Consider the following 72,089-nt stretch of genomic DNA (forward strand, 5'->3'; position numbering starts at 1 on the left):
ACACAGTGGCGCGACCATCGTTTACATTTTGTTGCTGCCGCCTGCTCTCTACCTGATCATGCAGGTTGGGGTGAACCAGCGAGAGTCTGGTTTTAAGTGTCCTTTTCATGAGTAGCTCAGCCGGGGGCACTCCTGTGAGCGAGTGGAGTCTCGTGTGGTAGCTGAGCAGTACTCAGGACAGGCGGGTTTGAAGTGAGCCTTCTGTGACTCGTTTAAGGCTCTATTTGATGGTTTGTACTGCCCGCTCTGCCTGCCCATTGGAGGCTGGTTTAAACGGGACCAAGGTGACATGTTTGACCCCATTGCAGGTCATGAATTCTTTAAATTCGGCACTCATGAAACATGGCCCGTTGTCACTGACCAGTATGTCAGGCAGGCCGTGGGTGGCAAACATGGCCCTCAGGCTTTCAATGGTGGCGGAGGCGGTGCTTCCCGACATTATTTCACATTCAATTCATTTTGAAAAAGCATCCACCACCACCAAGAACATTTTATCGAGAAATGGGCCCGCATAGTCGACATGGATCCTCGACCATGGTCTGGAGGGCCAGGACCACAAACTTAGTGGTGCCTCTCTGGGTGTGTTGCTCAACTGAGCACATGCGCTGCATTGCCGTACACAGGACTCTAAGTCAGAGTCGATACCGGGCCACCACACGTGGGATCTGGCTATCACTTTCATCATTACTATACCCGGGTGTGTGCTGTGGAGATTCGAGATGAACGTCTCCCTGCCCTTTTTTGGCAGCACTATGCGGTTACCCCACAACAGGCAGTCTGCCTGAATGGACAGCTCGTCCTTTCGCCGCTGGAATGGCTTGATTGGCTCTTGCATTTCAACGGGGATGCTGGCCCAGCTCCCATGCAGTACACAGTTCCAGTTAATTTATGAACATTTCTAGCACTTGTGTGCTGAGAGATTTGTTTGGTGTTATCACTGGTGGACATAAACACCTGTGCTATCGCAATGGCCTTACTGAGGGTCGGTGTCTCTACAGTCAAAAGTTTTCATAGGATGCTCTCATGGCCAATGCCCAGTACAAAAAGGTCTCTGAGCATTTGCTCCAGGTAGCCATCAAACTCACATTGTCCTGCAAGTCGCCTTAGCTTGGTGACGTAGCTCGCCACTTCCTGACCTTCAGATCGCTGGCACGTGTAGAACCGATACCTCGCCATCAGCACGCTCTCCCTCGGGTTAAGATGCTCCCGAACCAGTGTACACAGCTCCTCATACGACTTATCTGTGGGTTTCACCGGAGCCAGAAGATTCTTCATGAGGCTGTAGGTCGGTGCCCCGCAGACTGTGAGGAGGACCGCTCTCCTTTTTGCAGCGCTTCCTTCTCCATCCAGCTCGTTGGCTACAAAGTACTGGTCTAGCCGTTCGACATAGGCTTTCCAGTCCTCATCCTCCGAGAAATTCTCCAGGATGCCCACAGCCTGCTGCATCTCTGCGTTGGATTCGTATTCTTGTCACCAGTTATTGTGTTCCTAACACAGATGAGGCTGCACACAGGGAGGTTAAAGTAACAGTGACCTCAGTTTTTAATAAGACACTCCAGAGTGAGGAACAGGCCTTAGGGGCCGACTTATATACAGTGCTCCCAAGAGATGCTGGGATCCCTTGGGACTTCAGGGGATGAGCTCCCTGGTGGCGGAACATGGGAGTGCATGCTTTACAGATACACAACATCAACGACCTGGACTTGAATGTTAGGGGTATGATTAAGAAGTTTGCAGATGACATAAAATAGGTCGAATGGTTGATAATGAAGAAGAAAGCTGTGGATTGCAGGAATATATCAATCATTGGTCAGGTGGGCAGAACAGTGGCAAATGGAATTCAATCCGGATAAATGTGAGGTACAGGTAATGTATTTGGGGAGGTCTAACAAGGCAAGGGAATACACATTAAATGTTACGACACTGAAAAATGTAGAGGTCCCAAGGGACCTTGGAGTGCAGGTCCACAGATCCCTACAGGTAGCAGGTCAGGTAGATAAGGTGGTTAAGAAGACATATGGAATATTTGCCTTTATTAGCCGAGGCATGGAATACAAGAGCAAGAGGGTTATGCTTGAACTGTATAAAATACTGTTTAGGCTGCAGCTGGAGTACTGTGTGCAGTTCTGGTCACCACATTACGGGAACGATATGATTGCACTGGAAAGGGTGCAGAGGAGATTTACAAGAATGTTGCCTGGACTGGAGAATTTTGGCTTTGAGGAAAGATTGGAGATGCTGGGTTTGTTTTCTTTGGAACAGAGGAGGCCTGAAGGGAGATCAGATTGAGGTGTATAAAATTATGAGGGGCCTGAATAGAGTGGATAGGAAGGACCTGTTTCCCTTCGCAGAGGGGTGAACAACCAGGGGACATAGATTTAAAGTAATTGGGTGGAGATTTAGAGGAGATATGAGGAAAAATTTCTTCACCCAGCGAGGGGTCTGGAACTCACTGCCTGAAAGAGTGGTAGAGGCAGAAACCCTCACCATATTTAAAAGATACTTGGTTGTGCATTTAAAGTACTGTAACCTACAGGGCTACGGACCAAGAGCTGGAAAGTGGGATTAGGCTGGATAGCTCTTGGTCGGTCAGCACGGACATGATGCGTCAAAATGGCTTCCTTCCGTGCTGTAAATTTCTATGATTCTATGATTCTATGATATGACTTTACTCAACTTTCTGTGGTGAGTTTAGTTCATATCTACCGCACAAATACAGCAACTTCATGGCATTCAATGCATTTCAATGGCGAGGCAGACAGCGGGATGCCAATTCGGGAAGCTAATGGTAGAGCGACGCAACTCAGACAGCATATTTTAGACATTTGGGTTTAAGCACGCTTCTGCCTGTTGTCTAAAGTTGCTGTGCTATTTACCATTAATAACATCATTAGGCTCACCGTTATTGTGACAGTAAATTCTGGCCCAATATTTTTAACAATGTTTCCTGGAAGTCAAAATTGTACATATTCATTCTAACCAGGTTCTCAGCTAAAAGGAAAATCTGACATTAATTGGTTCTGAACATTCAGCTATACTACATTTATGAAACCTCGCTGCTCTTATTTCTAAGAATACAGTACTCGGGTGGGAGGAAAAAATCTTGGGAATTTCAGAATCCTTGTTTTCAAATCCCTCCTTCGCCTTACCCTTTGCCACCTCTATAACCTCCTCTAGCCCTACAACCCACCAAGATCTCCAATTCTGGCCTCTTGCGCATCCCCGATTTTAATTATTCCACCATTGCCAGCTGTGCCTTCAACTGGCAGGTTCCTAAGCTCTTGAATAAGTTTCCTAAATTGCTCCGCCTCTCTTTCCTCCTTTAAGATGCTCGATAAGATGACCCTTTTTGGTCATCTGTCCTAATATCTCCTTATGTGGCTCGGTGTCAAATTTTGTTTGATAACGCTCCTGTGAAGCGCTTCGGGATGTTTTACTACGATAAAGGCGCTATATAAATACAAGTTGTTGTTGTTGGAGGAACAATGCGAGAAAGAACTGGGACAAAGGTTACAAACATTTTTCGAGGGTGCAAGGATTAAGTGCTGATAATTAATTCTTCTTTAACTGCAAAAAAACCCTAAAGTACTGAATTTCGCTAGAATCTCCACCCCATCGTATCCAGGCCCAGTCATCTCTACTGAGCTACACATATTTCCTCAGTTCCATCAAGTCTCCTCCAGCCTAGCCCTGCTCACTACCTTTCTGTTGTCTTTAACCACACAGAAAGATTTGTATCTTCAACGGATATGAAGATCAGGAGAAATGTATAACGGGGTGGCTGAATCAATACCACCTGTTTTACACTATCACACAAAATCAAAAATACCTTCAAGGTTTTATTGAACCTGTTCAAACTCTTGGTCCTCGGATTAAGGAATGACATCATCAGTCACAGTTGAAGAAGCCAAACGTAGTCTCCAACCAGGATTGCTGACAAATTGCTGTGGCTAAATAATATAGTTATCTTCAAATGCCAGAGAATGAAAGAGTCATGGCAACATCTGGGATAGCATGGGGGTCAAATGCAGATTGATGTGGCAGCACCACTCACAAACTGCATATTCAAAGGATGAAAACCTTTTCTGTTAATGCAAATTAGGGCATGTTCACTTGAGGTCTTAATGCCATATGGTTAATAATACCTGGCCGCCACTTCATAAATGATATAAATGCGGAATCTGGCAGCATAACAGTTTAGAGCTCTTGTTATGTATACAGCCACTGACAAGACTATGCTGTTGGTAGAAAGAGACTGTGCTTCTGATGCCAACAGATTGCATAACTCACTGACTACATGTAGCCTTCCTACACACTGCCTTTGGGAGAAATCCATATATGATTTCCTGGGTCTGAAAACGCTCTGGCTTAGGTACCCATGTGTCAGGTGATGTCAGCGTGCATGATGCTAGAAACATAGAAACATAGAAACATAGAAAATAGGTGCAGGAGTAGGCCATTCGGCCCTTCGAGCCTGCACCGCCATTCAATGAGTTCATGGCTGAACATGCAACTTCAGTAGCCCATTCCTGCTTTCTCACCATACCCCTTGATCCCCCTAGTAGTAAGGACGACATCTAACTCCTTTTTGAATATATTTAGTGAATTGGCCTCAACAACTTTCTGTGGTAGAGAATTCCACAGGTTCACCACTCTCTGGGTGAAGAAGTTTCTCCTCATCTCAGTCCTAAATGGCTTATCCCTTATCCTTAGACTGTGACCCCTGGTTCTGGACTTCCCCAACATTGGAAAATTCTTCCTGCATCTAACCTGTCTAAACCCGTCAGAATTTTAAACGTTTCTATGAGATCCCCTCTCATTCTTCTGAACTCCAGTGAATACAAACCCAGTTGATCCAGTTTTCTTGATAGATCAGTCCCACCATCCCGGGAATCAGTCTGGTGAGCTGCACTCCCTCAATAGCAAGAATGTTCTTCCTCAAGTTAGGAGACCAAAACTGTACACAATACTCCAGGTGTGGCCTCACCAAGGCCCTGTACAACTGTAGCAACACCTCCCTGCCCCTGTACTCAAATCCCCTCGCTATGAAGGCCAACATGCCATTTGCTTTCTTAACCGCCTGCTGTACCTGCATGCCAACCTTCAATGACTGATGTACCATGACACCCAGGTCTCGTTGCACCTCCCCTTTTCCTAATCTGTCACCATTCAGATTATAGTCCGTCCCTCTGTTTTTACCACCAAAGTGGATAACCTCACATTTATCCACATTATATTGCATCTGCCATGCATTTGCCCACTCACCTAATCTATCCAAGTCACTCTGCATCCTCATAGCATCCTCCTCGCAGCTCACACTGCCACCCAACTTAGTGTCATCTGCAAATTTGGAGATATTACATTTAATCCCCTCGTCTAAATCATTAATGTACAATGTAAACAGCTGGGGCCCCAGCACAGAACCTTGCGGTACCCCACTAGTCACTGCCTGCCATTCTGAAAAGTACCCATTTACTCCTACTCTTTGCTTCCTGTCTGACAACCAGTTCTCAATCCATGTCAGCACACCACCCCCAATCCCATGTGCTTTAACTTTACACATTAATCTCTTGTGTGGGACTTTGTCGAAAGCCTTCTGAAAGTCCAAATATACCACATCAACTGGTTCTCCCTTGTCCATTCTACTGGAAACACCCTAAAAAAATTCCAGAAGATTTGTCAAGCATGATTTCCCTTTCACAAATCCATGCTGACTTGGACCTATCATGTCACCTCTTTCCAAATGCGATGCTATAACATCCTAAATAATTGATTCCATCATTTTACCCACTACTGATGTCAGGCTGACCGGTCTATAATTCCGTTTTCTCTCTTCCCTCCTTTTTTAAAAAGTGGGGTTACATTGGCTACCCTCCACTCCATAGGAACTGATCCAGAGTCAATGGAATGTTGGAAAATGACTGTCAATGCATCTGCTATTTCCAAGGCTACCTCCTTAAGTACTCTGGGATACAGTCCATCAGGCCCTGGGGATTTATCGGCCTTCAATCCCATCAATTTCCCCAACACAATTTCCCGACTAATAAGGATTTCCCTCAGTTCCTCCTTCTTACGAGACCCTCTGACCCCTTTTATATTCGGAAGGTTGTTTGAGTCCTCCTTAGTGAATAGCGAACCAAAGTACTTGTTCAATTGGTCTGCCATTTCTTTGTTCCCCGTTATGACTTCCCCTGATTCTGACTGCAGGGTATCTACATTTGTCTTTACCAACCTTTTACTCTTTACATATCTATAGAAGCTTTTGCAGTCCGTTTTAATGTTCCCTGCAAGCTTCCTCTCGTACTCTATTTTCCCTGCCCTAATCAAACCCTTTGTCCTCCTCTGCTGAGTTCTAAATTTCTCCCAGTCCCCAGATTCACTGCTATTTCTGGCCAATTTGTATGCCACTTCCTTGGCTTTAATACTATCCCTGATTTCCCTTGATAGCCATGGTTGAGCCACCTTCCCTTTTTTATTTTTACGCCAGACAGGGCTGTACAATTGTTGTAGTTCATCCATGCGGTCTCTAAATGTCTGCCATTGCCCATCCACAGTCAACCCCTTAAGTATCATTCGCCAATCTATCCTAGCCAATTCACACCTCATACCTTCAAAGTTACCCTTCTTTAAGTTCTGGACCATGGTCTCTGAATTAACTGTTTCATTCTCCATCCTAATGCAGAATTCCACCATATTATGGTCACTCTTCCCCAAGGGGTCTCACACAACAAGATTGCTAATTAATCCTCTCTCATTACACAACACCCAGTCTAAGATGGCCTGCCCCCTATTGGTTCCTCGACATATTGGTCCAGCAAACCATCCCTTATGCACTCCAGGAAATCCTCCTCCAACGTATTGCTTCCAGTTTGGTTAGCCCAATCTATATGCATATTAAAGTCACCCATGATAACTGCTGCACCTTTATTGCATGCACCCCTTTCCTGTTTGATACCCTCCCCAACATCACTACTACTGTTTGGAGGTCTGTACACAACTCCCACTAATATTTTTTGCCCTTTGGTGTTCTGCAGCTCTACCCATATAGATTTCACATCATCCAAGCTAATGTCCTTCCTAACTATTGCATTAATCTCCTCTTTAACCAGCAATGCTACTCCACCTCCTTTTCCTTTTATTCTATCCTTCCTGAATGTTGAATACCCATGGATGTTGAGTTCCCAGCCCTGATCATCCTGGAGCCACACCTCCGTAATCCCAATCACATCATATTTGTTAACATCTATTTGCCCAGTTAATTCATCCACCTTATTACGGATACTCCTTGCATTAAGACACAAAGCATTTAGGCTTGTTTTTTTAACACCCTTTGTCCTTTTAGAATTATGATGTAGTGTGGCCCTTTTTGTTTATTGCCTTTGATTACTCGGCCTTCCGCTGTTGCTTTTTACCTTTCTACCATCTGTTTCTGACTCCATATTACTTTTCCCTATCTCGCTGCATAGGTTCCCATCCCCCTGCCATATTAGTTTAAACACTCCCGAACTGCATTAGCGAATGTTACCCCTAGGACATCAGTTCCAGTCCTGCCCAAGTGCAGACCGTCCCTTTTGTACAGGTTCCACTTCCCCCACAACTGGTTCCAATGTCCCAGGAATTTGAATCCCTCCCTCTTGCACCACTGCTCAAGCCACGTATTTATTCTAACTATCCTGCTCCCTCTACTCTGATTAGCACATGGCATTGGTAGCAATCCAGAGATTACTACCTTTGAGGTCCTACATTTTAATTTAACTCCTAGCTCCCTAAATTCAGCTTGTAGGACCTCTTCCCGCTTCTTACCTATATCGTTGGTACCTACATGTACCACGACAACTGGCTGTTCACCCTCCCTCTCCAGAATGCTCTGCAGCTTTCCTCCACCTCTCCTCTGTACCCTCATCACCTTCTTTCTCCATGCATAGAAACAATGGAATCCCAAAAAGGAAATCCATTTTCTATTTATAATGCCATTCTAAATTTAAATTATTTGGAAGTAGCAGCGATACCTTTAAATCCTGATGATTAGCATTGTGGTTTAATGCAAGTCACTTCCAATATGCAAGGCTGCTGCATTCCATGACCTTTATCTACATGTGGGCTACATGGGGTCACCACTGGAAAATAAAGGGGCCCATTTTTTGGAGTGAGTTATCAGCAGAAGGCATTACCACCCCATGTTCTTTGCAAGACTGTCTCTGAACGGCCTGAATTTGGGTAGCTTTTCCCAGGAACATTCCATTCTAAGAGTTGAAGCCAATGCTACTAAACACAATGGGGGGGAATTTCCATGAGGTTCTCCCGATTTCCCGCCATAATTTTGGCAGGCGATCAGGAAAAAGACTCCAGGAGTTGTCATAACTGGATGATTCCACTGTTTCTGCAGCTTTTCCAACCTTCCGTTGACAAGAAATCTGAGAGATCAGGAGAAACCTAGTGGAAAGTTCAGGTGATAAAAGCTGTGGTGGACTAGGCACATGCAATTGTGATTTGTCATTTGTGTATTTTTTTATTTTATTTATTCATTCACGAGATGTGGGCATCGCTGGCAAGGCCAATGTTTATTGCCCATTACTAATTGCCCTCGAGATGGTGATGGTGAGCCACCTTCTTGAATACAACTGAGTGGCTTATTAGGTTATTTCAGTCAACCACATTGGTGTGGGTCTGGAGACACATATAGGCCAGACTGGGTAAGGACAGCAGATTTCCTTCTCTAAGGGACATTAGTGAACCAGATGTGTTTTAATGACAATCTGGTAGTTTCATTACTGATACTAGCTTTTTATTCCAGATTTATTTAATTTAAATTCCCCAGCTGCCGTGGTGGGGTTTGAACTCGTGTCACTGGATTACTCATCCAGTAACATAACAACTATGCTACTATACGCCCACTGTGTATTTCAGTAAGGAAAGAAAGAAAGATTTGCATTTATATAGTGTCTTTGGCGGCCTCAGAATGTCCTAAAGTGCTTTACAACCAATTACCGCATATACTCGCGTATCATGCGACTTTTGAAGACCTAAATTGTAACCTAAATTTGTGGGGTCGCATGATACGCGAGATACAAAATTTGCGGGTGTGAAGTGCTGGCCAAGATTAGGCTGTTAGGCTGTTAAGCAGACCGTATCCACGCTGAATCTCGGCATGCTCCAACAATCCTCTATGTAAAGACATTTCTCTTGGTTTCTCCTCTCACTCTCCATGATGGTTGTAAATCGAATATCCCTGGTTGATATTAGTTCCTCGATACTCATGACCAAATCATTAGTTTATGTGGAAAACAAGCCAAGTTCCTGCAGCACACCACTAACTACATCCTCCCAATGCAAAAAAAAATCCATTTGACTCCTGCTGAAATTCTTCTCTTCAGGGGGAGAGAGAGTCGCGGAGGTCGGGGGGGGAGAGAGAGTCGCGGAGGTCGGGGGGGGAGAGAGAGTCGCGGAGGTCGGGGGGGAGAGAGAGTCGCGGAGGTCGGGGGGGGAGAGAGAGTCGCGGAGGTCGGGGGGGGAGAGAGAGAGTCGCGGAGGTCGGGGGGGGAGAGAGTCGCGGAGGTCGGGGGGGGGAGAGAGAGTCGCGGAGGTCGGGGGGGGAGAGAGAGTCGCGGAGGTCGGGGGGGGAGAGAGAGTCGCGGAGGTCGGGGGGGGGAGAGAGAGTCGCGGAGGTCGGGGGGGGAGAGAGAGTCGCGGAGGTCGGGGGGGGGGGAGTCGTGGAGGTCGGGGGGGGAGAGAGTCGCGGAGGTCAGGGGGGGAGAGAGAGTCGCGGAGGTCGGGGGGAGAGAGAGTCGCGGAGGTCGGGGGGGGGAGAGAGAGTCGCGGAGGTCGGGGGGGGAGAGAGAGTCGTGGAGGTCGGGGGGGGGAGAGAGAGACGCGGAGGTCGGGGGGGGAGAGAGAGTCGCGGAGGTCGGGGGGGGAGAGAGAGTCGTGGAGGTCGGGGGGGGAGAGAGAGTCGTGGAGGTCGGGGGGGGAGAGAGAGTCGCGGAGGTCGGGGGGGAGAGAGAGTCGCGGAGGTCGGGGGGGGAGAGAGAGTCGCGGAGGTCGGGGGGGGAGAGAGAGTCGCGGAGGTCGGGGGGGGAGAGAGAGTCGCGGAGGTCGGGGGGGGAGAGAGAGTCGCGGAGGTCGGGGGGGAGAGAGAGTCGCGGAGGTCGGGGGGGGAGAGAGAGTCGCGGAGGTCGGGGGGGGAGAGAGAGTCGCGGAGGTCGGGGGGGAGAGAGAATCGCGGAGGTCGGGGGGGAGAGAGTCGCGGAGGTCGGGGGGGGGAGAGAGAGTCGTGGAGGTCGGGGGGGAGAGAGTCGCGGAGGTCGGGGGGGGAGAGAGAGTCGCGGAGGTCGGGGGGGGAGAGAGAGTCGCGGAGGTCGGGGGGGAGAGAGTCGCGGAGGTCGGGGGGGGAGAGAGAGTCGCGGAGGTCGGGGGGGAGAGAGAATCGCGGAGGTCGGGGGGGGAGAGAGAGTCGCGGAGGTCGGGGGGGAGAGAGTCGCGGAGGTCGGGGGGGGGGAGAGAGTCGCGGAGGTCGGGGGGGGAGAGAGAGTCGCGGAGGTCGGGGGGGAGAGAGAGTCGCGGAGGTCGGGGGGGGGAGAGAGAGAGTCGCGGAGGTCGGGGGGGGAGAGAGAGTCGCGGAGGTCGGGGGGGGAGAGAGAGTCGCGGAGGTCGGGGGGGGAGAGAGAGTCGCGGAGGTCGGGGGGGGAGAGAGAGTCGCGGAGGTCGGGGGGGGAGAGAGAGTCGCGGAGGTCGGGGGGAGAGAGAGTCGCGGAGGTCGGGGGGGGGGAGAGAGTCGCGGAGGTCGGGGGGGGGAGAGAGAGTCGTGGAGGTCGGGGGGGGAGAGAGAGTCGCGGAGGTCGGGGGGGGAGAGAGAGTCGCGGAGGTCGGGGGGGGAGAGAGAGTCGCGGAGGTCGGGGGGGGAGAGAGAGTCGCGGAGGTCGGGGGGGAGAGAGAGTCGCGGAGGTCGGGGGGAGAGAGAGTCGCGGAGGTCGGGGGGGGGGAGAGAGTCGCGGAGGTCGGGGGGGGGAGAGAGAGTCGTGGAGGTCGGGGGGGGGAGAGAGAGTCGCGGAGGTCGGGGGGGGAGAGAGAGTCGCGGAGGTCGGGGGGGGAGAGAGAGTCGCGGAGGTCGGGGGGGGAGAGAGAGTCGCGGAGGTCGGGGGGGGAGAGAGAGTCGCGGAGGTCGGGGGGGGGAGAGAGAGTCGCGGAGGTCGGGGGGGAGAGAGAGTCGCGGAGGTCGGGGGGGGGAGAGAGAGTCGCGGAGGTCGGGGGGGGAGAGTGAGTCGCGGAGGTCGGGGGGGGGAGAGAGTCGCGGAGGTCGGGGGGGAGAGAGAGTCGCGGAGGTCGGGGGGGGGAGAGAGAGAGTCGCGGAGGTCGGGGGGGGGGAGAGAGAGAGTCGCGGAGGTCGGGGGGGGGGGGAGAGTACGGAGAGAGAGCACGGAGAGAGAGTACGGGCAGAGAGCACGGAGAGAGAGTACGGGGAGAGAGCACGGAGAGAGAGTATGGGGAGAGAGTACGGAGAGAGAGCACGGAGAGAGAGTATGGGGAGAGAGTACGGAGAGAGAGCACGGAGAGAGAGCAGAATCCACTCGATGTTTCATGTTAAGGTCTGTATTCGATCTCAAAAACGTGACTCGCATGATACATGAGATATATGGTAAAATCATGTTTTGGGGACGAAAATTTAGGGGTCGCATGATACGCGAGATCGCAGGATACGCGAGTATATATGGTAAGTACTTTTTGATGTGTAGTCACTGTTGTAATGTAGGAAATGCTGCAGCCAAGTTGCACTCATCAAGCTCCCACAAACAGCAATGTGATAATGTCCAGATAATCTCTTTTTTTAGTGATGTTGATTGAGGGATAAATATTGGCCAGAACTCCGGAGTAACTCCCCTGCTCTTCTTCGAAATAGTGCCATGGGATCTTTTACGTCCACCTGAGAGAGCAGACAGGGCCTCGGTTTAATGTCTCATCCAAAGGATATCATACACTGTTAATGGTACAATAACCTAAATAATATTACTAATAGTATAGCCTTTATTTATTATTTCTTTTTATTCTCATTCTTTCCTTTTCCAATTAAGTGGAGTGGTTTTCCAGTGTGATGTGCTTTTCCTTTCACTGGAAAGAATGATTCAAATAAATTGCGGTGAAAAGAACTGCTGACTGTTGATTCATAAAAAACAAATGAATTTAGCATTACATTAAGGTCATAGACTGATGTCTAACAGAGCCAATAATTCAAATTCCTCAGTGGACTCTCAAAGCTTTTCAATATGGTCTTACTGACTAGAATAGATACAGCTTAGGAATATTGTTTGTTCTGTATTAGATAGTGAATGCTGCAATGAAGAATATCAGTACAATTTTTGATCACATTTTCCATCTCCTAGATCAATGTAAATTGCATTTTGCTGCAGGTGAAAACTTGTGCAATTGACTTATCTCCAAATTAAAACTGATTTGTGGCACCATTCCTTACTATTGGGATCTTCGCAGGTAATAAACAGCAGGCATGATTCTGTACCTAAAAATCACGTGAACAAAGCAATTTTCTTCCCTCATCCAGAACTCATGAAGGCAGTTTGTAATACGAAGGATCTCCAGGGAATTGCTCCCTTCTAGAAACACAGGGGCCTAAATTGCCCCTTTCTATAAGGGCCATGACCGCCTCAAAGAGGCGACCACAGGCCGGTAAGGAATCACCACTCGGTAGGCGTGGAGGGGCCGCCATTTTGTATATTGCCCTCCTTTAGTTTTGGAGCGGTGTACGGGACCGCCCCACCTGTTTTCCCGCCACGTCGTGCACGCACTGACCCCTTACCGACCGGCAGCGACCCCCTTTCGGAAATTGCCTTGCGGGAAATTGCCCCGTGCGGAATTGCCCTGCAGGAGCGGCGCTGCCACCAGTCGGTACCCCCGACAACTTTTTCTGTCGGTACCCTTTTTGTGGCTGGGCGGCATGGTCACCCTTAAAATGGAGATCACACTATCAGTGACTCCATTTTATTTTTTATTGTCAGCCGACTGCGAGGTCGGGCCGACAATTATGCCCGCGGGTTTGACCCTCTTGGGTGCCAGGCCACTGGCCCAGCCGAAACCCTCCCTGGTAACCCAGTGTTTGCCACTAAAGTGACTGTAGAATTCGCAGTGACCCTCCCCTTTAAATGAAGGGGAGGGACGTTGTGATGCATCGCTCATGATTTGGCTGCTCTGACCCGTCCCTACTTCTGCCCCGCTAGTGGCGGCCGCTCCGACCGAATCGCACTTCCGCCCCTCTCCCAACACCAACACCGCTCTGACCAGAAACAGAAACCAGAGAGCTGAAAATCACCGGAATGCCCACCCCATGCATTGGGGCAGACGGAGCACCTAAAAAACAGTAGGTGCGCCCCATTTCGGGAGGAGTGCAATTTCGGCCCCCTTGAATAGTGCCCAATTTTCATGTGTGAGCCTCAACAGTAATTGTCAACAGGCTATTTGACATTGGGAGATAACATAGCTCATTCCTATTTCCTAATGTTCACATTTTTGCAAGCATCACTGGACAGTGATGAGGAATCAGAATACTGGCTGAATTTTCTGTTCTGTAGCTTAAGGGCACAGAGGTTAATGGTAGCTCTCTCACAGAAGACCAGGTCGATTCAAGCTATCTCAGCACTGACTAGAGTTCAAACAGGATCTTCCTGATCTGTATAACTCAATACCATAGCTCAAAAATTGTGGTTCTTGGCGTAGCTACGGAATATGTCGCCGACTTATGACCTACGTACTTACCTTGCGCAAGACCCAGAATTCCTCTTCAGCGCTGCAGAGTTGTGCACAGTATATAACATCACAAAGGCCAGGAGCGCAGCGTATACCCTATGCATAAGGGAAGACATGCCTACAAAAACTGTCAAAACTAAGCCATGCCCACAGAACTTTCTTTCAATCTCTTCCATTGAAATTATATTTTAAAAACTTCTAAAAATTTTAAATTAAACTGGTACTTTAACATATTGCATATATCAGCATTTTGTTTTATTTTTACTCACAATTTATTAGTTCCTATGTATACAACGTCCTGTTTTGATACTCAGTAAAGGTTTAACAATGTTTAATGGGGGAGAAATTCAGTAGCGCCCTGTTTGGGGCATTAACTTTTTAAATTTTGAAAATTTATCACCAGGCGCAAAGGATTCTGAAGTTCTTCTAACTTGGGCTGTAGTACCCCAGGAAGGAAGGGGACGGTAAATCAAGCACTAATTACTTCAGTGGGGCTACAACCAGAATGCTACCGAATTTCAGGTCATTTGCATTCAGCAATCTTCTTTCAATCCTTCACACTTGCTCATTCCAGCTATTAAAGGGGAGGTTCTATCAAGCTGCAGCTGCTAATTTTCAGCATTCCTGCAACTGAAGTTGACCTGAGACCAACTGAAAGACTCATGACTATGGCTGCTCCCAATCTAAATCCAAGGGAGAGAGCTCGTCGGTTCAATGACACCGCATTGGAGGCATTGGTGACGGCAGTGGAACAAAGGAAGGAAGCGCTGTTCCCGGAAAGTGGAAGGAAGCCATTGCTCCACGTCTTCAGGGCAATGTGGAGGGAAGTGGCTCAGGAAGTCTCAGCCAGTAGTGTCATGGAATGCAGCCTGATACAGTGCAGTAAAAAGTTCAATGCTCTCAGTCGGGTTGTCAAGGTGAGTACATGCTTCAACAGGTCCAACAGTCATCTGAACCACTGTCTGTGCACACTGCGCAAAACACCACACCCACACTAAATATCAACAACTACTCAAGCTCATATCCTCATCTCACGCCTTGCCTACATTCACAGCTATTCAACAATGGCAGGCATATCTCCCAGACACATAGCTGGACTCTGAGTCACAAACATTCCTTTCTTTTCCAGGCCAAGCTGGCTCACAATTGGAGGGAGCAGCAGAGGACAGGCGGGGTGAGCCTCAGCTCCAGCAGCTCTCAGACCTGGAGAAGTGACTGTTGCGGTTCATTGGGCAGCAGGTGGTGGGCACCGTGGCCATCGGTGACATCAACCCCTTTGGGGGCAACAACAGTATCTTCATCCCCTCTCCTTTTCTCATCCCATTTCTCCCTCACACAAGAAGGCTTTATCACTTTCCAGCTCCTGATACTGCCTGCATTCCTTGCTCCATTCCTGCTCCCCTGTCCTCACCTTAATGCGAGTCTTCAGCCTTTATGCTTTCAGATAATCAGTCAGCAGATGACCATCCTGTCCCTGAGCCCCTAAATGAGAGTGAGGAAGGAGAAGAGGAGGAGGACCCAAGCACCGCATCACTGCATCTCTCTCCCGCAGGGACTACCTCAGAGACAGGCACTATTCGTTCATTAGAGGCAAGCTTAGTAGAGGAGTCTGCACTGGGTGATGCAAAGGGGATGAGCGCACTATAGCAAGGCCAAGGGGAAGGGGTAGCTCTGGAGCTAGCTCTCCGGAGGTAGAGTTCACGGACGAATTCTGCTGCACAGGACCCAGTGAGAACCTCGATGGAGAGGCATTCACAACAAGGGTGATGGCCATGCACTCTGAGAAAATAGGTGCAATGGCAAGGGTGCCCGAGAGCCACTCGACAATGGAGGAGTGTGGCTCCAACATTATACAGAGCTCTGTGTACACCATGGAACCCATCATTTCCAGTCTGCAGGCGATGGTGGACTCCCAGAGAGACCGTGGCGACCCAGACCTCGTGGCATGTAATGGGCGATGTAGCAGCTTCTATTGCAGCACAGACGGAAGCAATGCAACATTTTGTGCTATATTGCAGGCAATGGTTGCTAGCAGGGAAGCTCAGACTGCTTTCGTGCAGTCTCAGCTGGATGCCACGTGAGCTCTAACTGCTGCCATCTTCGCTGGGTCCACCACATTTGACCAAGGATCTAATGGTGTCACAGCAGGCCAACAATCTGTGCTCCAGCAGATTGGTGGGGATGATGAGGTGCTGACCCAGGGGAGTGACAGTGGGTCAGTGGAGCAGGAATCTGCTGTTCTTTCTCAGGGTGACAGCATTCCTGATCCCACCACTGCCACTCCGCCATCGCACTTGTCACTGCCTGTCATCCATCCAGCCCAGACTGCCGCCGCCCAGCCTGAGGTGGTGCAGTGTACAGCCGAACCTTCCAAGCCCTGAGCTGGTCAAGGGCGTGCTGCAAGGCCATCTATAGGGCTCACTTTTCCCCAGTTACTTGCGCCGTTTTTTTTAGCGCATGCCGTTTTTTGGGGCTCAAATTAAAATATCCAAGTTTCCCCAAAGTTTCTGCACCAGCGTAACTCAGTTAGTTATGATTTTTTTAGGTTAGTGATTTTTTGCATCATAGGGGCGTAATTTGATGTCTGCGCCAATTTTTCATATTTAAGCAAGTTTGGACAACTTTCATATTTCCTAAGACGGCGTATGTGAACACTCCCAAAAAACATTCAAGACACTTAAGAAAAATCAGAGCACATTAAAAAATCGGCGCAGAGGGACGCATTGTTCTTAGGTAAAGTTTTGGAGGGAGTCAAGAAGGCAAAGCATATGCATTATGAAGCTTAATTTTTTCAACGTCAAAAGTGAGAAAATGGAAGTCTAATGCAATTCTTGAATTTTTGATTTTTTTCAAAGTACCACGCCACCACCGAACATCTCCTCACTGGGCTCGAGGGTCGGAGCGTCGGCCGGCAGAATCACTCCCTCGCCCGGACACAGGGGCTCGGCTTCAAAAGAAGCATGGAGGGGGTGGGTGGGATGTAAGCCAAACTGAAGGTATAAGAACCCTTCGGCTATAGAACAGCTTCAAAAGAAGCCCGAGGGGGAGCGGGGATGCCGGGGTGGGCGGGTGGGGGGGAGCGGGTTGGAAGCTGAACTGAAGAGATGAGAACCCTTAGTCCATAGAGCAGCTTGAAAAGAGGCCCGGGGGCGGTGTGGGGGGGAGGGCGGGAGAGCATGGTCGACCCCCGAGCCCAGTGAGGAGACATTCGGTGGTGGGGTGGTACTTGGAAAAAATCAAAAATTAAAGAGTTGCATTCGACTTTGTTTCTTTATTGAATGCCTAGCTTACCGTTCTAAGCACGCGCAGACCAGGTTGTGGTCCATATTAGGGCGCCGACCTTGGGGAGAGAAAGAGGAAAGAAGGTGTGAGTGCTTTCTCCTGCTATTTTGAGCTTCTTGCAAAGCTAAATTAGATTATGGAGGCAATATTGACAATGCCATACCTTGTGCCAGGCTTCTGCATGATTGTGCTGTGGAGGAGAAGATTGATTAGACATCATCACATGAGGAACCTCAGAGCACATAGGATGATGGGCAGGAGGCCTTACCCACATCAGGTATATCGAGACAGGTGTTTATACCTGCACCTGACTGATGCAGACTGTATCAGAAGGCTGCGTTTGCACAAAGAAGTTGTAACTGAGATCAGTGAGTTAGTAAAAGCAGACCTGCAACCTAGAAGAGTCAGAAGGACTGCTTTGTCAATTGAAATAAAGGTTACAGCTGCACTTTCATTTTATGTACCTGGATCATTCCAGGCCACAGCTGGGGATGTGTGCGCCATTTCTCAACATGCAACACATATCTGCATTCGGCAGGTGACTGCTGCACTATATGCCTGGTGGAATGACTACATAATGTTCCCCATGACCGCCCAGGCAATGCGTGACAGGGCTGCGGGCTTCTCCAGGATTGCTGGCTTCCCAAAGGTAAAGATCTGCATTGATTATACTCACATCGCCTTGCGAGCATCTTTGGAGGATTCCGGGATGTACAGGAACAGAAAAGGCTTCCAATCCATGAATGTGCAGCTCGTGTGTGACGACATGCATCGCATCATAACAGTTGATGCGCGATATCTTGGGAGCACCCTTGATGCGTTCATCCTATGCGAGAGCGCTATATCTGCCATGTTTCAGCAGTAGCCAGAAGGGCAGAGCTGGCTGCTGGGGAACAAAGGGTATGGCCTTCCCAACTGACTCATGATGCCCCTACATGCAACCCGGACAGAAGCTGACCGGGAATATAACATGTCGCACATTGAGACGCGCAACATTATAGAGAGAACCATTGGCATCTTGAAGCAGCGTTTCCGATGCCTGGACCATTCTGGAGGCTACTTGCAATACTCCCCTCAGATTGTCAGTCAGTTCACTGTTGTCTGCTGCATGCTGCACAACTTAGCCATCATGAGGCAGCAGCAGCAGAAGACCCACCTGAGGTGAGAGTGGCTGATGATGAAGATGAAGATGCAAATGATGATGAGGAGGAGGAGGAGGAGGAGGAGGATGAGGAAGTCATGCAACTACCTGAACCCGGAGCACGATGGCGGAGGAGGGCAGGCCGTCGTGCCCCTTTAACGATTGCTCGAGCCTTGTGCCAGCAGCTCATCCATGAATGCTTTGCTGTCAGAAGGTTAAGCGCCAACTATTCCAAATGGACCACGTTTACTGTTTGGACCTGTTCTGTAATGTTGTTTTGTGTTAATGGAACAAATAATGGAAATGATTCCTCCTTAGTTCAAAAAATTGTGTTAATATTGGAACAAATAAAGTAAATGATCCAATTATAATTTAAAATATATTTTATTGAAAAGTTTAACACTTGTTTGTGCTTAACTTAACTTTAATAAAAATATTCTTGTGTCAAACTTTGAAGTTTTCAGTTAAGATCACTTATAAACTTTAAGATCACTTGCAAACTTTTAAACTTGTAAATTTACATCACTTACAAAAACTTTTAATTTGAGAACAATTACAACAGTAGCAACAATAATAATAACAACAACAGCAGCAAACAAAGGCTGTCCTCCACCTTATTCTAAGACCACCCTCTGCACTTGGTCTTGGTGACTCCATCCCTGCCCGCAGGCAGTGGTGCAGCATTTCTCGGGTTGGTACCAAGCTTATTTTTTTGAGCATCTCGGGTAATGCGCAATTCTTGATGGGGGGGGGAGCGTGGGCAGGGGTTAATGTGGAAGGCCCGGCTTGGGCCTCTTCAGAGGCTGGTCTGGGGATTGGAGTCGGAGTGGCAGTTGATTTTGTCAATGGGCGCGGGGTCTGAGTGTGTTCCCTTATTGCAACAGCTAACTCCAACTTTCCCTCCCTCATGTGCCCCAACAGTGTCTCAACGACCTGCAACATTCCCTCCCTCATGTTCACCGACAGTTTATCAGCTACCTGCGACATTCCCTCCCTCATGTGCCCGGATCCAATGTTCCCATTTCTCGTGAGAGTGTTGTTACTTCTCCCGACAGTCCCGATACCTCATCACCCACCCCACTGATGGTGTCCAGGAGTGATCTTCATAAGTTCAATGCTCTCCGCACTCATTGCCATCATCTGAACCACATCTGTTACATCCTGCACCTCAGGAGAGTTCTGTCGAGCTCTCCTTCCCCTCCTCACCCTGGGTGTGGGTCGCTGCATCCCACTGAGACTCGCAGCCTCGGACTGTGTGAAATCATTGAATGTTCCAACACTCGTACCACTCAGAAAAGGGGCTGGCACCAGCACCTCCTCCAGAGTGAGTACAACAGTGGGGGCTTCATCCTCCCCCTTCCCCAACCCTCCCCCTTCACCCCCATGCTCTTGATCTGGAAGGTGAGATTGGAAGATGTTCTCCTCTTCAGGCTCGTCTGTGTCTGAATCTTCTTCTGCATCGGCTTCAGCCTTGTCAGGGTTGGCCTCAAATTCTGCAAAATATAACAGAACAAACAAATAGTTAACAGCAGAAGAGGGGACAGTGTGGCATGAGTAGGCTCACACAGCGCAGGCAGCAGATTCATTTGAAGGAATACGATGAATGATAGCACATTGCATTAACTGAAGCGTAGCTGACGGAGAAATCCCCATGAACCGAAGCATGGTTAGTCTGCGCAGTACTTAACTTTGAGCAAAGCCAGAACATGGAATTTGCAGGACTTACCCTCTCCCTCGAGTGTGAGCCCAACTTGTGCAGTGGTGGTTGCTTCTCTCCAGGCAGAACCCATCAAAGCAGCGACCCTGTCTTCCAAGGCTGTCAGTGGGTGTTCGAGTTCTCTCTCTTTTGTTGTGTGCCACCCTCCTCTGCAAAGATGAAAATATAACTTTTTAGAGAAGGTGTCTTTCTGCTGGGTGGGACATGCAGATGGTCACATTTACAATTGCAATTCCACTGAATAAATGAAAATATTACTTACATTAACTGCTTGATCAAGGTCCTGCCATTTCTTTTTGGACCGACATCCAGACCTTGTGATGGTCACCATTACATAGTAATCTCTGCAAGTTGGTACCAGCATTTCTTCATTTCTTTTGGTGAAACTTTTATTTGACCTCTGCTGGTGTCCAGTTCGTGCCATCTGGCCTCATTTACAGTAACTAGTGCCTCCACTTGCTCTTGTGAGAAATTCTTGGGGCTAGAACATCTACTTTTATGCAGATCGCCCAAAAATGGGCGTTATTTCCGGCGTGGGTGGTTAAAAATGGGTTTTCAGATCGCCGGCTTCTCGCCCATTCTCAAAGCACCTCGTCTCCATTTTTGAAAATGCGCATTATCACGAGCTATATGAAATGGGCGGTAGCGTTCATTTTTTTTGACCTCCTGCCATAAAATGTGGTCATCCTTAGCAATGGCATGGCAACAATCGATTCCCGCGATTCAGGAGGTCAAGGGTCATCATGACATGCGCAGAAGAGGAGACAGAGAGAGAGGGAGCTCAGAGAGACTGAAGGCGTGTCTGGGTATGGTGTGGCTGCTTTGGGAGGAAGGAGGGAGACTTTAGAGCTGCACAGCAAGTAGAAGGTGGGGGCACGGGGTCTGACTCTCTGGACGATCCAACATCTGGTGCTGAGGAGCACTGATTCTCGCCCGTCAATCCGCTGGGTCTGTTCTCCACGGATGAGAGCGCTGTCTTCAAGGAACCTGCATCGCCACACTCCAGATGCCATTCCACCCTAAGACCATCTAGTGGTCCTCTGGTCATTCCTGCCTCCACTCTGGAGGTACCGGCCCCAAGCACCTCACCACAGGGAACCCCATTTGTCCCCAGGACGGCACCGATCCCGTGGAGGTCTCATGGACACGGTAGGTCTGTTCCACGAGCGCCACATGACAGCGGAGAGATGGTACAGTTGTCCAGGAGGACTGTAGACATTGGTGACCAGCTCATCGAAGCATTGGGGGGCATATCCTGACAGCTGGCCACCATGACCGAGTACATTCCGCGGATGACGGAGGCCCTGGATGCGATAGTCAGGAACACTGCTGGCACAGGCCTCCCAGTGGTCCCAGAGCGCGGCACTCCACCCCTAGGTTCCGCACCACCAGTGCGAACGACAGATGAGAGCAAGGACCAAGATCCTGCTTCTGCATCAGAGAATGTTACCTCCCTTGGCACCTCCCGCTCCCGTACCCGTGCCCCCCAGTGAGGCACTGCCTGAAGAGCTCCTCGGCCAGGCGCCGAGGAGCGAGGAAGGGAAAGGGTAGAGATGGGGAGAAGAAGGGGAAGGGGGAAGGAAAGTGAGGTGCATGTCTGCAGGTGGTGGCTGTGTTATATCTCCCTCTGGGTGTATGCAATTTGTTGTAATGTATGGGGGGAGGGGACCACCCTCCTGCTTTGCCTTTGTATTCTGTGTTGCTGGACATGTTGAGCATTTGATTGATGTCAATGATAGAAAAAGTGGGGTGTGGGTGGGGGTTGGGTGTTATTGCCTGTGATACTTATGATTTCAGACCAATGTTGGTATAACATTTTTTTTATTGAACATAATCTTGTTGCGCATTGTCTCAGATTGCTGGACCGTTACTCACTAGTGATTCCTTAACGTGAAAGGGTTAAATACAACTTAACATCAATCAACGTAAACTTTAACTAGCACCAAGGTGATGAGCACCATTGATGTTAGTAGCTGCACACACACAGCAGTGTGTCAGCATTGTCACTCACATCAATGCTCTTTCAGGCAAATCGTTCAGATATCAGCTCCTCACGTAAGAGTCTTGCAGCTATGTAGCCAACATGGGCCCTTTCCTGCGGTCTGGAAAAATTCGTGGGCATGGTTGCATAGCCAGCCTGATTGTCTGGCCCTAGGTCAGTGTCCAGCCCCTCGTCGTCCTCTTGCTCTCTCTCCTAAGATGGAGCATCAGTGCCTTCTGGCAATTCTTGGCCCCTCCTGATAGTCAGGTTGTGCAGCATCGAGCACACAACTACGAATTTACCTACTTGCTCAGGGTTGTATTGTAGCTCCCCTCCTGAGTGGTCAAGACATCTGAAACGCTGCTTAAGCACAATTATTGTTTGGTGGTCCCATTGCATTGAAAGTATAATAGCGATTGATCAGAAGCAATGATTTCCTCACTAAAATACACCAGGAGTAAAGCCCCAATAGTCCAGAGTCTGAAAAAATGTCTGTTGAGATGTTCACTTCACCTGAGAAGAACTCCAGAGTCAATGCAAACTCCCCCGAAATTGAGATAGCCTTTTGAATGAAGCGACCTGCGATTTTAAAAATACCAGCCACACCGCTGGCGTTCGTTCAGAACAGTTCCACTTTTTCTGAGCGTTTTTTTGGGCGAGCGATATTGTTGGTGATATGTGTGCGAGGTGGTGAAAGTGACGGTGGCCGATCTCCTGGGCGTTAGTTTCATCAAATGTGCTCTTTACGACAAAAAAAAGTGGGTGAGCGGTATTAATTTCGGCGATAATTCTGTGCGGAAAGTAACGCTGGGCAATATTAAGGGTGTTGATTTCGCCCATTCTGATGATTCCACCTAAAAAAAGTGGGCGGACAGTAATATTGTTCCCGGCGTTAAGCACATGGGGAAAGTAATTCTTGGCGATAAGTTTCCTAAAAATGCCCGTCAGTTTCCATTTTGTGCCAAAATGTGCGATTATATGGGCATTATATGTCATTTCAGTGGTAAAATGGGCGTTAAGTGGCTGTTAAGTATGCAAAAAAAGTGGCGGTTCTAGCCCTTGGTCCTTGAGCCACATTACATATGGCAGCTCCGATTTTTCCACTGAGTATTAAAGTTCTCATGCAGTTCTCAATTGGCTCTTTAAAAATGGCCAAATGCAGACCGGGAAGTGTTCTGGGCATGCATGCCCATAGCAGTCACATAAAAAAGGTCATTTTTTTCCTGCGCATGCGCAGAAGTGAGGCCATCCTTTTTTTGGCGCAGACATTAGGCGCCACCACCTGAATCTAACGGACAGGCTGCGCCAATTAAAAAAAATTAGAATAGGGAAACTTTCAAGTTATTTTTTTGGAGTAGTCGGGGCCAAAGAAAATGGGTGTAACTCTTGAAATACGCCAAAAAACGGCATTGGGGAAAATTGAGCCCATAGTCTCTGATCCTGACACTCAGCAACCTCCCGTTAGCCATGCTGCAGCCACTGCAGTGACACTACATAGGAGCAGTCGAATAGGTAAAGGCAGTTTTAAGAGGGGATATAAGGTTTTGCACAAGGGTGAATAGTAAATTTAATTGTTGTATATATATTCTGTATACATGTAATTGGAATTTTGCATATATGATGCTGTCTCTCATTTCAGTTTTGGGAATCTTGGATAGAATGAGAAATTGATGTAATCATGGGGACGTGCAGACCAACTGGGATTTGGTGTGGAATTCATTGGAACTGAAGTTCAATAAAGCGCACGTGGACTGCCCTTGCAGAAGGCCGATTGAGTGCCTGGCTCCTCCATTGCTGCTGCTGCTACTCCTGTTCCTCCTCCTCCTCCTCCTCCTGAGGTGGTGGAGCTATGCCTGGTGGCAATGGCTGTGTCCTCATCATGGTCACGTTGTGCAGCAAGCAGAAAACGACGACGAAAAGGAACATCCGGTCAGCCGTGAGCTGGATGTGGTGGCTGGAAGAGAGCTGCCACACCAGTCTGGCACAAGATGAAGCTGCTGTTGCATTGTAGCTGCTGCCAGGATAGTGGGCATTAACGGTGAGTTTCAGTGTGTGTGGTCGCACACCAACTGCACATTAAGTGAGTGGTAGCCTTCGTGGTTATGGAATACCTCAGGATTGTTATGTGGTGCCCGCAAAGCGACGAGGGTGCAGTCAATGGCACCCTGCACCATGGGGAAACCTGGAAAAGCCACATGCACACTGGTGCTGCTGTAAGATTCCGATCACAGGTCACGCACAGGTTACCCAAAGGGTCTTAGGAGTTGTAAGCAGTTATAAGCATAATCAAATACAACATGTGATTGAGATAGAACGATCCACGGCCTTGGAACGGAATGGACGGACGTTGAGGCAGAACGGTGGTCTCTGAAAAGATCCTGAGCTGGTGGAGGTGTTAGGCGGAAGCCATCATGGGGGCGGGGGGGGGGGGGGCGGGGGGATCCACGTCAGAGGTTTGAGCTTGACCAAGGTGTTAACCTGAAGCCAGCATGAGGACTACTTTGAGGAAACTCTCTCCTCAGTCTGCCGGTTTCTTTCTCTTGGTCACCCATTTATATACCTTATTTCGATGGGCTGGTGGATACCCAGTGTTAATGATTTTTACCCATTCCATAGTCCAATTACAGGGGAGAGGGTACCTATGAGGTCATTTTCTTCCTGATCTCTGACTGAATGTTTTGTTGCCATTTCAAGAGACAGCTTGTTTATCTTGCCTGTTTTTCTGTCCTGACCTCGTAAGAACCTTACCTTTCTGTGTCTGCTGAGCTAGCATAAGTACTTATTTTATAAAATCATTATTTCTTTTATAATTCGCAATTTCTTTGCATTCATGATTTCTTACACTGCTTCTGTCTGGTCATGGGAAAGGAAATGTAGTCCCTCTTCCTTCTATAGAGGACATCTGTGACCGCGCCGATACAGCAATGGACAGCAAACTGGGAGATGGGGATGTTTCTTGTTGCACACTGGAAGGATCCACTGGTGTAGAAATTGAGTACGATGGTGACCTTGACTGCCACTGAGAGAGCCGTTCTCACCCTGGACTGCAGCTCGAGGTCTGGTTGCAGGAGGTGGTGGAGCTCTGTGACCGTGGGCTAGAACCTCCACTTTTGTGCTTATCGCCCAAAAATGGGCATTATTTCCAGCGTGGGCAGTAAAAAAGGGTTTTCAGATCGTCGGCTTCTCACCCATTCTCAAAACACCTAGTTTACATTTTTGAAAATGGGCGTTACCGTGAGCGATATCAAATGGGCGGTAGCGTTACATTTTTTTGACCTCCTGCCGTAAAGTATGGCCGTCCTTAGCAACGGCATGGCAATGCTCGATATCCGCGATTCAGGAGGTCAAGGGTCATCATGACATGCGCAGAAGAGGAGACAGAGAGAGGGAGCTCAGAGGCACTGAAAGCGTGTGTGGCTGTGGTGTGTGCTTGTTTGGCTGTTGTGGGAGGTACGACAGAGAGTCACCAGTAGCAAAAAGCCTACGAAGCACCGAGAACATGGTTGGCACCGAGTTTGGGTCCAACAAATAAGAAATAACATGGAAGGGATGGAGGAGGCCCTGGAGCTGGTAGCCAGGAACACTGGTGGCAGAGGGCTCCCAGTGGTCCCCAAGCACGGCTCTCCACCCCTAGGTTCTGCACCACCATTGCAAATGACAGATGAGAGCAAGGACCAAGATCCTGCTTCTACATCAGAGAATGTTACCCCCTTTGCACCCCCCGCTCCCATACCCATGCATCTGCCTTCATCCCCACTAATGAGGCACTGCCTGAGGAGCACCACGGCCAGGCGCCGTGGAGCGAGGAGGGGAAGGGGTAGAGGTGGGGAGAAGGAGAGGGGGGAAGGAAAGTGAGGTGCATGTCCGCAGGTGATGGCTGTGTTATATCTCCATCTGCATGTATGCAATTTGTTGCAATGTATGAGGGCTAGGGACCATGCTCCTACTTTGCCTTTGTATTCTGTGTTGCTGGACATGTTGAACATGTGATTTATGTCAATGGTGGAAAAAGTTGGGTGTGGGCGGGATTTGGGTGTTATTGGCTGTGATACTTATGATTTTAGACCAACGTTGATATTAAACTTTTGTTATTGAACATAAACTTGTTGCGCATTGTCTCAGATAGCTGGACCATTACACATTGGTGATTCCTTACCATGAAAGGGTTAAATACAACTTAACATCAATCAACGTAAACTTTAATTGGCACCAAGGTGATGGGCACCATTGATGTCTGAGCTGCACACACACAGCAGTGTGACAGCATTGTCACTCACATCAATGCTCTTTCAGGCAAATCGTTCAGATATCAGCTCCTCACGAATGAGTGGGATTTAACAAATGTCAACCACACTGCTGGCGTTCGTTCCGGTTAGTTCCACTTTTTGTGGGTGATTTTTTTGAGCGAGCGATATTGTGGCCAATATATGTGCGAGGTGATGAAATTGACAATGGGCGATCTCCATGGCCGCTAGTTTGGGTTAAATATGCTCTTTACGACAAAAAACAGTGGGCGGGCATTCATATTGAATCTCGGCGTTAATTCTTTGCAGAAAGTAATGCTGGGTGATATTATGGGCGTTGATTTCGCCCATTCTGCTGATTCCGCCCAAAAAAAGTGGGAGGACGATAATATTTTTTCCCGGCGTTAAGCCCATTGGGAACATAACACTCGGCGATAAGTCTCCGAAAAAAGCCCGTCAGTTTCCATTTTGTGCCAAAATGGGCGATATATGGGCATTATATGTCATTTCATCGGTAAAATGGGCATTAAGTGGGCATTAAGAATGCAAAAAAAGTGGTGGTTCTAGCCCTATGTCCTTGCTGAAGCACAGCCTTCGAACACACTGCTCCTCAGTGAAATTGATGTCGGAGAATTGCTGCCAGAATACCCAATGGAGGGTAACATCTCCTGTTGACAGCCCTGTTGGGCCTCCTCCCTCTGGGCACATTTTGCTGTCTTTCTCTGTGCTTTCTCTGTGCGTCAGTGACGCTGGAGCGTGAGGTCCAGTGCCAGCACAGCCACCATGAAACGCTATAATTGTTGGAGTTTCAATCTGCCCTCATGAAAATCATAAATCTTTAAGTGCCGCACACTCCTTCAACTGCAAATCACACCAAATCGGTCAAAATGCTTGTCTGTCTATTTGAAACGAAGAAGGATACATTATTGGCTGACTATAGCTTCACCGGATGCTGGCGCCTTTAAATAGCACTCCTTCAGCCGACATCCGACTGAAACCCAACTGCTGAAACTGTTGTTGTCAGTACCAGGCGCTAAACCAGGGGGTGAGGGCCAATTTCCGTTCTGGGGTGCTACCGGGACACTGCACACGGTGATGACATCAGCATTGCTGGGCACAGCCGAGCAGGGTGTTACATGTTACCGCCGTCGCAAAACCCTCGCCGAATTTAGTAGGAGGCGCTGTTCTCGCTGCGCCCGGTCACAAATTCATTTGCGCTCCATGGGCACTTATATCTCCTACAACCAATGTTGTTGAATTTCAAAAAGAGATTCCCAGCCATATATTTAATGTTAATTTTTAGGATTAAAATATATTATTCAGACCTCTTTTAGACCGGTAATAGATAAATGCATTGTCCTTGTTATAAATGCAATATATTGGTTGTTAATTTGTTTATTTTTAAATTGAAGGGACAGAATTTGTCACTGAAATTTGAAAGATTTTCACTTTATTTAACTTTCTTATTCAACTTTCCAAGTAATTAAAATGAATACTTTCAATTTGTCTGGCCTTTTGTGTTTATAAAGGATATTTTTTTATGAGCAATGAATTTAATTTTCAGAATTTAACTGCAAATAAAATAGAGTATGCTAAATAGTGTGTTCACATGAAACTTGGAAAAATAACTAAATAAAACTTTAACTAATGTTAGATTGAACAATTTTGGATGTGTGCTCTCCATTTAATAATATAAAACTAAAGTACATGAAAGATAACATTCCCTCGCTACACACTGTTGAAATTAAACTAACAGTTATCCTTGAAATCTTCAATTGATTTTTGCTTAAAGGTCTATGCAAAGTCAAACATTCTAAGGGCATGCACTGTACTGTGACTTGACTTTAGGAGATGTTTTTATACAGGCTATTTAAATAGTTACTTAAGTGCTTGTGTACATCTCTCTCACATAAATATAAAAAGGACCAATTTATATTGAATGGCAAGCTAGAAAAATTGAAACTGTTTTTCTTTTTCCAGTTTGACTTGTTTCCTGGTTTTGAATATTGGGTGTCAGTAATGTACTGTGTCACACTCTCGAAAAGCTCGGACATTGGAACCTTAATTGACCGACAAAAAATATCTCCTCCATCAAAACATACATATAGATCTTCTTTTAAGATGTGAAACAGGCTCCTGCACATGCTTTCACTGTTAAATTTTTGGATGTAATTGCTAGGCAGCTGGTGGGCAAATAGCCCAACTCTACAGCAGCAAATGTGATTTCCAAGGCATACCTTGACAGATCGCAAGTTCAAGATTTAGTGCATGCACAAGTGCATGTAGAGATTCTGAGCGTGCATTATATTTCAAAGGCGGTATGGTACAAAGAACATAAGAACATAAGAATTAGGAACAGGAGTAGGCCATCCAGCTCCTCGAGCCTGCTCCGCCATTCAACAAGATCATGGCTGATCTGACCGTGGATTCAGCTCCACTTACCCGCCCGCTCCCCATAACCCTTAATTCCCTTATTGGTTAAAAATCTATCAATCTGTGACTTGAATACATTCAATGAGCTAGCCTCAACTGCTTCCTTGGGCAGAGAATTCCACAGATTCACAACTCTCTGGGAGAAGAAATTCCTTCTCAACTCGGTTTTAAATTGGCTCCCCCGTATTTTGAGGCTGTGCCCCCTAATTCTAGTCTCCCTGACCAGTGGGAACAACCTCTCCGCCTCTATCTTGTCTATCCCTTTCATTATTTTAAATGTTTCTATAAGATCATCCCTCATCCTTCTGAACTCCAACGAGTAAAGACCCAGTCTACTCAATCTATCATCATAAGGTAACCCCCTCATCTCCGGAATCAGCCTAGTGAATCGTCTCTGTACCCCCTCCAAAGCTAGTATATCCTTCCTTAAGTAAGGTGACCAAAACTGCATGCAGTACTCCAGGTGCGGCCTTACCAATACCCTATACAGTTGCAGCAGGATCTCCCTGCTTTTGTACTCCATCCCTCTCGCAATGAAGGCCAACATTCCATTCGCCTTCCTGATTACCTGCTGCACCTGCAAACTGACTCCAAAAGAGTTTCATGCACAAGGACCCCCAGGTCCCTCTGCACCGCAGCATGTTGTAATTTCTCCCCATTCAAATAATATTCCCTTTTACTGTTTTTTTTTCCCAAGGTGGATGACCTCACACTTTCCGACGTTGTATTCCATCTGCCAAACCTTAGCCCATTCGCTTAACCTATCCAAATCTCTTTGCAGCCTCTCTGTGTCCTCTACACAACCCGCTTTCCCACTAATCTTTGTGTCATCTGCAAATTTTGTTACACTACACTCTGTCCCCTCTTCCAGGTCATCTATGTATATTGTAAACAGTTGTGGTCCCAGCACTGATCCCTGTGGCACACCACTAACCACCGATTTCCAACCTGAAAAGGACCCATTTATCCCGACTCTCTGCTTTCTGTTCGCCAGCCAATTCTCTATCCATGCTAATACATTTCCTCTGACTCCGCGTACCTATATCTTCTGCAGTAACCTTTTGTGTGGCACTTTATCGAATGCCTTTTGGAAATCTAAATACACCACATCCATTGGTACACCTCTATCCACCATGCTCGTTATATCCTCAAAGAATTCCAGTAAATTAGTTAAACATGATTTCCCCTTCATGAATCCATGCTGCATCTGCTTGATTGCACTATTCCTATCCAGATGTCCCGCTATTTTTTCCTTAATGATAGTTTCAAGCATTTTCCCCACTACAGATGTTAAACTAACCGGCCTATAGTTACCTGCCTTTTGTCTGCCCCCATTTTTTAAACAGAGGCGTTACATTAGCTGCTTTCCAATTCGCTGGTACCTCCCCAGAGTTCAGAGAATTTTGGTAGATTATAACGAATGCATCTGCTATAACTACCGCCATCTCTTTTAATACCCTGGGATGCATTTCATCAGGACCAGGGGACTTGTCTACCTTGAGTCCCATTAGCCTGTCCAGCACTACCCCCCTAGTGATAGTGATTATCTCAAGGTCCTCCCTTCCCACATTCCCGTGACCAGCAATTTTTGGCATGGTTTTGTGTCTTCCACTGTGAAGACCGAAGCAAAATAATTGTTTAAAGTCTCAGCCATTTCCACATTTCCCATTATTAAATCCCCCTTCTCATCTTCTAAGGGACCAACATTAACTTTAATCACTCTTTTCCATTTTATATATCTGTAAAACCTTTTACTATCTGTTTTTATGTTTTGCGCAAGTTTACCTTCGTAACCTATCTTTCCTTTCTTTATTGCTTTTTTAGTCATTCTTTGCTGTTGTTTAAAATTTTCCCAATCTTCTAGTTTCCCACTAACCTTGGCCACCTTATATGCATTGGTCTTTGATTTGATACTCTCCTTTATTTCCTTGGTTATCCACAGCTGGTTATCCCTTCTCTTACCACCCTTCTTTTTCACTGGAATATATTTTTGTTGCGCACTATGAAAGAGCTCCTTAAAAGTCCTCCACTGTTCCTCAATTGTGCCACCGTTTAGTCTGTGTTTCCAGTCTACTTTAGCCAACTCTGCCCTCATCCCACTGTAGTCCCCTTTGTTTGAGCATAGTACACTCGTTTCTGACACAACTTCCTCATTCTCAATCTGTATTACAAATTCAACCATACTGTGATCACTCATTCTGAGAGGATCTTTTACCAGGAAATCGTTTATTTTTCCGGTCTCATTACACAGGACCAGATCTAAGATAGCTTGCTCCCTTGTAGGTTCTGTAACATACTGTTTTAAGAAACAATCCCGTATGCATTCTATGAATTCCTCCTCCAGGCTACCCCGTGCGATTTGAGTTGACCAATCGATATGTAGGTTAAAATCCCCCATGACTACTGCCGTTCCTTTTTCACATGCCTCCATTATTCCCTTGATTATTGCCCGCCCCACTGTGAAGTTATTATTTGGGGGTCTATAAACTACGCCCACCAGTGACTTTTTCCCCTTACTATCTCTAATCGCCACCCACAATAATTCAACATTTTGTTCATTAGAGCCAATATCGTCTCTCACAACTGCCCTGATATCATCCTTTATTAACAGAGCTACCCCACCTCCTTTCCCTTCTTGTCTATCTTTCCGAATCGTCAGATACCCCTGTATGTTTAATTCCCAGTCTTGGCCACCCTGCAACCATGTTTCTGTAATGGCCACCAAATTATACCCATTTGTAATGATTTGTGCCGTCAACTCATTGACTTTATTTCGAATGCTGCGTGCATTTAGGTCGAGTGTTTTAATCCTAGTTTTTAAACCATGATTTCTAGTTTTGACCCCTCCTGCAGCCCCTTTATATTCAGTGGCCCTTTTTGTTTTTTGCCTTGGTTTTTTCTGCCCTCCACTTTTACGCATCTCCTTTCTGTCTTTTGCTTTTGTCTCCTTTTTGTTTCCCTCTGTCTCCCTGCATTGGTTCCCATCCCCCTGCCATATAAGATTAACTCCTCCCCAATAACACTAGCAAACACTCCCCCTCGGACATTGGTACCGTCATACCTACCATAAAATCTGGGCCAAGATGTTAAAAGAAAACTTCATGCTATTAATTTCTAATAGTTTGAGAGAATTAATTTCTTTAATTTTCATATTCTCCACATCTAAAGGCAGAGTAAACTAGACCATCCTATGATTGTGACTGGTAATTTCAATGTTACAAGTAAAAAAAATGATCTGCATTTATATAGTGCCTTCCACAACCACCGGACGTCCCAAAACGCTTCACAGCCAATGTAGTTCTTTCTGAAGTGTAGTCACTGTTGTAACATAGGAAACGCAGCAGGCAAGTTGTGCACAGCAAGTTCCCACAAACAGCAATGTAATAATGGCCAGATATTGGACCTGAATTTGCACACCTCACAGGCACGTACGAGGAGCACACGCACCCGTGGGGTCCCCGCAAATTCCGGGTTTAGGTATGCGTAGCGCATGCGCCTAAACCTCTAACTTGCGATCTGTCAAGAACTGTCTTGACAGATCCACCGCATCCGAAACTAAAGAGGCCTCTGCGGGCAGAGAGTTGGGCTATTTTCCTAACTCCTGCTCAGCGAATGCCCTTTAAATATTTAAGACTGTAAAAAGCAGTTAACAGCATGAGACTTTTAAAGTACAGAAAAATACATTAAAAAATAATTGAAACATTTTAAATCCTGTTAAAAAGTTACGTTTATTTTTAGATCTTTTAAAATATATAAAGTTATGTTTTAAATAATTAATTAAATTCTATTTTGAAATATGTGATTTAAAAAAAAGTTTTAAGTATTTCTGTGTTTTGGGGGTATTCCCATTTATATTTATGGTGGTTCCATATATGTGGAACTCACCTAAGTATGAATGGGGATCCCCTACTCTGATAGGTTGGGCCGGCCCACGTGATTCCAGTGATGCGTACGAAACCCATACACTCCTAGGATACGTGTGCCTCTACAAAGGCCTTTGAATAGAGACCCAGGACCGCCAGTCTCTGAAACTCCGGGACCACCAAGTACTTTCGCAGATTGAGGGATAAATATTTGGCAGGACACTGGGAATAACTCCCCTGTTCTTCTTTGAAATAGTGCAATTGGATCTTTTACGTTCACCTGAGAGATGATGGGGCCTTGGTTTAACATATCATCTGAAAGACAGCACGTCCAACAGTGCAGCACTCCCTCAGTACTGCAGTTGAATGTCAGCCGAGATGTTTATTATGGTTGTACTGTACCTATGAATGACTCCACGAGGCAATGTGTTGCACTCAAACTGTAGTGACCTTGGTCCTTTATTCCTAACTCCAGAGTGAGGCAGCCGCATGGTCTTCATCAGTTGCACCTTCTAGTGGTGCCAGCATATATATACACAGTGTAAACCTTATTATAAGTACATCAGGTAAACATGTCTCCATCTTATGCAACTATACAGTGACTACTCAGAGAGTATATCTATAGTCTGCATATATAACATCACTCTCCTTTGTGCCAATTGCCTTTGCACTATGTGCTCTGGCTTAGCTCTCCCCAGACTTAAGTGCCAATAGCCCTTGCAGCTTGGCTGTGCTTTGGCTTGACTCTCTCCCTGTTAACCCCCAAGTCTTTTTGCCATAACGTTGAGTAGTGGTTGCCAGTTTGGATGGTTCGATGATGCAGTGGAGGTTCCAGAGGGTTCTGGGTGTGATCCATGTGTGTGTCCATGGCTACATACATCCATTTCTCCCCCTCCGCCCCTCCCCCGCCCACAGCAAGATCATGCAGCTAGCCTGTTACATAAACATACAGGATCAGACTCAGTGCAAGTACAAAGAAAGGAAGAAAAAACATTTTTTTTTTTACAGTTTGTATCGTGACACTTTGGTTCAGTGACTTACATACGTTACGTTTTGCGGTTGTGCACCAGGATTGGGTAGATTGCATAATTAGTTCAGTCATGGTCAGTACTGAGGTAGCAGTACAGGTATGCGAGGACGCTAGTTCCACAGCAATCAAATAGGGTCCTAGTCGTCTGATGGCGGCGCTGCGCCCCCTGCTAGCGGGGTGGGCTTGGTTCGCTCACCTAGCCAGGACTCAGGGCCCTTGCCATTGCCTAGTGGTGGGCAGAGCCACAGATGTGTGTGGCCTCCCTGTCCTCCTTTGAGGGCTGCAGAATCTTCTGCCTGCTCTCTAACGGTGTTAGGAACCTGGCTGTTCCAGGTCCCGTTTGGGGAACTCGTTGGTTCTGACCTTTCACTCCCAGACATGGCCGAGGTAGCGACTGGGTCTGGGGGCTGCACCGTCTCCACCCATGTGGTGGGCAACGGCGGCCGACTGCGCTGTTTTCGTTTCCAGGTCCGTGGCGAATAGTGCCATCGGGTGCCTGCAGTGTGGGCTAGATCTGGGAGAGGGTATCAGGATCAGTGCCTTCACCCTCCTGAGTTCGCTGGTCTATAACTTGTGGGGACACCTGGGGCAGGGCATCTTTACCCTCCCGAATTCGCTCGCTTGCTACTTTTGGGGAATCTCGCAACATTTTTTTCTTTACATTCTTAATCGGTTCGTTACATTGATTGCCGTGCATACAATGTCTCTTTAAGTTCAGTTGGTTGCAGGTCTCCTTTAAGAGAACCCTGCCACGCCACTCTGCACCTCGCTGCAGCAAGAACACCATCTTGCCTCTGTTCTCAAGGTTGACTGCTTTGATCCTTCTCTTCCGCGATTCTGCCACAAAAGCTGGAAGAGTGCCTGTGAATTCGATCTTCCTCCCCAGGAATCCTGCCACTGGAGCCGGGAAAGTACTTTTAGGTCGTTTCGGTCTGATCATTGCCACGCAGTCATGATGGACGGTCTGTGCCTCAGGTGCTGCGCTGGTCTGTTCTCTGGTGCCTGGCCCAAGCGAAGGTGAGGTTTTGCTCTACCTCTGAGCACGGGGGACATCGATTGCTGGAGTGAAGGGGTCGTCCCATTTCCACTCGATCTTCTCCATCCACCTTCTTCCGAGTAGCGTTGGACCATCACCTGCAACAATCCACAGAGGTAACTTGTGCACCACGCCATTATGGATTACACTTACATCCACACTACCAAGGACTGGGATTAGCTCCTTGGTGCAGGTGTGCAACTTTTCCTGTACTGGAACCAGCTCGGGTCGTTTTTCGTTCCATAGCCTCTCGAAGTCATCTGGCTCATCACTGATTGGCTCGCTCCCATGTCCACTTCCATGAAGGCTGGAATGCCGTTTATCTCGACTTCCATCTTCACTGGAGGACAATCGGTGGTGCAGGTACACACTCCATACACTTCTTCTTAGGGCTGAGCTGCCTCTCTGGCCAAATCATCATACTCCCCACTGGATTCAAAGTCATCTACCGACGCCTCTGCTAGATGGTGAGTCGTATTTCTTTTACACATACGCTGGAGGTGGCCCTTCGTGTTACAGGCTTTGCATACGTACTCAGCAAACCGACACTGGTGAGCCCTATGATTTCCTCCGCAACGACAACATAGTGCTACTCGATTAGCACCCCTCGGTGGACTCTGAGTTCTGGAACCCTGAGATATGTGCTCTTCGCCCTGGGCAGAGCCATATTCTACAGTCTTGCCTGTGAAAGGCACCATTCTGTGTACAGTACTTGCTGGGTTTGAGTCCACAGAATGAATGATTTGCTTGGTGCTGCAGGTCGAGGTCATGAATGCCTGACTGATGCTGATGGCTTTCTGCAGGTTGACTGTGGTGTCGGCAGATAATAGCTTGTGAAGGAGGCCCTCGTGGCCAATTCCTATAATGAAGGTGTCTTGCAATGCTTCGTTGAGGTGCATGCCAAAATCACACGATGCCGCAAGTCTGCTCAGGTTGGCTGCATATTTTGAAATCTCCTGGCCCTCAGATCTGCGGTGAGTGTAGAATCTGTGCCTGGCCGTGAGGATGCTCTCTTTTGGTTTAAGTTGGTCGCGAATTAGTTTAGTCAGCTCATTGCATGTCTTATCCTTGGCCTTCGTGGTTGCCAGCAAATCCCTGACGAGGCGGTAGATCTCGGGCCCACAACTGGTCAGCAGTATAGCCTTGCTCTTCTCTGCCAATGTGTCCGTCTCCCCTGCCAGGTCGTTTGCCACAAAATATTGCTCGAGCCTTTCCATGAAGGCATCCCAATCATCACCCTGTGTAAAGTCTTTTAGTGTGCCAAAAGTAGCCATAATATCGCGTGAAAGTCCTTATTCTCGTCGCCAGTTATTCTGTTTGTACTGTACCTATGAATGACTCCACGACGCAATGTGTTGTATTCAAACTGTAGTGATCTTGGTCCTTTATTCCTAACTCCAGACTGAGGCAGCAGCATGGTGGCTACCCTTTTATACAGCCCCTATCACCAGGGCAGGACAGGAAATCCCGGTCTCCACCAGTTGCACCCTTTAATGGTGCCAGCATGTATATACACAGTGTAAACCTTATTGATAATACATCAGGTTTACATCTCCATCTTATGCAACTATACAGTGACTACTCAGAGAGTATATCTATAGTCTGCATATATAACAATGTTGTGCTCAAGTCACTGGAGTGGGACTGTAACCCATAGCCTTCAGACTCAAAGGTGAGAGTGCTACCAACTGAGCCACAGTTGACACATAATAAAAAAAACATAAAATACCTAGGGGGAGAAATTGGCTCACCCCCGAAAATGGGCGTGGGAATCGTGGTATGCGATTATCCCATGCTTGTTTACTGCCTTGCAGGCAGCACATTAAATTGGTATTGCTTGCTGCTTTACATGATTGCTGTGTGCAGCCAGTTTTCAAATTGGCTGCATGCATCAGCTGGGGTGCCCAATATTGCGAGTGCCTAGTGCTACTTAAAGGCAGTTGGCACCACTTAAAGAACATAAGAAATTGGAGCAGTAGGCTATTTGGCCCTTCGCGCCTGCTCTGCCATTCAATAAGATCATGGCTGATCTGATCATGGCCTCAACTCCACTTTCCTGCCCGCTCCCCATAACCCTTGATTCCCTATAATTCAGAAAATTGTCTATGTCCACCTTAAATATAATCAATGACCCAGCCTCTGCAGATTCACCACCCTCAGAGAAGAAATTCCTCCTCATCTCCATTTTAGATGGGCGAACCCTTATTCTGAAACTATGCCTCCTAGTTCCCCCATGAGGGGAAACATCCTCTCTGCATCTACTCTGTCAAGCCCCCTCAGAATCTTATATTTTCAATAAGATCACCTCTCATTCTTCTAAACTCAATGAGTGTAAGCCCAACCTACTCAACTTTTTTTCAAAAGACAACCCCTTCATCTCAGAAATCAACCTTGTGAACCTTCTCTGAACTGCCTCCAATGCAAGTCTATCCCTCCTTAAATAAGGAAACCAAAACTGTACACAGTACTCCAGGTGTGGTCTCACCAACACCCTGTACAGTTGTAGCAAGACATCCCTACTTTCATACTCCAACCCCCTTGCAATAAAGGACAACATTCCATTTGCCTTCCCAATTACTTGCTGTACCTGCTGCTAACTTTTTGTGTTTCATGTACAAGGGCCCACAGATCGCTCTGTTACGTAGCATTGTGTAGTCTCTCTACATTTAAATAATAATTTGCTTTTTTATTCTTCCTACCAAAGTGGATAACCTCACATTTTGCCACATTATACTCCATCTGCCAAATTTTTGCCCACTCACTTAACCTATCTATAATCCCTTTGTAGATTATTTGTGTCCTCCTCACAACTTGCTTTCCTACCTATCTTTGTATCATCAGAAAATTTGGCTACAGTACACTCAGTCCCTTCATCCAAGTCATCAATGTAGATTGTAAAAAGTTGAGGCCCCAGCACTGATCCCTGTGGCACCCTGCTAGTTACAGTTTGCCAACCTGAAAATGACCCATTTATCCCAACTCTGTTTTCGATTAGTGAGCTAATCTTCAATCTACGCTAATATATTACCCCCAACCCCATGAGCCCTTATCTTGTGCAGTAATTTTTTATGTGGCACCTTATCGAATGCCTTCTGGAAATCCAAATATACAACATCTACCGGTTCCCCTTTATCCAGCTTGCTCGTTACATCCTCAAAGAATTCTAGCAAATTTGTCAAATATGATTTCCCTTTCATAAAACCATGCTGACTCTGCTTGATTATATTATGAGGGGTATTAAAGAGGAGATGCATTGTGGCTGAAAGAAGTAGTGGGAGTTTTAACTGAACTTTGAGCAATGGCTGAACATGCGAGAGAGTGTGCACCAATGTTTTCAGACAATGCACTGCAGGCCTTGGTGAAAGAAGTGGAATGACAGAGAGATGTCCTGTATCCGCAGGGGGCAGTCAGCCCTCCAGACATATGCTCAGGAGGCAGTGGGAAGAAGTAACTGCGGATGTCAATGCCACGAGTGTTGTTCCAAGAACATGGATGCAGTGCAGGTAAAAATTAATGATTTGACATAAGAACATAAGAACTAAGAGCAGGAGTAGGCCATACGGCCCCTCGAGCCGGCTCTGCCATTTAATACGATCATGGCTGATCCGAGCATGGACTCAGGTCCACTTCGCTGCCCGCTCCCCATAACCCCTTATTCCCTTATCGGTTAAGAAACTGTCTATTTCTGGCTTAAATTTATTCAATGACCCAGCTTCCACAGCTCTCTGTGGCAGCGAATTCCACAGATTCCACAGATTTACAACCCTCTGAGAGAAGAAATTCCTCCTCATCTCAGTTTTAAATGGGCGGCCCCTTATTCTAAGATTATGCCCCCTAGTTCTAGTCTCCCCTATCAGTGGAAACATCCTCTCTGCATCCACCTTTGCATCCCCCTCATAATCTTATATGTTTCGATAAGATCACCTCTCATTCTTCTGAATTCCAATGAGTAGAGGCCCAACCTACTCAACCTTTCATCATAAGTCAACCCCCTCATCTCCGGAATCAACCTAGTGAACCTTCTCTGAACTGTCTTCAAAGCTAACATATCCTTTCTTAAATATGGAAACCAAAACTGCATGCAGTATTCCAGGTGTGGCCTCACCAATACCCTGTATCACTGTAGCAAGACTTCCCTACTTTTATACACCATCCCTTTTACAATAAAGGCCAAGATTCCATTGGCCTTCCTAATCACTTGCTGTACCTGCATACTATCCTTTTGTGTTTCATGCACCAGGACTCCCGCTGTACTGTAGCACTATGCAATTTTTCTCCATTTAAATTATAACTTACTCTTCGATGTTTTCTGCCAAAAGTGCATAACCGCACACTCTCCAACATTATACTCCATCTGCCAAATTTTTGTCCACCCACTTAGCTTGTCAATGTCCTTTTGCAGGTTTTTTGTGTCCTCCTCACACATTGCTTTTCCTCCCATCTTTGTATCGACAGCAAACTTGGCGACGTTACACTTGGTCCTTTCCTCCAAGTCATTAATATAGATTGTAAATAGTTGGGGTTCCAGCACTGATCCCTGCGGCACCCCACTAGTTACTGATTGTCAACCCGAGAATGAGCCATTTATCCCGACTCTCTGTTTTCTGTTAGTTAGCCAATCCTCTATCCATGCTAATATATTACCCCAACCCGTGAGCTTTTATCTTGTGCAGTAACCTTTTATGTGACACCTTGCCAAATGCCTTCTGGAAGTCCAAATACACTTCATCTACTGGTTCCCCTTTAACCATCCTGTTCATTACATCCTCAAAGAATTCCAGCAAATTTGTCAAACATGACTTCTGTTATATATGCAGACTATGGATGCACTCTCTGAGTATTCACTGTGTGGTTGCATAAGATGGAGACTTGTTTACCTGATGTACTATCAATAAGGTTTACACTGTGTATATACATGCTGGCACCACGAGAGGGTGCAACTGGTGAAGACCAGGGTTTCCTGCCCTGGTGGCAAGGGCTGTATGAAAGGGGAGCCACTATGCAGCTGCCTCACTCAGGAGTTACAAATAAAGGACCAAGGTCACTACAGTTTGAGTACAGCACATTGCCTCGTGGAGTCATTCATAGGTACATTACAGACATAATAACTTCCCCTTCATAAATCCATGCTGACTCTGCCTGACTGAATTATGCTTTTCCAAATGTCCTGCTACTGCTTCTTTAATAATGAACACAAACATCTTCCCAACCACAGATGTTAGGCTAACTGGTCTATAGTTTTGTGCTTTTTGTCTGCTTCCTTTTTTAAATAGGGGCGTTACATTTGCAGTTTTCCAATCTGCTGGGACCTCCCCAGAATCCAGGGTATTTTGGTAAATTACAACCAATGCATCCATTATCCCTGCCGCTATTTCTCTTAAGACCGTAGGATGCAAGCCATCAGGTCCAGGGGATTTATCCACCTTTGTCCCATTATCCTACTGACTACCACCTCCTTAGTGACTGTGATTGTAGTAAGTTCCTCCCCCCCCACCCCCATAGCCCCTTGACTATCCATTGTTGGGAGATTTTTAGTGTCCTCTACCATAAAGACTGATACAAAATATTTGATCAGAGTTTCTGACATCTACATGTTTCCCATCACTAATTCCCTGGTTTCGTCCTCTAATGGACCAACATTTACTTTAGCCTTTGTCAAGGTAAGTGCATTCATCTTCAAATGTCATATCCTACCAACTGCACCATGAATCTCATCTCCTGTTCAATTCTCTACATCCCCATCACCTGCCTACCTCCAATCTCTACCAATCAGTACTCAACCCTAAAATTCATGAGCTTTAGCTCAAGCTTACCCAATGGGAACTCTTATAACCCTGGCACACAAAATTCATAGCACGCAGCTGTTCAACCACGACAGCCACATCACCCAAACATATTGCAGCGCACTCACTAACACACTTCCCATGATCTTGCAGGAGGTGGAGCATAACAAGAGGCAGCAGGAAAGGCTGGAGGTGGACAACTGTGCCGACATGATTTAACCCCCATGGAGGAGACAATTCTGGCCATCATGGGAAGTGGCATCGCTGAGGCCGTAGCCACTGGCAGGGCTAGAGGGATCGATGATGAGGCTGTCTGCCTACCTAATCCTTCTCTTACAGCACTTCTCCCTCATCTTACAATCTCTTCTACTCACAAGCTGCGTATGGTGTAAGCACGCACTTATGTTCTCCTCTCCCCTCACCACAATCCAACTCTTGTCACCTTTTCATTTCAGACACACAAGCACTGGAACCTTCCCAGTCAGTGGAGGAAGAGGAAGAAGACAGTGATGATGAAGATACACAATCATTTGAAATTACCAGCTCAGAGACTGACACTGCGTGTATTTTAGAGTCTAGGATAGAGGAGGGATCTGCACATGGTGACACACTGGGCAAAAGTGTGCAGGAGCCAGGGCAGGGGAAAAGGATAGTGCAGTTGCCAACTCGCCAGAGTGCGATGTCACACTTTAGTTCTGCTTTAGAAGAGTCAGATGAGAACCTTTGTTGCCCAGTAGCCAGCCTTTGACTTGCCATGGTGGGTCAAATGCAGGTGGCACAGAGGACTGCAGCAGAATGCACCAGCTGCACAGTGAGGGAGTGGAATCCCTTTAGGTTCATGAAAATGGCCAAATTCATATAAGGCGTACGCAGGGCAATGAGCGTGCAGTCAATGGCACCCTGCACCATGGTGAAGCCTGCAATCTATCCTAACACTTGTGTTCACTCTACCTGCTTGTCTCTGGCAAGAGGGAATGAGATGAAACATAGAAACACAGAAACATGGAAACATAGAAAATAGGTGCAGGAGCAGGCCATTCGGCCCTTCGAGCCTGCACTTCCATTCAATATAATCATGGCTGATCATGCAACCTCACTACCACACCCCTGCCTTCTCGCCATACCTCCTGATCCCTTTAGCCATAAGGGCCACATCTAACTCCCTTTTGAATATGTCCAACGAACTGGACTCAACAACTTTCTGTGGCAGAGAATTCCACAGGTTCACAACTCTTTGGGTGAAAAAGTTTCTCCTCATCTCGGTCCTATATGGCTTACCCCTTATCTTTAGACTGTGACCCCTGGTTCTGGACTTCCCCAACATCAGGAACATTGTTCCTGCATCTAACCTGTCCAGTCCCGTCAGAATTTTATACGTTTCTATGCGATCCCCTCTCATTCTTCTAAATTCCAGTGAGTATAAGCCTAGCCGATCCAATTTTCCTCATATGTCAGTCCTGCCATCCCGGGAATCAGTCTGGTGAACCTTCGCTGCACTCCCTCAACAGCAAACAAGTCCTTCCTCAGATTAGGAGACCAAAACTGCACACAATACTCAAGGTGTGGTCATACCAAGGCCCTGTACAACTGCAGTAAGACCTCCCTGCTCCTATACTCAAATCCCCTCGCTATGAAGGCCAGCATGCCATTTTATTTATTTATTGCCTGCTGTACCTGCATGCCTACCTTCAGTGACTGATGTACCATGACATCCAGGTCTCGTTGCGCCTCCCCTTTTACTAATCTGTCACCATTCAGATAATAATCTGCCTTCCTGTTTTTGCCACCGAAGTGGATAACCTCACATTTATCCACATTATACTGCATCTGCCATGAGTTTGCACACAAACCTAACCTGTCCAAGTCACCCTGCAGCCTCTTAGCGTCCTCCTCGCAGCTCACACTGCCACCCAGCTTAGTGTCATCTGCAAACTTGGAGATATTACACACAATTCCTTCATCTAAATCATTAATGTAAATTGTAAATAGCTGGGGTCCCAGCATTGAACCCTGTGGCATCCCACTAGTCACTGCCTGCCATTCTGAAAAGGACCCATTTATCCCGACTCTCTGCTTCCTGTCTGTCAACCAGTTCTCTATCCACGTCAGTACATTACCCCCAATACCATGTGCTTTCATTTTGCATACCAATCTCTTGTGTGGGACCTTGTCAAATGCCTTTTGAAAGTCCAAATACACCACAGCCACTGGTTCTCCCTTGTCCACTGTACCAGTTACATCCTCAAAAAACTCGAGAAGATTTTTCAAGCATGATTTCCCTTTCATGAATCCATGCTGACTTGGACAGATTCTGTTACTGCTTTCCAAATGCGCTGCTATTTCATCTTTAATAATTGATTCCAACATTTTCCCCACTACTGATGTCAGACTAACCGGTCTGTAATTACCCATTTTCTCTCTCCCTCCTTTCTTAAAAGTGGTGTTACATTAGCTACCTCCAGTCCATAGGAACTGATCCAGAGTCGATAGACTGTTGGAAAATGACCACCAATGCATCCACTATTTCTAGGGCCACTTCCTTAAGTACTCTGGGATGCAGACTATTAGGCCCCCGGGATTTATCGGCCTTTAACCCCATCAATTTCCCTTACACAATTTCCCACGTAATAAGGATATCCTTCAGTTCCTCCTTCTCACTAGACCCTTGGTACCCTAGTATTTCTGGAAGGTTATTTGTATCTTCCTTCGTGAAGACAGATCCAAAGTATTCTTTCAACTGGTCTGCCGTTTCTTTGTTCCCCATTATAAATTCACCTGAATCTGACTGCAAAGGACCTACATTTGTCTTCACTAATCTTTTTCTCTTCACATATCTATAGAAGCTTTTGCAATCAGTTTTTATGTTCCCAGCAAGCTTCCTCTCATACTCTATTTTCCCCCTCCTAATTAAATCCTTTGTCCTCCTCTGCTGCATTCTAAATTACTCCCAGTCCTCAGGTTTGCTGCTTTTTCTGGCCAATTTATATGCCTCTTCCTTGGATATAACACTATCCTTAATTTCCCTTGTTAGCCATGGTTGAGCCATCTTCCACGTTTTATTTTTACTCCAGACAGGGATGTACAATTGTGATCTTTAAATGTTTGCCATTGCCTATCCACCGTCAACCCTTTAAGTATCATTCGCCAGTCTATTCTGGCCAATTCATGTCTCATACCATCGAAGTTACCTTTCCTTAAGTTCAGGACCCTAGTCTCTGAATTAACTGTGCCACGCTCCATCTTAATAAAGAATTCTACCATATTACGGTCACTCTTCCCCAAGGGGCCTCACACAACAAGATGGCTAATTAGTCCTTTCTCATTACACATTACCCAGTCTAGGATGGCCAGCCTTCTAGTTGGTTTCTCGACATATTGGTCTAGAAAACCATCCCTAATACACTCCAGGAAATCCTCCTCCATGCATTGCTACCAGTTTGGTTAGCCCAATCAATATGTAGATTAAAGTTGCCCATGATAACTGCTATACCTTTATTGCACGCATTCCTAATTTCTTGTTTGATGCTGTCCCCAACCTCACTACTACTGTTTGGTGGTCTGTACACAACTCCCACTAGTGTTTTCTGCCCTTTGGTATTCCGTAGCTCCATCCATACTGATTCCACATCATCCAAGCTAATGTCCTTCCTTACTATTGCATTAATTTCCTCTTTAACCAGCAACGCCACCACACCTCCTTTTCCTTTCTGTCTATCCTTCATGAATGTTGAATAACCCTGGATGTTGACTTCCCAGCCTTGGTCACCCTGGAGCCCTGTCTCCGTGATGCCAATTATATCATATTCATTACTTGTTGCCTGCGCAGTTAATTCGTCCACCTTATTACAAATACTCCTCGCATTGAGGCACAGAGCCTTCAGGCTTGTCTTTTTAACACACTTTGCCCCTTTAGAATTTTGCTGTAATGTGGCCCTTTTTGATTTTTGCCTTGGGTTTCTCTGCCCTTCAATTTAACTTTTTTTCTTTGTATCTTTTGTTTCAGCCCCCATTCAACTTCCCTCTCTCGCCCTGCATAGGTTCGCATCCCCCTGCCATATTAATTTAACCTCTCCCCAACAGCACTAGCAAACACTCCCCCTAGGACATTGGTTCCGGTCCTGCCCAGGTGCAGACCGTCCGGTTTGTACTGGTCCCACCTCCCCCAGAACCGGTTCCAATGTCTCAGGAATATGCACCACTCCTCAAGCCACATATTCATCTGACCTATCCTGCGATTCCTACTCTGACTAGTACGTGGCACTGGTAGCAATCCTGAGATTACGACCTTTGAGGTCCTACTTTTTAATGATAGAGAAGCTTAGCAAAAATGTTCTCCTTCACTCCTTCCAGTATCTTTCAAGCTTGTAGTTGTCATGCTAGCATTCCTATTTCCATTCTAGACCTCCAGCATATCCATCTTCTGGTACTCCTGTCCTATAGAGCCATAACATAGAAACATAGAAACATAGAAATTTACAGCGCAGAAGGAGGCCATTTCGGCCCATCGTGTCTGCGCTGGACGACAAAGAGCCGCACGGCCCTCGGTCAGCAGGCCTGAAGGTTACATATAAACCTATGAACAATGAACAATGGCGGACAGGTAAAGAGCACCCAGCCCAACCAGTCTGCCCCACACAACTGCGACACCCCCTACACTGAAACTTTCTACACTCCACCCCAACCGGAGCCATGCTCAGTGAATTCTGCAAATAATTTTGTATTGAATACTTTTTTCAAAGAAATTCTTAAAGGTAAACTAGTTCCAGCAATTGGACTGGGATATGATGTTATGGAATACAACAAATAGTTCCAGGAAATGAAATCAAAATGCAGTGTCAAGTTGTGTTTGGGAAAGAGTGCAGTCAGTTGAGGGGCATGATTCAGTGGGTCCATACCACCAACAGCTGATCTTACTTTAGTTGTTATAAAAATTATTTTACAATAGCCAAAAATATTTACAGCATTAGTCGTGAATGGTGGTGAACAATTAAACAACTAACGGGAGGAGGAGGCTCCATGAACATCCACATCCTCAATGATGGTGGAGCCCAGCACGTGAGTGCAAAAGATAAGACTGAAGCATTAGCAACCATCTTCAGCAAGAAGTGTCAAGCGGATGATCCATCTCAGCCTCCTCCTGAGGGTCTCACCATTTTAGAAGTCATTTAGTACCGAGATGAGGAGAAACTTTTTCACCCAGAGAGTGGTGAACCTGTGGAATTCTCTACCGCAGAAAGTTGTTGAGGCCAATTCACTAAATATATTCAAAAAGGAGTTAGATGTAGTCCTTACTACTAGGGGGATCAAGGGGTATGGCGAGAAAGCAGGAATGGGGTACTGAAGTTGCATGTTCAGCCATGAACTCATTGAATGGCGGTGCAGGTTAGAAGGGCCGAGTGGCCTACTCCTGCACCTATTTTCTATGTTTCTATGTTTCTATGTAAGCCAGCCTTCTGCCAATTCAATTCACTCCACATGATATCAAGAAATAGCTGAGCGTACTGAATACAGCAAAAGCTATGGCTCCCGTCAACATCCCGCCTGTCATACTGAAGACTTATGCTCCAGAACTAGTTGTGCATCTAGCTAAGCTGTTCCAGTACAGCTACAACACTGGCACCTTCGCGACAATGTGGAAAATTGCCCAAAAATATCCTTTCCACAAAAAGCAGCACAAATGCAATCTGGCTAATTACTGCCCAATCAGTCTACTCTCAATCATCTGCAAAGCGATGGAAGGTGCCATCGATAGTGGCACTTACTCACCAATAACCTGCTCACCGATGCTCAGTTTGGGTTCTGGCAGGACCACTCAGTTCCAGACCTCATTACAACCTTGGTCCAAACATGGACAAAAGAGCTGAATTCTGAGGTGAGGTGAGGGTGACTGCCCTTGACATCAAGGCAGCATTTGACAGAGTTTGGCATCAAGGAGCACTGGTCAATGGAAATCAGCAGTAAAACTCTCCACTGGCTGGAGTCATACCTAACACAAAGGAAGATGGTTGTGGTTGTTGGAGGCCAATCATCTCAGCCCCAGGACATCGCTGCAGGAGTTCCTCAGAGCAGTGTCCTAGGACCAACCATCTTCAGCTGCTTCATTTTGTTTGCTGATCAAATATCCCAGTGCTGACTAGATGGTGGCGGGAATGTCATTGATGAAGCACAGTGTTCAGTTCTATTCACAACTCCTCAGATAATGAAGCAGTCCATGCCCACATGCAGCAAGACCTGGACAATAAGTGGCTTGCACTGATGAGTGAAAAGTAATATTCACGCCACACAAGTGCCAGGCAATAACCATCTCTAACAAAAGAAATTATAATCACCATCCCTTGACATTCAACCGCATGACAATCATTGAATCCTCAACATCAACATCCTGGGGGCTTACCATTGACCAGAAACTTAACTGGACCAGCCACATAAATCCTGTGGCTGTAAGAGTAGGCCAGAGGCTGGGTATTCTGCGATGAGTGTCTCACTTCCTGACTCCCCAAAGCCTTTCCACCATCAACAAGGCACAAGGAAGGAGTGTGATGGAATACTTTCCACTTGCCTAGGTGAGTGAAGCTCCAACAACACTCAAGAAACTCGACACCAACCAGGACAAAGCAGCCCACTTGATTAGCACCCCATGCACCACTTTAAACATTCACTCTCTCCACCACCAGCACACCATGGCTGCAGTGTGTACCATGTACAAGATGCACTGCAGCAACTCGCCAAGACTTCTTTGACAACACCAGCCAAACCAGCAACCTCTACCACCTAGAAGGACAAGGGCAGCAGGCACATGGGATCACCGCCACCTGCAAGTTCCTCTCCAAGTTACACACCAACCTGACTTGGAAGCAGAGCATCATTCCTTCATCGTTGCTGGGTCAAAATCCTGGAACTCCCTCTCTAACAGCACTGTGTGAGTACCTTCACCACAAGGACTGCAGCAGTTCAAGAAGGCGGCTCACCACCATCTTCTCTAGGGCAATTAGGGATGGGCAATAAATCCTGGCCTTGCCAGTGATGCCCACATCCCATGAACCAAAAATAAATTTCCACAGTGTCAAGCAATCATCCAGTATCAAACTACATGGATACATTTGTCCCCTCTCTCACCTAACTCTCTAAAAACTTCAAATATTTTGAAAAATACAGTAGGTTAAAAATGGCATTGACAAATGGCATTTCTTTGGTTGTGAACCAGGAAGTTATCCTGGGATTGCACACAACAGTCCTTTTCAGCATTCACCCTTCTGGCTTTTCAGAGCTAGCAGACACCTCAGCTGCATGAGCCAAGCGAGTTTAACCCAATTCAGGCACATCTCCAATAACTGCCTGCTCATGCTTGCCAGTAATTGGCTCCTGCCTGCCAAGAGGGAGGCTGGAGGTAAAGGTTGCCCAGCCTTTCCAACCCCAGTCATATTACCTTCAGCCTTCTGAACAATGTGGCTGATTTGCAATTGTTAAAAATAAACTGAAAGATCTTTGGGGGTCAAGGCTGCTAACCTGGTCCCATTGGTAGGGACCACATATGGCCATGAGGAATCAGTACACCTCCACTGCTCAGCATTTTGTCTGAAAAGTAAAGATGAGATTGAATTCAACAAGCTATTTGTCATATATGTATACACTGTGTATATACTATGCTGCTACCACTAGAGGGTGCAACTGTGGGAGGCCCAGGCAGGAGCTGTATAAAAGGCTGGTCACCACGTTGCTGCCTCACTCTGCAGTTACAATAAAGAGACTAAGGTTACAGCAGTTCAAGCATAGCACTAGGCCTCGTGGAATTATTCTACAGATAAGTAGAGACATATTAACTGGCGACAAGTACAGATCACGGACCTACACGCAGAGATGGCTGCCGTTGGTAGTTTAGAAAAGTTCACAGAGGGTGAAACCTTTACTCGGGTTTCGCTGGCCGGGTATCGCTTCTACACACACTGCCACACCGAGGGCCAGGATTTAGCGGAATATGTCGCAGACCTACGAAGGTTCGCGGAACCGTACGAATTTGGCGAACCTCTCAACAATGTGCTGCGGGACGTTTTCGCGACGGGACGGGACATGAAGTGGACTATCATAAGCCAGGCATTCACAACCTCAACGTTGAGATTCTCCAAGAATCAAAACTCACTGGCAAGTACTGTGCAGAAAATAACTGTTGATCAAAGAATTAGTCCGACTCAGAGTCTGCCAAGGGGTGTAAATGTGAATCGTTTAACATGCTGGCATTGTGGGGTTAACCATCGGGCCGGTCTGTGTCGATTCAGACACTATGTGTGCAAAGACTGCGGCCAAAAGGGCCATCCACAGTGAATGTGCAGAAGAACTGCGATTCAAAACGTGGCAGAGGAGTCGGCAGGAGGTTTCCGATCCAGCAAGGATCATAAAGTACAAGCTAGAGAGGTGACTCAGCCCGAGGAAGCAGTACACGGGGTGCACACCTTCACTACCAAAAGTCCCCCCATGATGATGAAAGTCAAGATAAATGGTATTCCTGTTCCATGGAGTTGGACACGGGGGCGAGTCAGTCACTTATGAGCCAGAAGGCATTTGAGAGGCTGTGGGGCAACAAAGAACAAAGACCCAAGCTGAGCCCGATTCAGACAAAGCTGCGCACTTACAGCAAGGAACTGATCCCAGTTATCGGCAGTGCGAATGTAAAAATATCCTATGATGGAGAGATACACGAATGGCCACTGTGGGTTGTACCAGGCGACGGGCCAACGCTGCTTGGCAGAAGCTGGATGGGGAAGATTTGGTGGAACTGGGAAGACATCAAAGTGGACAATGCTTCCTGTGCTCAAGTGCTGAGCAAGTTCCCATCCTTATTTGAACCAGGCATCGGCAACTTCACAAGCGCCAAAGTGCAGATCCATTTGGTCCCCGAGGCACAGCCTGTTCATCGCAAGGCTCGAGCGGTCCCTTACATGATGAGGGAGAAAATGGAGATCGAATTGGACAGACTTCAACGCAAGGGAATTGTATAACCAGTCGAATTCAACGAGTGGACCAGCCCGATTGTTCCGGTACTAAAGAGTGATGGCACGGTCAGAATCTGCGGCGACTACAAGATAACGATCAACAGAGTCTCGTTACAGGACCAGTACCCGCTACCCAAAGCCAATGATTTCTTTGCGACATTAGCAGGGGGAAAGGCATTCACCAAGCTGGATCTAACCTCCGCTTACATGACCGAGGAGCTGGCTGAGTCGTCGAAAAAATTAACGTGCATTAACACACACAAAGGACTGTTTTGTATCACAGGTGCCCGTTTGGCATCCGCTCGGCTGCAGCATCTTCCAAAGGAACATGGAGAGTCTGTTGAAATCGGTTCCAAGCATCGTTGTATTCCAGGATGAGATCCTAATCACTGGTCGCAACACCACTGAACATCTGCACAACCTGCAAGAGGTTTTAAGTCGACTAAACAGAATCGGATTCTGACTGAAATGATCCAAGTGTGTCTTCCTGGCGCCAGCGTTAGAATTCCTGGGGAGGAAGATTGCGGCAGACGGCATCAGGCCCACAGACTCGAAGACAGAGGCCATCAAGAATGCACCCAGACCACGAAATGTAACGGAGCTGCGCTCGTTCCTGGGACTTCTCAACTATTTTGGTAACTTTCTTCCAGGGTTGAGCACCTTGCTCGAAACATTGCACAAGTTGCTACACAAGGGAGACGACTGGGTTTGGGGTCAAAATGAAGAGGCTGCCTTCAAAAAGGCCAGAAACTTGCTGTGTTCAAACAAGTTGCTTGTATTGTATGACCCAGGTAAACGTCTAGCTTTAGCATGTGATGCATCGTCGTACGGGGTCGGGTGTGTTTTACAGCAAGCAAATGTAGCATGCAAACTCCAACAGGTTGCATATGCGTCTAGAAGTCTATCCAAGGCCGAAAGAGGCCACAGTATGGTCGAAAAGGAGGCTTTGGCCTGTGTCTATGGGGTAAAAATAATGCACCAGTATTTGTTCGGACTCAGGTTTGAGTTAGAAACCGACCACAAGCCCCTAATCTCACTGTTTTCGGAAAGCAAAAGCATAAACACCAATGCTTCGTCGCAAATCCAAAGATGGGCACTAACACTGTCGGCCTACGATTATACGATCCGCCACAGTCCAGGCACAGAGAACTGCCCTGATGCCCTCAGCCGGCTACCGTTGCCCACCACCGGGGTGGAAATGGCGCAGCCCGCAGACCTGTGCCTGATCATGGACGTCTTCGAAAGCGAAGGGTCACCCGTAAAGGCCTGCCAGATCAGGACCTGAACCAGGAACCTGTGTTATCTCTTGTAAAAAGTTGTGTCCTCAATGGGGGCTGGTCAGCGGTCCCAAGAGAAATGCAAGACGAGATAAAGTCGTTTCACCGTCGTAAAGACGAAATGTTCATCCAATCGGATTTCCTCTTATGGGGCAACCACTTCGTCCTGCCAATAAAAGGCAGGGCAACCTTCATACGCGACCTACACAGTCCCAACCCAGGCATAGTCATGATGAAGGCTATCGCCAGATCTCTTGTCTGATGGCCCGGCATTGACTCGGACTTGGAGTCGTGCGTGCGCCAGTGTAACACTTGCTCACAATTGGACAATGCCCCCAGGGACATTCCACTTAGTCCGTGGTCCTGGCCCTTAAAACCTTGGTCCAGGATCCACATAGATTATGCGGGCCCCTTTCTAGGAAAAATGTTCTTTGTTGTAGTGGACGTCTAAGTGAATCGAATGTGTAATAATGGCATCCAGCACATCCACTGCCACCATTGAAAGCCTCAGGGCCATGTTTGCCACCCATGGCTTGCCCAACATTCTGATCAGCGACAATGGTCCGTGTTTCACCAGCTCAGAATTCAATGATTTCATGGCCCAAAATGGCATCAAGCATGTCAGGTCTGCCCCGTTCAAGCCCGCATCCAACGGCCAAGCGGAGCGGGCAGTCCAAACCATAAAGCAGAGCTTGAAATGTGTCATGGAAGACTCCTTACAAACCCACCTATCCCGGGTGCTGATCAATTACAGGACATGACCCCACTCGCTTACCGGGGCCCCCCCTGCCAAGTTACTAATGAAACGTGCACTCAAAACCAGGCTCTCCTTAGTCCACCCTGACCTCAACGATCAGGTGGAAACCAGGCGTTATCGGCAAAACATGTACCATGATCGCACGGCTGTACCATGCGACATCACTGTAAACGACCCAGTGTTTGTGCTGAATCATGGTCATGGCCCCAAATGGGTCGCTGGCACTGTTTTCACCAAGGAGGGGAATAGAGTGTTTGTTGTCAAATTGCTTAACGGACAAACATGCAGAAAGCATTTGGACCAGACCAAATTGCGATTTACAGGTAACCAAGCACTACCGGGAGAGGACCTTACCTTCAGCAATCCACCTACACACACCCAATCAGTAACAGACTGAGCTGCCAACCACGAGGATGATCCCACCATCTTCAACAGTCCAGTCAGACCAACAGCGCTGCAAGACAGCAGTGGCCCGACCAACTCACCCATGCCACAAGTGACACTCAGACGATCAACCAGGAAGCGCAGAGTTCCGGGTCGCCTCAACCTGTACCTAACTCACATCAAAGACTTTGGGGGGGGAATGTTATCATATTTGTATACACTGTGTATATACTATGCTGGTACCACTAGAGGGTGCAACTGTGGGAGGCCCAGGCAGGAGCTGTATAAAAGGCTGGTCACCACATTGCTGCCTCACTCTGAGTTACAATAAAGAGACTAAGGTCACAGCAGTTCAAGCACAGCACTTGGCCTCGTGGAGTTATTCTACAGATAAGTAGAGACATATTACTATTTAACTTGAGCGTAAGTCTAGAGAACACAAGATTGTTGCTTGGAAAAGCTCCCTCCCCCACAGTATAATGGACGTGTGGGGCAGACTCCTATTTTCCTATTGTACTGAGTCACTAAGGAGCAACAGCAAAGAAAAATAATTGTCAGCTTGCTTTGCTGGAAGCAGGTAGTTCACAGCAGCAGTGTAACAAATAATTGACAACTGTGAGACTAATTATACACATGAAAAACAGATGGCAAGGTTATTGCAAAATGCCATTAGTATTTATCAGTTCTTTCAGTCGTAGTTTTCAATGCAAAAACCCTTCCCATAAATTAAGGTTACTCCATTTGTTTTGTCAAAGGTAGTTGCATTTTTATGATTAGGAAGTCCCTCAATGAAAATATCTCTAATGGAAACATCTCTAGTCCCTTGATGGAAACATCTCTGGTGAGCTTACCTTTATGTTCATTTCAATGTTCATTTGAACAATATTGAAATTACTAAGTCTGTTCCTGATTATCAGTAATGAGCTATATATGTGCATATAGTCCAGTCATTACGAAAGCGTGTAAAGCAAAACTGAGAACTGAAGTCATTGGAGACAGCCATTTGAGGCTTGTGTGTAAAGAACCAAAATTGACCCAACCACTGCAATGGGAACAAAAGCCCCCATGACATCGCCAGCATGAAGTCTGGGCAATTTTAACACAAGGGCCTCATTTTCATATGATTGACGGGCTGTCCACTCACGGCGGGAAACGGGCAGCACACCTATTTTGGTGCGTTATGTTTGGTGGGCTTTCTGAGGCTCTATTTAAAGGGGGAAATGGACCTCTTAAAGTGAGGTTGTAATCCTTGATGCCAGATTTCTTTTTAAACAGTGTGGAGAGAATTAACTTTGCTGTCACAAGGTTGCTTCCAGATTTTCTGATGCCTTCTTGATGGTTCGCATGGAGGAGGCCAGGGCAAGGAATGAGCTGCTAGTCCCCACCATCTGCAGGAGCATCCCCAGCACCACACTTTTGCAGACCTGGACACAGATGGCTGACAGAGTCAGTCCCAACAGTGTCACCCCCAGGACCATGCCAAAATGTAGTCAGACCCCTCGATTTTAAATCCCTCCCCCGATGGGCAGGAAAAAGTCGGGCAAAAAGGTTAAAATCTTGAAAAATGCCTCCAACCCATAACCTTCCCAGCCACCATAATATTAATGGCTGTGATTCAGGCCATCGACGTGGCACCCACTAAAGGTAGCCATGGGCCGACTTAACAGGCAAGAGTCGCAAGGTGTCGATGTAATTGACACGCAACGTAATATTAACGTCAACTGGCCAGAAGAGGCCAAGGTTAGCTTGAAAAATGTTGTTTGAACTCCTTGTGATCCAGAAGTAGCAGGAGTGCGCCCCCTAGGGTCCCACAAGGAGTCCTTGGACCACTCCATTACTGGCCACTCCCCCCTCGCGCCGTCCCACCCCACTGATCGCACTGAAACCGCAACCCCCCACCTCCCCCCACACCCCGATCGACGATCGTCTCCAGATCTGACTGGTGGGGACCGTTCCCTCAGGTCCCTAGCCCAGCAGACAAAAAGTCCTGTTGCACGAGGCTGCAGAGGTTTCAATAGCCGACTTTGAGAAGCACAGCCTCCTGATGTACTGCTCTTCAGAGAGATACAAGAAACTGACTCTAGGACTGTACAATCTTGGGTATGAGCTCCTACAAGCTCCTCTTCCTCAAAATGTTGCTCCATCCAAATGAAACTGGCACTAATAGCACCCATGATCAGCAGCACTCCTGCTACTTCTGGATCACAAGGAGTTCAAACAACATTTTTCAAGCTAACCTTGGCCTCTTCTGGCCAGTTGACTCCTTCTGTCATGGTTGACAGTGCAGGACTTCCCCTGGCTTGACGTTAATATTACGTTGCATGTCAATTACGTCAACAGCCTGCGACTCTTGCATGTTAAGTTGGCCCATGCCTACCTTTAGTGGGAGCCACGTCGATGGCCTGAATCACAGCCATTAATATTATGGTGGCTCGGAAGGTTGATTACTGATCAAATGTGAGAAAGAAGCAAACTGGAATTTGAAAACTCTCCTGACACTCCAAACTGGCATGTGAGTGCCCTTTTAAATACTTCTTCAGTGGCTCTGAGACCAATCCCACTTTTGGCAGATTGGGTGCTGAGCCAGACTGCTGTGATTTTGTATTAAAATGGCATCAGTGTCCTAATTGCACCATCTAATGTAACGCCTCTGTTTAAAAAAGGGGGCAGACAAAAGGCAGGTAACTATAGGCCAGTTAGTTTAACATCTGTAGTGGGGAAAATGCTTGAAACTATCATTAAGGAAGAAATAGCGGGACATCTAGATAGGAATAGTGCAATCAAGCAGACGCAGCATGGATTCATGAAGGGGAAATCATGTTTAACTAATTTACTGGAATTCTTTGAGAATATAACGAGCATGGTGGATAGAGGTGTACTGATGGATGTGGTGTATTTAGATTTCCAAAAGGCATTCGATAAGGTGCCACACAAAAGGTTACTGCAGAAGATATAGGTACGCAGAGTCAGAGGAAATGTATTAGCATGGATAGAGAATTGGCTGGCGAACAGAAAGCAGAGAGTCGGGATAAATGGGTCCTTTTCGGGTTGGAAATCGGTGGTTAGTGGTGTGCCACAGGGATCGGTGCTGGGACCACAACTGTTTACAATATACATAGGTGACCTGGAAAAGGGGACAGAGTGTAGTGTAACAAAATTTGCAGATGACACAAAGATTAGTGGGAAAGCGGGTTGTGTAGAGGACACAGAGAGGCTGCAAAGAGATTTGGATAGGTTAAGCGAATGGGCTAAGGTTTGGCAGATGGAATACAATGTCGGAAAGTGTGAGGTCATCCACCTTGGGAAAAAAAACAGTAAAAGGGAATATTATTTGAATGGGGAGAAATTACAACATGCTGAGGTGCAGAGGGACCTGGGGGTCCTTGTGCATGAATCCCAAAAAGTTAGTTTGCAGGTGCAGCAGGTAATCAGGAAGGCGAATGGAATGTTGGCCTTCATTGCAAGAGGGATGGAGTACAAAAGCAGGGAGGTCCTGCTGCAACTGTATAGGGTATTGGTAAGGCTGCACCTGGAGTACTGCGTGCAGTTTTGGTCACCTTACTTAAGGAAGGATATACTAGCTTTGGAGGGGGTACAGAGACGATTCACTAGGCTGATTCCGGAGATGAGGAAGTTACCTTATGATGATAGATTGAGTAGACTGGGTCTTTACTCGTTGGAGTTCAGAAGGATGAGGGGTGATCTTATAGAAACATTTAAAATAATGAAAGGGATAGACAAGATAGAGGCGGAGAGGTTGTTTCCACTGGTCGGGGAGACTAGAACTAGGGGGCACAGCCTCAAAATACGGGGGAGCCAATTTAAAACCGAGTTGAGAAGGAATTTCTTCTCCCATAGGGTTGTGAATCTGTGGAATTCTCTGCCCAAGGAAGCAGTTGAGGCTAGCTCATTGAATGCATTCAAGTCACAGATAGATAGATTTTTAACCAATAAGGGAATTAAGGGTTATGGGGAGCGGGCGGGTAAGTGGAGCTGAGTCCACGGCCAGATCAGCCATGATCTTGTTGAATGGTGGAGCAGGCTCGAGAGGCTAGATGGCCTACTCCTGTTCCTAATTCTTATGTTCTTATGTTCTTATAGGACCCCGATTTGCATGTATTCATGAGGCGCCTGCCTGCCTCTGGTGGGCACCTCAGCCGACTAAAAAAAACGACTAAAGAATCATTTTATGCGCTTCCACAATCAGCTCTCACAATTGAGGGGAATGACGGTTGGGTTACTTGACTCACTGGAGTGGCCTGAAGGTAAGTCCTGGGAGATAGGTTGGAGCACACAAGGTGGAGGGAGCATTCCTGCTCCTTCTGGCTCCATAATAAGGCTTTATTAAAAAAATATAACCTTATCTTTAGTTGATAGCTCCTGATTATTTACATATTTAAGGCACCTAATGCCATTTTGCAGGCGCCCGCCTGGCATGCCTGAAAAATGGTCCAACCCTATTGCAGGTTGGATGTTTTTCAGCTGTTCCTGGAGCGTAGGATGTTGCTTCCTGAAATTGGACCTCATTCGCAAGTTTTACACCTGCAAAATGTTTGCAACGAGGTGCCATTTCTACCCCATGGTTCACTGTGATGTTTGTTTGTTAAGAACAATTCTTCAAAATATTTTCTTTCACTTCAAAAATAGGAGATTTTTATAACCCAAAGACCTCTACTGCCCTTGGCAATAATACATCCCTATCGGGGGTCTGTGAGGAATCGTTCTATTAATTATTATTGCAGACTGTTTCCAAGAACATGCTGAGAAAAACTGAAAACATTCCAGATTCTGTCGTTTTTTTAATTTTAACTGACTGACAAATTTATTTTCTATTCAAATTTGAAAATTCTGCTCTTTGCTATGTAACTATATACTTTTTTCTTCAATATGATGTTTTATTTATAAGTGATTGTGACCAAATAGTTTCACATGTATGCAGTGGTCTAGTGGTGTGTTCTTTGTCACCTTCTGAGATGATCGGAAAATAGGAAACGAGGAATAGGAGCATTCAGCTTGTCAATCCTGTTCCACCATTCAATTAGATCATGGCTAATCTGTATCTCAACTCCATGGGCCCAATTTTCCCCAGTGATTTGTGTCGTTTTTTGGCGCGTGCCGCTTTTTTTGGCCTAAGTTAAAAAATTTAAGTTTCCCCAACGAATGTGCGCCAGTGTAATTCAGTTAGTTACGATTTTTATAGGTTCATTTTTTTTGCGTCATAGGGGGTGTAACCTGATGTCTGCGCCAGTTTTTGTCAATTATGTAAGTTTGCTCCCAAAAATTTCTCCTCGGTCGGCGTATGTGACCACTCCCGAAAAACCTTCTGGAGAGTTAGAAAAACCAGCGCGCATTGAAAAATTGGCGCAGAAAGACGCCATTGTTTTTGAGCGAAGTTTTGGAGGGAGTCAAGAACACTTAAATATGCATAATAAAGATTACATTTTTTTACCTTATAACGCAGTAAATGGAAGTTTGATGGAATTCTGTAAGTTTTCATGTTTTTTCAACTGACATGCCACCATCGAACTTCTGCAAACAGGGCTCAAGGGTCGGAGCGTCAGCCGGCGGAATCAGTCCCACACCCGGGCACAGGAGCTCAGGGCTCGGCTGCAAAAGAAGCCCGGGAAGGAGAGGGGGTGGAAGGTGACCGGAAGGCATCAGAAACCTGCACTACCCATCAAATCAAGCCCGGGTGGATAGTGGGCAGTGGAAGGCATATGGAAGGCATCAGAAGCCTGCACTACGCATTAAATGTAGCCCGGAGGGTTGGCGGGGGGTTGGGAGGGAGGAGCGGGGCGGGGGGGCGTTCCCGATCACTTCACCTGCTTAGACTTGGGTGTGGTCCATACAGACCTTGTGGGGAGAGAGAACAAATAACCTTGTCTGGCCTGTCTGCCATTTTGAGCCACTTGCAAAGATAAAATTGAAGCATGGGGGCCATGCCTTGTGCAAGCCTTTTGCATGGTGGTGCTGCGGAGGAGACAACTGAGGAACCTCAGAGCCTGTAGGGTGATGGGCAGGAGGCCTTACCCACATCGTGTATATCGAGACATGCGTTAGTACCTGCATCTAAGTGGTGCAGACTGTTCCACAAGGCTGTGTTTCCGCAAAGAAGTTGTAACTGAGATCTCTGAGTTAGTAAAAGCAGACCTGCATCCTAGAAACATCACAAGGACTGCTTTGTCAGTTGAAGTGAAGGTTACAGCTGCAATTTCATTTTATGCATCTGGATCATTACAAGCCACAACTGGGGATGTGTGCGCCATTTCTCAACATGCAACACATTCGGCAGGTGACTGCTGCACTATATGCTCAGAGGAATGACTACATAAAGTTCCCCATGACCACCCAGGCAATGCGTGACAGGGCTGTGGGCTTCTCCAGGATTGCTGGATTCCCAAAGGTACAGGGCTGCACTGATTGTACCCACATCGCCTTGTGAGCACCTTTGGAGGATTCCAAGATGCACAGGAATAGAAAACGCTTCCAATCCATTAATGTGCAGCTCATGTGTGATGACATGCATTACATCATGTCAGTTGATGCAAGATACCCTGGGAGCACCCATGATCTTACACGAGAGCGTTCTATCTGCCATGTTTCAGCAGCAGCCAGAAGGGCAGAGCTGGCTGCATGGGAGACAAAGGATACGGCCTCACCACCTGGCTCATGACACCCCTACGTATAACCCGGATGGAAGCTGACCAGGAATACAACATGTCGCACATTGCAACGCACAGCATAATAGAGAGGACCATCATCATCGTCATAGGCAGTCCCTTGGAATCGAGGAAGACTTGCTTCCACTCTAAAAGTGAGTTCTTAGGTGACTGGACAGTCGAATATGGGAATTATAGTCTCTGTCACAGGTGGGACAGACGATCGTTGAAGGAAATGGTGGGTGGGGAGTCTGGTTTGCCACACGCTCCTTCCGCTGCCTGCGCTTGTTTTCTGCATGCTCTCGACGATGAGACTCGAGGATCTCAGCGCCCTCCCGGATGCTCTTCCTCCACTTAGGGCGGTCTTTGGCCAGACATTCCCAGGTGTCGGTGGGGATGTTGCATTTTATCAAGGAGGCTTTGAGGGTGTCCTTGAAACATTTCCTCTGCCCACCTGGGGCTCACTTGCCATGTAGGAGTTACGAGTAGAGCGCTTGCTTTGGGAGTCTTGTTATAGGCATGCAAACAATGTGGCCCACCCAACGGAGCTGGTCAAGTGTGGTCAGTGCTTCGATGCTGGGGATGTTGGCCTGATCGAGGACACTAATGTTGGTGCGTCTGTCCTCCCAGGGGATTTGTAGGTTCTTGCGGAGACAATGCTTGTGGTATTTCTCCAGTGATTTGAGGTGTCTACTGTATATGGTCCACGTCTCTGAGCCATACAGGAGGGCGGGTATCACTGCAGCCCTGTAGTCCATAAGCTTGGTGCCAGATTTGAGGGCCTGATCTTCGAATACTCTCTTCCTCAGGTGGCCGAAGGCTGCACTGGTGCACTGGAGGCGGTGTTGAACCTCGTCGTCGATGTCTGCCCTTGCTGATAATAGACTCCCGAGGTATGGAAAGTGGCCCACATGGACCACTTTCCAGAGAAGACCATTGGCATCTTGAAGCAGCGTTTCGATGCCTGGACCATTCCAGAGGCTACTTGCAATACTCCCCTGAGATTGTCGGTTAGTTCACTATTGTGTGCTGCATGCTGCATAACTTAGCTATCATGAGGCAGCAGCAGCTGCTAGTAGAAGATCCATCTGAGATGAGAATGGTTGATGATGATGAAGAACATGCAGATGATAAGGAAGAGGAGGACGAGGATGAGGAAGCCATGCAACTACCTGAACACAGAAAAAGATGGCAGAGGAGGGTGGGCCGTCGTTAACGATTACTCGAGCCTTGCGCCAGCAGTTCATTCGTGAACGCTTTGCTGCCTGAGGGCTCAGCGGCAAATATTCCACATGAACCATGTTTACTGTTTGGACTTGTTCTGTAATGTTGTGTTGTGTTAATGGAACAAATGATGGAAATGATTCTTGTTTACGTCAAAAAATTGTGTTAAAAATCAAACTCAGCAGAGGAGGACTAAGGGTTTAATTAGGAGGGGGAAAATAGAGTAAGCTTGCAGGGAATATAAAACCTGACAGCAAAAGCTTCTATAGATATGTGAAGAGAAAAAGATTAGTAAAGCCTAATGTAGGTCCCTTGCGGTCAGAATCAGGGGAATTCATAATGGGGAACAAGGAAATGGCAGACCTATTGAACAAATACTTTGGTTCTGTCTTCACTAAGGAAGACACGAATAACCTCTCGAGAATACTTGGGGACCGAGAGTCTAGTGAGAAGAGGGACCTGAGGGAAATCCGTATTAGTCAGGAAATGGTATTAGGGAAATTGAAAGGACTGAAGGCCGATAAATCCCAGGGCCTGATAGTCTGCATCCCAGAGTACTTAAGGAAATGGCCCTAGAAATAGTAGATGCATTGATGGTTATTTTCCAACATTCCATGGACTCTGGTTCAGTTCCTATGGATTGGAGCGTAGCTAATGTAACCCCACTTTTAAAAAAAGGAGGGAGAGAGAAAACAGGGAATTATAGACCAGTTAACCTGACATCGGTAGTGGGGAAAATGCTGGAATCAATTATTAAAGATGTAATAGCAGCACATTTGGAAAGCAGTGACAGGATCGGTCCAAGTCAGCATGGATTTATGAAAGGGAAATCATGCTTGACAAATCTAGAGTTTTTTGAGGATATAACGAGTAGAGTGGACAAGGGAGAACCAGTGGTTGGTGGTGTATTTGGCCTTTCAAAAGGCTTTTGACAAGGTCCCACACAAGAGATTGGTGTGCAAAATTAAGGTATTGGGGGTAATGCATTGACGTGGATAGAGAACTGGTTGGCAGACAGGAAGCAAAGAGTGGGAATAAACAGGTCCTTTTCAGAATGGCAGGCAGTGACTAGTGGGGTGCCGCAGGGTTCAGTGCTGGGACCCCAGCTATTTACAATATACATTAATAATTTAAACGAAGGAATTGAATGTAATATCTCCAAGTTTGCAGATGACACAAAGCTGGGTGGCAGTGCGAGCAGGATGCTAGGAGGCTGCAGGGGTACTTGGACAGGTTAGGTGAATGAACAAATGCATGGCAGATGCAGTATAATGTGGATAAGTGTGAGGTTATCCACTTTGGTGGCAAAAACAGGAAGGCAGATTATTAACTGAATGATAATAGATTAGTAAAAGGGGAGGTGCAAAGAGACCTGAGTGTCATGGTACAACAGTCATTGAAAGTAGGAATGTAGGTACAGCAGGCAGTGAAGAAAGCAAATAGCATGCTGGTCTTCATAGCGAGGGGATTTGAGTATAGGAGCAGGGAGGTCTTACTGCAGTTGTACAGGGCCTTGGTGAGACCATACCTTGAGTATTGTGTGTAGTTTTGGTCACCTAATCTGAGGAAGGACATTCTTGCTATTGAGGAATTGAAGCGAAGGTTCACCAGACTGATTCCCGGGATGGCAGGACTGACATATGAAGAAAGATTGGATCGACTAGGCTTATATTCACTGGAATTTAGAAGAATGAGAGGGGATCTCATAGAATTATATAAAATTCTGACGGGATTGGACAGGTTAGATGCAGAAAGAATGTTCCCGATGTTGGGGAAGTCCAGAACCAGAGGTCACTGTCCAAGGCTAAGGGGTAAGCCATTTAGGTCCGAGATGAGGAGAAACCTCTTCACTCAGAGAATTGTGAACCTGTGGAATTCTCTACCATAGAAAGTTGATGAGGCCAGTTCGTTAGTTCATAAGGGAGTTAGATGTGGCCCTTACAGCTAAAGGGATCAAGGGGTATGGAGAGAAAGCAGGAATGGGGTTGCATGATCAGCCATGATCATATTGAATGGTGGTACAGGCTCGAAGGGCCGAATGGCCTACTCCTTCACTTACTTTCTATGTTTCTATGTTTCTATGAACAAATAATGGAAATGATTCTTCTTGAGTTCCAAAAGTTGTGTTAATAATGGACCAAATAATGTAAATGATTCAGTTATAATTTAAAATATATTTTATTCAAAAGTTTAACAAACATGTACTTAGCTTAAGTTTAATAAACATATTCTGTATCAAACTTTAATGTTTTCACTTAAGATCACTTACAAACTCTAAGATCACTTAAAAACATTTAAGATCACTTACTAACTTTTACTAACTTGTAAATTGACATTACTTACAAAAAACTTTTAATTTGAGAACAGTTATGACAATAACAACAATAATAATAACAACAACAGCAGCAGCAAAGAAAGGCTGCATCCATCTCTCCACCTTATTCTAAGACCGATGCTACTCTTGGTCTTGGTGACTCCACCACCCCTGCCCCCAGGCGGTGGCGCAGCATTTCTTGGGTTGGTGCCAATCTTATTCTTTCCAACATCTCGGGTTAATGCGCACTTCTTGATGGGGCAGCCAGTAATGTGGAAGGCCCGGCTTTGGCCTCATCAGAAGCTGGTCTGGGGATTGGAGTGGGAATGGCAGTTGATTCATTCAATGGGCACAGGGTCTGGGAGTGTTCCCTTATTGCAGCAGCTAACTCCAACATTCCCTCCCTCATGTGCCCTGATAGTGTCTCAGCTACCTCCAACATTCCCTCCCTCATGTTCGCCGACAGTGTCTCACCTACCTGTGACATGCCCTCTCTCATGTTGAGCAAAAGTGTGTCAATTACCTGCAACATTCCCTCCCTCATGGTCATTGACAGTGTTTCTGCTGACTGAGACATTCCCTCCCTCATGTTCCCAGACAGTTACTTCTCCCGACAGTCCCGACACTTCATCACCCACCCGACTGATGGTGTCCAGGAATGATCGGGTAAAGTCAATGCTCCTCGCACTCATTGCCATTATGTGAACTACATCTGTTAAATTCTGCACCTCAGGAGAGCACAGTCGAGCTCTCCTTTCGCTCTCCACGCTGGGTGTGGCTCGCAGCATCCCAATGGGACCCGCAGCCTGGGATGGTGGGGCCCTGGTTGTGCCTCGCTGCATCCCACTGGAATCCCCAGCCTTGGATGGTGGGAAACCATGGAATGTCCCACCAACACTCAAACCACTACTCAGGGAAGGGGCTAGCACCTCAATGGGCGTCATCTGCACCTCTTCCAAAGTCTGCACAACAGTGGGGGTTTCATCCATCTCCTCACCCTCACCCCCATGCTGTTGGTCTGGAAGGTGGGATTGGAAGATGTTCTTCTCTTCAGGCTCGTCCTCGTCTGAATCTCCTTCTGCATCGTCAGGGTTGGCCTCAAGTTCTGCAAAATATAACAGAACAGACAAATGGTTAGCTGCAGAGGAGGGGGCAGGGTTGGTGGCATGAGTAGGCACACACAGTGAAGGCAGCAGGCTGATTTGAAGGACCATGATGAGTGATAGCACATTGCATCAACTGAAGCGTAGCTGAGGGAGGCATCCCCATGAACCGATGGACATCACCAGCCCGTGCAGTACTTAACATTTAGGAAAGCCAGACTGTGGAATTTGTAAGACTTACGCTCTCCCTCGAGTGTGGGCCCAGCTTGTGCAGTAGTGATTGCTTTTCTCCAAGCAGGACACATCAAAGCAGCGACCCTCTCTTCCAAGATTGTCAGTGGGTGCAGATTTGCCGGGCCTCCTCCTGTTCGAGTTCTTTCTCATTTGTTGTGTGCCACTTTCCTCTGCAAAGATGAAAATATAACGTTTTAGGGAGGGTGTCTTTCTGCTGGGTGGGACATATACAGATGGTCACATTTACTATTGCAATTCCATTGAAAAATGAAAATATGAGTAGGCACACACAGTGAAGGCAGCAGGCTGATTTGAAGGACCATGATGAGTGATAGCACATTGCATCAACTGAAGCGTAGCTGAGGGAGGCATCCCCATGAACCGATGGACATCACCAGCCCGTGCAGTACTTAACATTTAGGAAAGCCAGACTGTGGAATTTGTAAGACTTACGCTCTCCCTCGAGACCAAGGTCCTGCCACTTCTTTTTGCACTGGCCTCCAGACCTTGGGGTGGTCACCATTGCACAGTAATCTTGTGCAAGTTGGTTCCAACGTTTCTTTATTTCTTTGGGTGGAACTGTTATGTGACCACTGCTGGTGTCCAACTCCTACCATCTGTCCTCAATCACAATAACTAGTGCCTCCACTTCATCCTGTAAGAAATTCTTGGTCCTTGCGCTGCGTTGCATCTTGTATTGCAGCTCCGATTTTTCCAATGATAATTAAAGTTCTCACACAGCACAACTGGCTCTTTAAAAATGACCAATTGCAGACCGGGAGCTGTACTGCGCATGCGCGCCCATAGGAATCATGCCAAATATGTCCTTTTTTTTGCGCATGCGCAGAAGGGGCTGCATCTTTTTTTTTGGCGCAAACATTTATCTCCACCCCCTGAGGCTACAGGACAGGCTGCGTTGCGCCAATTAAAAAAAATAGAACAGGGAAACTTGCCACATTTATTTTTGGAGCAGTTGTAGCCGAGAGAAACGGGCATAACTCTGGCAATACCAGAAAATGGCTTTGGGCAAAATTGAGCTCCATATACCAGTTTTTTGCTCCATATCCCTTGATACTCTTAACTAACATAAATCTATTGAGCTGAGTCATAAAAATTTCAACTGTCCCAGCATTCACAATGTTTTGGCGCCAGATATCCACTACTTTTATGTGAAACAGTGCTTCCTCATTCAACTCCTAAATGACCTTGTTCTTAAGTTTAAGGTTGTACCCTCTTGTTCTGGATTCTTCCACCAGAGGGAATCGTTTCTCTATATTTATGCTATCGGATTCATTTTAAATATCTTGATTAGATCACCCCTCAACCTTCTAAATGAAAAGGAATACAAAGCCAAATTATGCAACCGGGCCTCTCAATTTAACCCTTTAAGCCTTGGTCACATAGGAACAGGAATAGGCCATTTAGCCCCTTGAGCCTGTTCTGCTGTTCAATGAGATCATGGCTGATCTGCGACCTAACACTATATACCCGCCTTTGGCCCAAATCCCTTCGGTTATCAAAAATCTATCAATTTCCGACTTAAAATTAACAATTTTTTTTATTAGTTCATGGGATGTGGGCGTTGCTGGTAATCCCGATTTATTGCCCATCCCTAATTGCCCTTGAGAAGGTGGTGGTGAGCTGCCTTCTTGAACCACTGCAGTCTGTGTGGTGATGGTAATTGCACAGTGCTATATGGGTGTGAGTTCCAGGATTTTGACCCAGCGATGATGAAGGAACGCCTATATACTTCCAAGTCAGGATGGTGGGGAAATTTGAGGTGATGGTGTTCCCATGTGCCTGCTGCCCTTGTCCTTCTAGATGGTAGAGGCTTTGGTTTGGGAGGTGCTGCCAAAGAAGCCTTGGCGAGTTACTGCAATGCATCTTGCAGATGGTATACACTGCAGCCATGGTATGTCGGTGGTAGAGGGAGTGAATTTTCAAGGTGGTGGATGGAGTGCCAATCAAGTGGGCTGCTTTGTCCTGGATGGTGTCGAGCTTCTTGAGTGTTGGAGCTGCACTCATCCAGGCAAGTGGAGAGTATTCCACCACACTCCTGCCTTGTGCCTTGTAGATGGTGGAAAGGCTTTGCAGAGTCAGGAGGCGACACACGTGCAGCAGAATACACAGTCTCAATTGATCTAGCAGCAATTGCTGTTTGTGAAAGAGAGTTCCAAACTTCTACCACCTTGTGTGTGAAGAAGTGTTTCCTAATTTCACTCCTGAAAGTTCTGGCTCTAAATTGTAGACTATGACCCCCTCGTCTAAGACTCATGAACCAGTGGAAATAGTTTCTCTCTATCTACCCTATCTGTTCCCCTTAATATCTTGAAAACTTCGATTAGATCACACTTTAATCTTCTAAATTCTAGGGAATTCACCTAATTTGTGTAATCTCTCCTTGTAATTTAAGCCTTGGAGTCCATGTATCATTCTGGTAACCCTGTACTGCACTACTTCCAAGGCCAATATATCCTTCCTAAGGTGTGGTCCAGAACTGCTCACAGGTGTGGTCTGACCAGAGCTTTGTATAGCTGCAGCATAACTTCCAGCCATTTGTATTCTAGTTCTCTAGATATAAAGGCCAGCATTCCAATAGTCTTAATGACTATTTTCTGTATGTGTCCATGACATTTTAATGATCTATGTACCTGGATCCCCAAGTCTCTTTGAACCTCTGCTGATTTTAGCTTTTTACAATTTAGAAAGTACATTGTTCTATCCTTTTTAGGCCCAAACATGGACAATTACTGGATCCTCCCCCTCCATCTCCAATATACTTTCAAGCTGATTCGAGATGTTCCTCAGTCTGGCACCAAGTAGACAACATACCATGTGGGACTCTCAATCCAGCTTACAAAGGATGCTATCTATCCCCCTAATGATAGAATCCCCCACAACTACCACACCATGCTTCCCCTCCTGCTCCTCCTCCCCGCTTTGGACAGCCTCCTGCTCCAAAGTGCCATGGTCCACATTCTGGTTGTCCTTCCAACAGTTTTTATCCTTATCCTCACAGGTAGCAAATACATTGCACCTGCTGGATCCTCGTTCTCTATCTCACCTGTGTTCTCCTTTCTCTGTACACTCTTGGCCACACCAACCTCATTCTGAACCTGCACCTCTCTACGAGGTGTGACTGAGTCTGGAGCAAACTGGCGAGATACTCCTCCCCCTCCCTTATGTGTCGGAGTGAATCTGCGCTGTACCCACTCCAAGGCCAATCTATCTTTTCTGAGGTGTGGTGCTCAAAATTGAATGTAGTACTCCAAATGGGGTCTGACTAAGGCTCTATACAACTGAAGCATCACTTCCTCCACTTTGTATTCTATCCTTCTTGAGATAAAGACCAACATTCCAGTAGCCTTTTTGATTACTTTTTGTACCTGTGCACTAGCTTTTAGTGATTGCTGTACATAGACTTTGCTCCCCAACAGCTCCTGGTTTCTCACCATGAAAAAAAATCCAAGAATATGGTGGGCATCCCATGAATTTTGCAGTAAATGATTTATCACAAATCAAGATTAATTGTTAAATTTGGGCCATGTCGGCTCATACACAGTAGAAACGAAAGAACACAGTTCCAGTTTTAAGCAACCCAGTTCACTTACAGAAAGTATGGTTGACACTTGTATGTCACGTTAGTGCGGTGACAAGAGTATGCATTCATTTTCAGCGATAGTATTGTGGAGAGGAATGTCAAATTAATTTATATTTCTTGGAATTGTTCAAAAGTTGTTCAGTCCAGGAGGAAATGTTGTTTGCATCTGCACTCAACGGAATTTATTTTCTAATCCATGAGGCTGTGGGTACGTGCCCAGGAAATACAGATTTGTTTTTGTACAGTTTGGCACATTCTCCAGAATTTTGATGCAAATGCCATGATGAATCATATATTTAGTGATAATCTAGTAATAGCAAAATAATATATCAGTTCCTTGTCTTTGTTCTGTTCACCAAGTCTGCAATTTTTTTAATTATAATTTTCTCCCATACAAATCTAATTTGCATTATTCCTGCCAGTTACAGACCTTTTTGTATTCTTTCTACAATCTAATTTTATTCCTCTTCTGTTTTTTAATGTCTCTGGCTTACTAATTGCTTGTTATCCCTTTTCGGACTGCTCCCTCTTCAGACAACAATCTCCAATGAATCCAAAAACAATCTTTATTTCTTCTCAGCTGACTGCTTCTTTCCTGCCTGTTGCTCCAAAGTTGTCATTTATTTTAACTGTCATGGCGCAACCAGCTCTGGGGGGAATTCACTAACTACACCAGGCCAATCGAATTCTCTCCTTCCCATTTCAACCTATTCAGATTGCCAACTATTTTTAATGGTTTCCTCTCTTGCTCTCCTCATGTCAGATTCAAACAGATGGGAGGTGGGCAAGGTGAGTATCATTTGGCAACAGTTCAGAAGTTGATCTCTTTCATTAATTCAATCTTTCACTTCTGTTTCTCTTCCCTTTCGCCTCTTCTGCTCTTTCTTGCTTCCGCTTTTCATTTAAATTTTTTCTCTCCCACCTTCGTTTCTCTCTCTCCCTTCCTTCACGTCTGTTGTTCGCTTCACTAGCAATTGATTAGTGGCTGACACTAAAATAGTGTCACATCAGGGGCCTGGGATTCAATGTTAGGATATTTTACTGTGAATTCATAGGATGACATAGGATTACATAGGATATACAACACAGAAACAGGCCATTCGATCCATGCCAGCGTTTATTCTCCACTCGAGCCTCCTCATCTACAGAACTTCTATCAGCATAATCCTCTATTTCCTTCTCCCTCATATGCTTATTAAACCGCCCCTTAAATGCATCTATACTATTCGCTTCAACCACTCCCTGCAGTAGTGAGTTCCACATTTTCTTCTGAATTCCCTATTTGATAGACCCCACCCAGACTATTTTATATTGATGGCCTTTAGTGTTGCCCTTCCCCACAAGTTGAAACATTTTTGTTGTATCTACTCTATCAAAACCTTTCATAATTTTAAGGACCTCCATTAAGTAACCCCTCAGTCTTCTCTTTTCAAGAGAAAAGAGACCCAGCCTGTTCATCATTTCCTAATAGGAATATCCACGCATTTCTGGTATCATCCTTGTAAATCTTCTCTGCACCCTCTCCACTGCCTCTATATCCTTTTTATAAAATGGCGACCAGAATTGTATGCAGTATTCCAAGTGTGGTCTAACTAAGGTTCTATACAAGTTTAGCATAACTTCCCTACTTTTCAATTCTATTCCTTTAGAAATAAGCCCTAGTGCTTAATTTGCCTTTTTATGGCCTCGTTAACCTGTGTCACTACTTTTAGTGATTTGTGTATTTGTACTCCAAGATCCCTTTACTTCTCTACCCCATCCAAACTCACACCCTCCAAATAATATGTGATTTCCCTATTCTTCCTGCCAAAATGTAATACCTCACATTTATCTGTGTTGAAATTTATTTGCCAATGATATGCCCATTCTGAAAGTTTATTAATGTCTTCCTGTAATTTGTTGCAGTCCTTCTCAGCATTGACTTTCCCCCCAATTTGGTGTCATCTGCAAATTTAGAAATTGTGTTATTGATTCCAAAGTCTAAATCATTAATATAAATTGTGAAAAACAGTGGTTCCAGCACTGATCATTGTGGAACACCACTACCCACCTTCTGCCACTCTGAATAGCTACCCTTTACCCCTACTCTCTGCTTTCTGTCTTGAAGCCAGCTAGCTATCCATTCTGTTACTTGTCCCCTGACTTTGCATTCTCTGATCTTATTCATTAGTCTATTATGTATTTCACTTCAAAAGGATGAATTCCTTCCATTTACACATTTGTGCCAACCTAGAAAACTAGCAAAAGTTGATTAACAGTTTCAAAACAAAGATACAACCTTCAAAAAACATACATGTCAAAAGCAGCCCTGAACATAGCCTTCTGACTTGTGAAAATACATTGGTCCTGAAATTCTGATGTCGCGGGTCCATACGAAGTTTCTATGGACCTGGGAAGGCATCGGAAAAGTCGGTTTTCAGCACACAATGCGCATGCACTGAAAACCGGCTTTTCCGATCTGTCCAGCTGGAGCTTGACAGGTCTTGCCCGTGCAATGAGTTCTCGGGCAAAATTCCGACTTTTAGAGATAGAAACATAGAAACATAGAAAATAGGTGCGGGAGTAGGCCCTTTGGCCCTTCGAGCCTGCACCGCCATTCAATGAGTTCATGGCTGAACACACAACTTCAGTACCCCATTCCTGCTTTCTCGCCATACCCCTTGATCCCCCGAGTAGTAAGGACTACATCTAACTCCTTTTGAATATATTTAGTGAATTGGCCTCAACTACTTTCTGTGGTAAGAATTCCACAGGTTCACCACTCTCTGGGTGAAGAAGTTTCTCCTCATCTCGGTCCTAAACGGCTTACCCCTTATCCTTAGACTGTGACCCCTGGTTCTGGACTTCCCCAACATTGGGAACATTCTTCCTGCATCTAACCTGTCTGAACCCGTCAGAATTTTAAACGTTTCTATGAAGTCCCCTCTCATTCTTCTGAACTCCAGTGAATACAAGCCCAGTTGATCCAATCTTTCTTGATATGTCAGTCCCGCCATCCCGGGAATCAGTCTGGTGAACCTTCGCTGCACTCCCTCAATAGCAAGAATGTCCTTCCTCAAGTTAGGAGACCAAAACTGTACACAATACTCCAAGTGTGGCCTCATCAAGGCCCTGTACAACTGTAGTAACACCTCCCTGCCCCTGTACTCAAATCCCCTCGCTATGAAGGCCAACATGCAATTTGCTTTCTTCACCGCATGCTGTACCTGCATGCCAAACTTCAATGGCTGATGTACCATGACATCCAGGTCTCGTTGCATCTCCCCTTTTCCTAATCTGTCACCATTCAGATAATAGTCTGTCTCTCTGTTTTTACCACCAAAGTGGATAACCTCACATTTATCCACATTATACTTCATCTGCCATGCATTTGCCCACTCACCTAACCTATCCAAGTCACTCTGCAGCCTCATAGCATCCTCCTCGCAGCTCACTGCCACCCAACTTAGTGTCATCCGCAGATCTTCTGCCCAGGAATAGGGCACGAAAGTTCTGCATGAGATAAAGCAGGCGTACAACCTGCATTCTGTGCGCATCTACCTGAAACTTTGCTTCAAACAGCTCAATTGCCTTCAGCATAAGCAGCAGTCGATGCTGAGGAGTTCTGTAGAGTAAAAGCTTAACACAAACTAAATAAACAGCAGGAAATGGAAACAAGCAGCTTCCTCTCAAAGTAATGAGAGATTCAAATCTTTCAACTTTTATAACATTTGAGGTACTGTGTTGTCTATGATCGACTTTAAAGTCAGACATTCAGTACCTAGCTCAGTAATTGTGTTGAGATAGAATGCCTTCCAAGGGTAATGCAGAATGTAGAGGATGGCTTCTTGAGAATAATAGTGCAAAGGCTTTCCAGCAATTTTAGTGAGTCCCAAAATATGGCCAAAAGTTTTCACAAACAATCTCAGTTGAACAGCGTACGTTCAACCACGTACTTCCACCTTGATGAATGGGTCCTGACAAACTGCACCTTTTACATAGAGGCTCAGCTTCTCGAATGGATGGGATGGCAGGAGTTTTGGAATTTAGGACAAGTGCTGTCATCCCATCCTAATTCCGTCATTTGTATGCTGCTGTACGAGGAGGAAGTTACTTCTTCATTGTGTCCTGTCATACATCGGCTCAGCCAACAATTCCTGTCCCCGCCAACTTACACCCTCCCCCAAACCAGAAATTTTGTGGCCATCAATCTCCTAAACATGTTCTCCTCCTTTCATTTGTGCATGCAGTTTAGAAGTCGCTACTTTTTATTTGCTGGCCATGCTCTTACACATTGCACAACCACGACCCGTTCAGAAATTTAAAGTCTTTACATTGCTTTAATTAACTTTTAAAACTGTTAAAATGTTTAAAATAAATTGGACAATCTTTAAACTATTCTAAAAGATTAAAAAAACATTGAAAAATCTCACCTTTCAAAGAATTGTAGTGATCTCTAAACCAGCTGCAGCACTGAAGGGTTTAATTAAGAGGGGGAAAATAGAGTACGAGCAGAAGCTTGCTGGGAACATAAAAACTGACTGCAAAAGCTTCTATAGATATGTGAAGAGAAAAAGATTAGTGAAAACAAACATAGGTCCCATACAGTCGGATTCAGGTGAATTTATAATGGGGAACAAAGAAATGGCAGACCAATTGAACAAATACTTTTGTTCTGTCTTCACGAAGGAAGACACAAACAACCTTCCGGAAGTACGAGGGGACCGAGGGCCTAGTGAGAAGGAGGAACTGAAGGATATCCTTATTAGACGGGAAATTGTGTTCGGGAAATTGATGGGATTGAAGGCTGATAAATCCCCGGGGCCTGATAGTCTGCATCCCAGAGTACTTAAGGAAGTGGTTCTAGAAATAGTGGATGCATTGGTGATCATTTTCCAACAGTCTATCGACTCTGGATCAGTTAGAAACATAGAAATATAGAAACATAGAAAATAGGTGCAGGAGTAGGCCATTCGGCCCTTCTAGCCTGCACCGCCATTCAATGAGTTCATGGCTGAACATGCAACTTCAGTACCCCATTCCTGCTTTCTCACCATACCCCTTGATTCCCCTAGTAGTAAGGACTTCATCCAACTCCTTTTTGAATATATTTAGTGAATTGGCCTCAACAACTTTCTGTGGTAGAGAATTCCACAGGTTCACCACTCTCTGGGTGAAGAAATTCCTCCTCATCTCGGTCCTAAATGGCTTCCCCCTTATCCTTAGACTGTGTCCCCTGGTTCTGGACTTCCCCAACATTGGGAACATTCTTCCTGCATCTAACCTGTCTAACCCCGTCAGAATTTTAAAC

This window comes from Pristiophorus japonicus, chromosome 1, assembly GCF_044704955.1.
Source record: "Pristiophorus japonicus isolate sPriJap1 chromosome 1, sPriJap1.hap1, whole genome shotgun sequence".
NCBI classification, from domain to species: Eukaryota; Metazoa; Chordata; class Chondrichthyes; family Pristiophoridae; genus Pristiophorus; species Pristiophorus japonicus.